Below are 70,356 nucleotides of genomic sequence, written 5' to 3'. Positions count from 1 at the left end.
AAAAAAAATTTTTTTTTAAACAACAGAGGAAGTCTCGGAAAGAGATTAAGGGGCAGTCTCTCCTCTGCAGGGACCAAGGCACAGATACCTCCCTGCATTAGAAAACACAGTTCAGAGAACCAGATGTGAGAAGATGTGAAATTGAGAACATTCTTAGGAGCACACGGTCTGCTTTTTCTGTGTAATATGGAGACTCACATAAGTATGAGTAACTGCTAACAACTTGTCTTGAAAGCACATTGTGAACCAAAAAGGGTCTTGGAAAATCCTTAAGACTCTAGAAATACCTGCCACGTCCTGCGAAAATAACATCCAAGAGGGTGGCGGCATTTTGATTGACTATTTACCCGGAAATCGGTGGCCCTTGGAATGATGTGGCAGAAGGCATCTGTGTGTCCCCAGCAGACCTGCACCGTCAAACCAGAGGTGGGTTGTTGGCACTTTTGTCCCCCAAGATTAATGGAGGGGTAGGCCTACGACTCTGGTAGGTTCTTTATTTCTAACAAAAAGACTAGAAGCCTAGTTCTAGAAAGGCATGATTTTGATTTGGCGATTAGAGAAGATAATCTCTGAAGAGGTGGCAAAAATGCAGTGCTGAACAACTTGAGACCCAAGGCTAAGAAGTCCGGCCATAAAGAGAAGGAAGAAGAGTGGTCCAGGCAGGGGGGACAGCATGTGCAAAGGTCCTGAGGCAGGAATGAGTTTGGTGTATCTGAGACACCCAACAAAGTCAGTGGAATTGGAACATACAGAGGGAGTGGGTAGGAAGAATCGCACTGGAGAGTCTCAAGGGGTTGTTTTAGTCTTCTGGTGATGGAAGCCGATGAATGATGTCAAACAGGGGTGGGGGGGTGAGCCTTCAAAAAGCAGACACAGGGGGCGCCTGGGGGGCTCAGTCAGTTAAGCGTCTGACTTTGGCTCAGGTCATGATCTCACGGTTAGGGGGTTCAAGCCCCGCGCCGGGCTCTGTGCTGACAGCTCAGAGCCTGGAGCCTGCTTTGGATTCTGTGTCTCCCTCTTTCTCTGACCCTCCCCTGCTCACGCTCTCTCTCTCAGAAACAAATAAAATTAAAAAAAAAAAAAAGCAGACACAGAAAGGCAGGTATGGCTGATGCAAGATCCGTCACCGTTGGTACGGACTCCTCATCCTGTCACTGGATGCTTAACTGCCAGGATTTGAGCCCCATCAGCATATTACAGCTTGGCACAGACCGAGTCGCTTTTAAACTCCCCACCTGCGCTCTGTAAATCGCCTGATTCCCCTGGTCCAACAGAAGCAGAAAGAAAAGGATTTTTAAAGCCAAAGAGGAAAAAAAAATGTTTTACTTGCTCACACCTGGGAGACTTAGAGCCCAGAGCCAGCTTTCTTCTTAGCCTGTGCCTGACAGTCACCCTGCGTGCGGAGAAGCCGGAGGGTCTGGGTCTGCTCTCCACCAGAGGGGGCAGCTCGGTTCTCTAAACTGGTCAGAGAACTAGCCATGGTTGGTGATTGTGACATGGCTTCCGGGATGCCTGGGGCTCCGGGAGCCCGCACCCCCCTTCTTCAAAGCCCAGCTTGCACTCGCACTCCCAGCCGAACGAGATATTTGAAAAAGTCCAATGATGCCCAGCGTTGGCGGGGATGTGGAGGAATTGGAACATTCACCTGGAGTAGGAGGGAGCTCAAAATGGTACGGCCACTTCGGAAACTGTATTTAGCCATTTCTTTTCTTTTTTTTTTAAGAGAGAGCGAGGAGGGGCAGAGAGAGAGGGGGAGAGAGAGAGAGAGAGAGAGAGAGAGAGAGAGAGAGAATCCCAAGCAGACTCCACACTCAGCACAGAGCTGGTTGTGGGGCTCGATCCCACGGGCCCGGGATCATGACCAGATCCAAAATCAAGAGTCGTAAGCTCAGCGGACTGAGCCACCGCCCCGGGCACCCCAGCCATTTCTTTTTTAAAATGTTAAGCATGTGCTTACCGTATGACCAGTTCATCCTGCTCCAAGGACTTCCCCTAAAATAAATGAAAACACAGATCCTCAAAACGCGTTGTGTAAGAATGCCCACGGCAGCTTTATTCGTGACAGGCAAAATCCAGAAAAGCCTCGGACTGTCCATCCACAGGAGAATGGATAAATAAACTAGGGGAGAGTCATATGGCGCAGCAGTAAAAAGAAATGAGTTATTGACACATGCTACGGCACAGATAAATCTCAAAAACATTCTGCTGAGTGAGAGAAGCCAGACGCAAAAGGGTACTTACTGTATGATTTCATTTACGAGTTTGAGAATAGGGAAAAAAAACAACCTACAGCGAGAGAAACCTGGTCAGTGGTTGCTTCTGGGGAGCGGGACGTTGCTTGGGAAGAGGCACAGGGGAATTTCCTGGGGGGTGTGGACATGCCCTCCTCTCTAGGGATGTAAGTTACACAACCACACACCTTTAACACGCTGACTTAATTGGATACTTCAAGACTGAGCGTTTCGATGACTGTAAGGGATAGCTTTTTCTTGGAGGATGTAAAAATAAATAAAAGTCGTAAATAAATAAGTGAAATTACCCCCAGGCAGCCTTCTCTACTCCTCCAGACTAGATTAGCAGCTTATCTTAGCCTGAACACAGACCCAGAGATGAATATTTACATGCCAAGTGGCTTATTCGGTAAGAAAGAAGGGAAGTGAGAGAAGGAATAGAAGGCGGTCCCTGGGGTGACTGGGGGCTCAGGTGATTAAGCATCCGACTCCTGACTTCGGCTCAGGCTGTGATCTCAAGGTTCGTGAGTTCAAGCCCCACATCAGGCTGTGTGCTGACAGTGCAGATTTTATTCGGATTTCGTAGTTTTTTCACTAACATGGACCCAACCCAAAATAGCATGTCTCCTTAGTCTCCAGTCTGTGACTGTCACTCGTCTTCTCTTATGGGCACGATCTTGACACTTCCGAAGGCTACTGTGTGATTATGTTAAATTCAATGAAATGAACCCATATGTCTCGGTGTCCCAGAAGTCAGGATACCCTGATGCTCCGGGTTTAGAATTTCTGGCACAGAGAAGGCTAAGCATTTCGTCACTTGCACCACCACCATGGGACTAGAAGTTCAGATCTCCACCATTGCTGTGTGACCTTGGACAAGTCACATTCCCTCTCTGGGCTTTAGACAGAGGAGATTCTTTGGGAAATGTGGACTCAGTGATACATAAAGCCTGTGAATCGAGCTTCAATTTGATAGGGATGCAGGAACAAGCTCAATCCCAGGAGAGGCTGGTCATGAAGCCGAGGCAGAGAACAGCCCTGGAAGAGGCACGTAAAGGGGAAGGCGGAGTGAAGACACAGAGGCAGACTTCCCTATGGCTTCCCAGCCCTTCTGAGCCAGCCCAGACCCTGAGAGTGGAGGGATCCGCATACAGTCATCCATGGCAACCTCTCTTGAAGGAGGCGTGACAATATTCATCGACATTCGAAACGCACATTCCACTGAACTCAGTGAGGACGTGTCCAGATCTGTCCATCCCTGAGCACAGAGGTGGTGGCACAGGCTAATCACTGCCTCATTGCTTGAAACTAAAAAAGAGAGAGAGTCTAAGAGTGTGTGTATACAGGTGTTGACAGGCACTTCAAGAAGGATCATGAGCCACTGAGGACTGGGGAGGAAAAGACTGATCTGGACTCAGAAGTGGGAGAAACTGACTTCTCACGGGCTACCCCTCTGCGCTTCCTGAACTTTCCATCTAGGCTTGCATGACTTATGCAATGAATTGAAATAATCATTTCTAAGAGAATGAGACGCATTCCCCATGCAGTGGAAATAACCGTATACACATTCCCAGGCAGTGGGATGCTCTATTATATGCAGTCGTTGAAAGAGAGAGACAGAGAGAGAAGGCAAGAAAAGAAAGAGGAAGTTATTTGTGTACTAAAATGAAACATCTTGATGGATGTGGGGGGGAGGGGGGGTGGGCATGGAGGAGGGCACTTTGGGGATGAGCACTGAGTGTTATGTGGAAACTAATTTGACAATAAACTATTTGTAAAAAAAAAAAAAAAAAAAATGAAACATCCATCTCCAAGATACAGTGTTAAAAGTGGGGGGAAAGCAGGATGTAGAAATGTTGGAGAGTTTATTTTTTTTTTTAGTAAAAACGGGAGGTAGGATAAGAATATAGATATGTCTGCATATATATACATACACACATATATATATACAAAACTCTGGCAGGATATAAACAACTAAGAATCATAGTTACTTGTCGGCGGGAGAGGTGACCTAGGAGTGAGGAAGATTTTTCAGGATATTCCTGCAACTATAGTCAGATACATCACACATAAATATATCTAGTTTATTTTATTATGTATATATTAGCAATGACTGTACTATGTCTTCAAAATTAAATAAATAAATATGAGTGCAGGACATCTATATGGATCGATGTGTCACAAGTTTCCATATATAGTGTTGCACTAAAAAGAGGCAAGTTCGTAGAGCAGTGGGCAGGGTGTGCCTGCGTGTGTGTATATGGGAGTGTATGTGTCTATGTATGTATCTGTGTATATGTGTGTGTATGTATTTTATGTGTGTGTGCATGTGTGTGTGAAAGTCCAGACTATCTCTCTCTCTGGAAGATTGCAGAAGACACTGGCTTCCCCCATCGGGGAACTGGGAGACACACGGGGATCATCCACCCTGGGCAACCATTCAAATGTTTAACATGTGCATAAAACACTTTTAAAATATTTTATTTTATTTTAATTTTTTAATGTTTATTTTTGAGAGACAGAGAGAGAGAGAGAGCGAGCAGAGAAGGGGCAAAGAAAGAGAGAGACACAGAATCCGAAGCAGGCTCCAGGCTCTGAGCTGTCAGCACAGAACCTAAAGCGAGGCTCAAACCCAAGAACTGTGAGATCATGACCTCAGCGGAAGTTGGACGCTCAACCGACTGAGCCACCCAGGCGCCCCTAAAAATACTTTAAAGGCATCTGTGAAAGGGTGGTCACCGTAGAAAGATTTTCTGAGCAAAAATTAGAAAGAACTTAAGCACTTCTCCTTTGGGGCTGGTTTGTATAAATTTCAGTCCATCCGGGGCACCCGGGTGGCTCAGTAGGTTGAGCGTCTGATTCTTGATTTAGGTTCATGTCATGATCCCAGGGTCGTGAGATCGAGCCCCATGTGGGGCTCAGTGCTGAGTGTGAAGCCTGCTTAGGAGTCCCTCACTTACTCTGTCTCTCTTTCTCTCTCCCTTTTTCCCTCTCTCCCTCTTCTCCGCTCTCTCTCTCTCTCTCTCTGAAATAAAAAATAAAAGATAAAAAAATAAAGTTAAAAAATTTTCAGCCCATCCATACTCATCAGATGTTAAAATACTTTAAAACCTATGTGGGCGTTTACTTACACTGACCTGATGAGAGGCCCACAACATGTTATCAAGTGAAGGAAAGTTTCAGAATGAAAACTGTGCTGTAATCCACGTGGGTGGGAAACAAATCTGCGTACTAAGCGTGCAAGTGCCTATAGGTTGTATTATGCACAGGCGCAGGTGGGGAACTCAAATTCCGACTCTCCCTTAGTAGCTGCTCGGACAGCGTTGGACAATCACTTAACAATCACTGGGTCTCAGTCTTCTCACCTGTAAAATGGATGCAACTCTTCTCCCAGCCTGAAGTAACTCATTTGGTTCTTAGCAACTTAGAGTATAACGTGTGTCCCCTTGTAAGCCCTTTGTAATTAAGAATCTTTGCTATCGCGTATGTGTTTTAAGTGCATCATAGAGACAGTGCCCATGGTGTTCACACCACACTCCCCAGTGATTACCCCGGAACATGGGATTCAGGTTAGGACAGGAACAACCATCATTTTCTATTGCATATAGTTCTGTACTGTTGGAGCCTCTTTTACAACGGACACGATTATGTTATGATTAACAGACGAGAAAAAAATTTTAAATCAATTGGGGGGGGTGCATTGGAGCCATGGAGGGGGAACAAAAAGGGTGCACGCAGCATGAGTGTGCCTCAGACACTGCACCAGTAAAGCAAGAAGACAGGCCCATGCGCCTCACCGCACACCCTGCAGCTAAATCTGTCCACCCTCCTCCTGCCTGTGAGGCACATGTGCTGGGACTCAGAAATTACACCCAAGAAGTTCAGATTTGTGGCCACGCTCTCCACTCACTCAGAGCACCAGGGAATTCGGCCCAGTGTCCCTATTTATCAAGCGCCTTGGACAGAGGCGGGTCAGGGGAGGGAGGAGACATGAGGCTGTGGCCCTGGCCTCCGGCACTGATCCAGGATTGGTCCTCCCACCGTGGTCGGGACCACCGATCTCTGGGTGAGGGCGCTAAGGGAAGCAGTATTTCTTTACGTGCGTCTGCAAAGGGCTTCGGTCCACCGAGGGGCTTTGAACTCATGAGTGGTGAGATTCCTCACGGCAGCCCCTAATGAGGACCCCCACAGTCGACAGACCAAAAAATGGGCTTCCGAAGGAAAAGATGCTCCAAGCACGCATTCAAATACAGGTCGGTCCACCTCGAATGAAGCCCATGTCGCTGACACTGCACAGAAGCCAGAGGGGATTCAACACGCCCCAGGGAACTCCTTCATTTATTTGGCAAAAACGGAACCAGTTATTTTGCACCTGCTGTGCACCAGGTCCTGAGTTGCTTATAATGAAAGTAAAGAAGGAATCAGTGCTCCAAAAGAGAGATCTGCTGAGCTGATGACTGAGATTTGGCCTAATCTGGGGGAATCCAAAGAGGCTTCCCTGAGGAAGAGAAGCTTGTGCTGAAATTTGAAGGATGAGTAGGAATGATTAAGGTGAGAAAAGCAAGAAAAAGGTAACCAGATATCCAGAAACAGCATGTGTAAAGGCCCTGTGGTAGGAAACACAAAAGACCCAAAGGTCCCGTGTCTGGAACCCAGAGAGCAAGGGGCAATGCCATGTGAGATAATGTGGAAGGGAAACATTGCATACCCATCCAAGGAGCTGAGGTCAGAGTAAAGATTTGGTCTTCACTGTAAAGCAATGGGAAGTCTCAGAATTGTGAACAGGAATTGAAATGATCTGTTTGTACCTTGAAGGTGCTGCCACTCCAATGACAGTGAGAGACATACAGGCAATCACAACCAAACAAAGACACCTTTGGCAAGGTACACTCAGGTAGCTAGGCATTCCCCTAACACAAGCTGAGGTTGTGGGGTGCTTCCTGGAGAAGGTGATATCCTAAGTGGAACATTTTTTTCAACTCATCACAGAATTCTGGATTTGAAAGTTTCAAACCAGCTCCCTCCAAGAGGGATGCGGGCCCTTTACAGAGATGAGGCCCAGGGACTCCGGGCGACTCTAGGAAAGCCACACAGCCTAATGATGGCAGGGCAAAAGACCAAAAGCCATGAGGAGGAGGGGCTCTCTGACCCCCAGTACAGGGTTCCCAGCTTCTCTTACCTGGATTGTCTTCTTAATTTTTCCCCACGTCTCACCAAGAGGTATGAGGGCAGAGGCCCAAGGCAGGCAGAATTCCAGGCCAACTCCTGGGTCTTTGAGTCTCTAACCAATCTGGGGTGTGAGGTGAGACAGGATCTGGGCCCCCACCTTCCTCCCCAAAGCGCCTTCTCCCAGCTAGAGAGCTTCCTACAAAGCTGGCTGAAGAGTGCAGGGAGGCAGTTCGGTAAAACATATCTGGGGAGCCTTGAGAATACCTTTCAAGGAGGGCTGGGGCCGGTGGGAGAAGGAGTTATTGCCTCTGCTCTCCGGAGGGAAGCTGAAGGAGACGGAGCTGGTGAGGAGCCTGCTCGAGGGAGGGGACGTTCCCGGCCCTTCTCCGACTAAGCAGAGGAGGCCCCTGATGCCTGAGGATGCAGGCAGATCCCTCCCCGGAGTGGCGATAACAGCTCAATGAAAACCAATCGACATGAGCAACTAAAAACTCAAATAACCCAATTTTTTAAAAACAGGGAAAGGGCCCAAGCAGAGATTTCTCCAAAACAGTTATGCAAATGGCCAACGAGCACATACAAAGGTGCCCGGCGTCATTAGTCATCAGGGAAATGCAAATCAAAACCCCAGTGGGAACGGGAAGCTGTGCGGTCACTGTGGAAAACGTTCTGGCACTCCTCAGAAAGGTCAGCCTACAGTTACCACCTGACTGAGCAACTCATCTTACGTGTGTCTATATACCCAAAAGAACAAAAAACAGGCCTTCAAGCAGATATTTGTAAACCAATGTTCATAGCAGCATTACTCACAATGGCCAAAAGATGGAAGCAAAACCAAATGTCCACAAACGGCTAAATGGATAACGAAATTGTGGTATGTCCATGCAGTGGAATATTACTCGGCCATGAAAAGGATGGAGTACTGATATGTGTACCCATAAGAATAAACCCTGAAACATGATGTTGTATGAAAGAAGCCAGACACACGTTGCATGATTTCATTTATATGAAATACCCAGAAGAGTCAAATCGATGAAGACAGAAAGCCGAGTAGTGAGTTGACGAGGCTGGGGGGGGGGGGGGGGGGGACAATGGGGAGTGACTGCCAAGGGGTATGGGGTTTCTTTTTGGGATGATGAAAATGTGCTAAAACTAGACAGGGATGGTTGCACAACATTGTGAATATAGGCTAAAGGCCACAGAATGGTACCCTTTAAACTGGTTGCAAGGACAAATTTTATGTAATGTGTATTTCCACCACAAATTTTGCAAATCTAGGGAAATAAATAAGCACACTGGGCCTTGGCATACCACTGCCCAAAGCCCTCCCGTGGCTCCTTATCACTCCCAGAGTCTGACCTGACCCACAAACCCCACAGATCTTTTCCCCTCTCCACCACCTCTTCCTCCCCTGCTTTCACCCCCTACCCTTACTTGGCTCCTTGCTCTTCTGTAAAACACACCAAGCAACCTCCCACCTCAGGGCCTTTGCTCTTGCTGTGTTCCTCCACCCAGCAAGTCAGATCGCCACCTGGCCGGCTTCATCCACTTCATGTAGGTGGTGGCAGACAGGCACTAAGGTGGCCCCAATTAACCCCACCTCCTGATACTCACCCCCTGGTATAATGACCTCCCTTGTCTATGGGCAGGACATGTGACGGACTGCTAACCAATAGAATACAGTGAGGACGCCTGTTACATTGCAGGACACTGGGATGCCCATCTTGCTAGGCGACCCTCCTTGTTGGCTTTGATGACGCCACTAGCCATGTTGGGGAGGCCAGTGTGGCAAAAAATTGAAGGCGGCCCCCAGCCAACAAGCAGCTAAGGCACACTGAGGGCAGCTTCCAAATGACAGGCACCAACAGCAACAGAGCAAACTGAAGCCCCTGGTCCTACGGCCCACGAGGCACTGAATGCTGCCAGCACGTGAACTTGGAAGGAGACCCTTCCCCGGCTGAGTCTCAGATGAGACTGCAGCCCAGTCAGCACCTTGACTCTCTGCCATCACTAGGAATGTGACCCCACGATGTCATTCTGTGTGTCTCCCCCAGGCCCCTCCTTGTCTTCCTCCATCCTAGTGTGTGCCTGGGGAAGTTGACACCTATCGACTGCATGAAGAGTTGGCTCTCTTGTCCTTTGGCTCCTGTCGAGATCTGCCAATGGAAAGGTCTAGCAGGGTACTGGGTATCTGGTCCCTGGTTTCCTTCTTGCTACACTTGCCAGAAACTAGCTGTGTCCCTCAACCAAAGGTCCTGGCTTGTGCTCGGTGCCCTCTCCACACAGCCCTCCCTGCCCCCAGCTGCAGGGACCACCACCTTTCCTCATCTATTCATGACCAGCAACGGTAGTCAAGTCCCTACCATTCTAGTCTCCAGGGTGCAGCACCCAGGGCGCTGGGTTCTCCGACTTCCTGTCCTTGAGTGGCAGAATACCAAGATGGCTCCCAAGATCCCCATTTCCTGGTGAGCGCACCCTGTACAACCCCCGCCCCTTGAGTGTAGGCTTGTGACTGGGATGAGAAGCCACACTCACCAGCTGACTTTGACTTCATCGAAAGGAAGACTACCCTGGGTGAGCCTGACCAAATCAGGCAATCCTTAAGAGAAGCGAGAGATTTGAAGCGTGAGAGAATGTTCCCTGCCGGTCTTGAAGGAGCAAACATTCACGCTGTGAGATGCCTATGGAGGGGATACGTGTCAAGGACTCGAGGGTGACCTCTAGCTGTTGAGGGCACTTCATGGAGAGCAACCAACATGAACACAGGGACTTTCAACTCACAGTCACAAGGAACTGAGTTCTGCCAACAACCTGAATGAACATGAAAGAGAAGCCTGAGCCCCAGATGAGATCACAGTCTCAGAAAGACACTGACTTTAACCTTGTGAAATCCTGAGCAGAAAATCCAACTACACCATGGTTGGACTACCGGAACTGTGAGCTAACAGATAAGAGCTGCACTGGGTCATGGCCATTTGTTACCCACCAATAGAGAACGGATGTGTTGACTCTCCTCTGTAAATGGTGCCTTGATTAAGCTCCTCTCTAACTAGACTAATTTGAATGTGCCATCTCTTTCCTGTAAGGCCGCAAAAGGTACTGCATTTAACTTCTCTGTGTCTCAGTTTCCTCTGCTGTCGTAGTAGATAATGGTAACAAATCTCTTGCGAGGATGCAGTGAGGTGGTCCATTTCAAATGCCTTGCACATGCTCAGTGCCCACTGTGTGGAGGGAGAGATGGAGGGACTGAGCCAACTTGACCCAGGCCCCCTTTCCGCAACACCCAGCAGAATCTTCTGGGTCCCGGGGCTCCTGCTCTGTCATTGCACCACTAGAAAGTCAAAGCTCTGAGTGAACGCGGGTGGTCCAGTCTCTTCCCAAACTTCCAGATTCCCTAGTGCCTTTGGGATGAATATGCCACCCTTCATGCTCTAATTGTTTTGACTTAAGATTAGTGGGATCTTAGTGCTCCTGGGGTGTAAAGAGCCATTGTGAATGGTTTATGCATGCTGAATTTAACCCAATCTCCAACACAAGGGCTCGCTCCACGGAGAAGCCTGTTTAAATAGCCTCAGCGCTGCTCTCTTCTATCCCCTAGTGGCTGAAAGCAAAGGAAATGGAGAGATAAGAAACCTCTTAACCAGATCTCTCAGGAGGATTCCTACCTGGGAACTGAGCTTGTTAAGAGCAAATCCCAGAGCAGCAGAAAACCAACTCAGCGAAGGAGGTGGACGGCACCCAACATCCACCACTGTGACCGGGATCAGGGTGAATATCAGGAGATTCAAATCTGGAAAAACTATGGGAAAATCAACATCTCTAAGCTTTAATTTTTTTAATGTTTTATTTATTTATTTATTTATTTATTTATAATATTAAATAAATATTATTTATTTATAATATTAAATAAATATTATTTATTTAATGAGAGAGAGAGAATCTCAGGCAAGCCCTGCACTGTCAGTGCAGAGCCCAATGTAGGGATCAAACCCATGAACCATGAGATCACGGCCAAGGGCGCCTGGGTGGCTCAGTCATTTAAGCATCTGACTTCAGCTTAGGTCATGATCTCACAGATTGTGAGTTTGAGTCCTGCATCTGGCTCTCTGCTGTCAGCACAGAGCCTGCTTTGGATCCTCTGTTCCCTCTCTCTCTGCACCTCCCCAACCCTCGCGCTCTGTCTCTCTCTCTCTCTCCAAAATAAATAAATGTTAAAAAAAATTAAACCATGAAATCAAGACCTGAGCTGAAATCAAGATTCAGATGCCTAACTGACTGAGCCACCCAGGTGCCCCAACATCTCTAGGTTTTAAATCTCTCCTCCCCCAATATCAGTATTGCCATCAGTGGCTAGGGGGTCATGTTCCTTGTTCAGAAATAACTTTAAGAGACATTCAATTAATTAGCTTTGTTTGGGCGATCTTGCAAGTAAGGAAGATACAATCATTGTTTCCAGAGAGAAAACAGCCCAGTGGATTCAGTAAAATAGTAGGAAAGACATGAAAGAATCAGTGAATTTATACAAGTGTGGAATTATTAAGGGAAAAAATGTTGGTAGATTGTCTCTGAACATAGAAGCTAATAAAAACAGGTGTTGTAAACAAAAAGCAAAAAGCCAAACACAAACACACACACACACAGATATCTGTGTTTGTGTTCAGTTTACTTTGGTAAACTGGGTTTAATAAAATTGCCATGAGTATCTTGTTTGCAGGACTTTTCAGTGCCTTTACTGTGACAATGCACTTGTGAATCTCCAAGTCTGGCTGATTGTCTGAACGCTCTGGGAAGCATCTCAAAGGCAAAATGTACCACAGACCAACGACCTCTGGAATCAGAATCCTCAAAGTGGGGCTCAGGAAACTGCAATGGTGCAAAGCCTCTGGGTTGATTTTTGGTGCTCAGCTAAAATGACTTGGACACTGAAATCTGGGACTGTCATGGGCAAAATGTCCCTCCTACCCAAAATTCATACATTGAAATCGGACCCCACTGTGACAGTATTTGGATATGGGGGCTTTGGGGTACAATGAGGTCTCGAGGATGGAGCCCTTGTGAATGGAGTTGGTGCCTTCATAAGAAGAGGTCAGGGGTACCTGGTGGCTCAGTCGGTTGAGTGTCCGACTTCAGCTCAGGTCATGATCTCACAGTTCGTGAGTTTGAGTCCCATGTTGGGCTTGTTGCTTTCAGTGCAGAGCCCACTTTGGATCCTCTCTCTGCACCTCCCCTGACTGCACTCTCTCAAGTAAAGAAAACATTAAAAAAAGAAGAAGAAGAGGCCAGAGAGACTTTTGCTCTTCCCACCATGTGCACATATGAAGAGACACAGGCAGTCGGCACCCAGAACTCACCAGAACGCCACCATCCTAGCACCCTGATCTCAGACTCTGCGGGATTTCAAGCAGCTGACCTCCAATCTGTTGGCTGACTTCCTCCTGGGGTCCGCACTGGCCAAATCATATTATTACCAATTCTCCAAAAGTTCTGAACCTCAGGTTCCTGGTCTGCAAAGAAAACAATAAAACCTACCTCTCAAGATGGGAAAGATGAAGTAGAGGAGGCCCCAAAGCACCTAGCGCTTAGTAGATGTTCTTCCTCACTCCCCTCTTTGCCCAAAGGGTTTTGCATTGAGGAGTCAGGAGAAAGAGAATCGCTGTGCCACCAGCCTGCAGGGTGACACTGGACACTTCTGGGGCTCTGGACTTTGGGGGACACTTGCGGTCACAGGTAACTAACTCACTCAAGTTAACTGGGGCAAGGAAGGTAGGGAGGAAGAATAATTATTACATAAATCGGGTGAGTCAGAGAACGAGGTGGAACGCAGCCAGGATTCAGCAAAGAGCTGGAAGTAGGGACCAGGGTGTGCTAGGAAAAACGATGTCCCAGTACACAGGACAGATAATGGCAGTCAACAGGCGCCCTCAATACCCAGGCTGGGCTAGTAGGACCTCTTTCCTTAAACGTAATTCCAAATTCCCCCCCCAAAAAATGTTTCATTGGCCAGCTTGGGTTGGGCCTGACCTTTGGTCCAAGCAACAGCATCCAGGGTTGGGGCCGTGAGGTTTTCATTGGCCCAGCTTGGATCGGCCCTCATCCTTGGTCCAATCAACAGCATCCAAAGGTGGGGCCGTGTTACGGAAACATGGCGATTCCTGCTATAAAAGTGTGGATGGACAGACTAAGACTCAGTCTCCGCAGACAGGAAGTGGGATCCGCCACAGCATCCATACTATCTGGCCTCAAAGAGTTCCAGTTTCAAGAGAGAGGGAGACCCAGAGGCAGATAAATCCCAGCCCTACTTAGAAAAGGCCTTTCCAGTGTTATGACCCAGAGAGGTCCACATGACCAGCGTTCGGCCGGAGAGGTTCCCAGATGCCCCGCTGACCGCCACCCCAAAGCCATCCTAGGATGTGACCAGCTAATTAATCACAATTATTATTTATGGCAGTGCCAATCCGCCTGCTCGTGTCACAAGACATTAGTTATTGCCAGGAATGATGAATCCCAGGATGGAGGACATGCTAAAAATATGAATCTACAAGTGAAAATGATTTTAATTGGATTTCGCCCCTGGGGTCATGTCAGGGGCCCGCTTTCAATCAGACTTGTCCAGTCAGCAAAGCGGACCCCAGCCTTTCAAATTGAAACTGTGATTGGCTGGCAGAGGTTAATAGAAATGTTGGGGAATAAATAGGTTATTGATTGATCATAACAATCGGCTGGCTCCCGGTTTACCTTGCTGACCTCGCCCACCCAATTTTACGGCAAACTCGGTTAGCATCTAATTATAGATCACTTTTACAATACTGTGTATTAATGAGAAGATTATACAGCTTGGAGGGGGGGGATTCTTAGTGAAGAAGTTTCCCCCTGGCGGAAAATGCAGTGAAATTTCATGCCCATCTTTGGAGAATGTTGGTAAGGGGATTCGGGGGAGGGGGGACAAGGGGGAAGGGAGGAGGGGGAGGGTATTAGGAATAAAATCACCCCCCCCACACACACACACAAGTGCACATCCTTGCTAAAACCTCGTTCCCTCACCCAACACAGTTACTGGGCATGAGCTCTGTGCAGGGACCCTGGGGACGTGGTGCTCTGGCAGCCGCGGGCCCCCTGCACAGCGGCTCAGCCTGCCATGCAGTGATTCTAGAACATTCAGGAACAGAAGGATCACTTGGCAGGTGGCCTGGTAAAAAGGCAGACTCTTGGGCCCACCCTTTGGCATTCTGATTCAGAGGGGTCTGCATTTCTTTCTTTCTTTTCTTTCTTTCTTTCTTTCTTTCTTTCTTTCTTTCTTTCTTTCTTTCTTTCTTTCTTTCTTTCTTTCTTTCTTCCTTTCTTTCTTTCTTTTTCTTACTAGTGTTTATTTATTTTTGAGAGAGCGAGCGAGCAGAGGAGGGGCAGAGAGAGGGAGAGAGAGAATCCCAAGCAAGTTCCACACTGTCAGCGCTGAGCCAGATGTGGGGCTCAAACCCATGAACTGGGAGATCATGACCTGAGCCGAAATCACCAGCCGGACTGGCTGAGCCGCCCAGGCGCCCCCAGAGGGGTCTGAATTTTTAATGAGCCCCCCCTCCTTGGGAATTCCGATGCAGTTGCGGAACCTCATTTGGAGACCCTCCGGCTGGCCCGACTGGCTAGAAAGATCCACACGAGGAAAGAAAAGTCAGAGCCCTCCATGCTTGGCTGAGAGCTGGTCCTGCGTCCAGTGGGACCCAAGGGAAGTGAGGTCACCGGCAAGTCGTCACGGAGCAGGCGGTGCTAGCACTGAGTGGGGATTTCCACACTGAGCCCAAAGAACACTTTGTCTCCATAAAGGGTCCCTTTTAATGGGCGCCAATGGTATGCACAGCACTCCCCACCACCAGACAACGGCCATTGTCTTTGCCCTGCAAGAGACTAACCACCTGGCTGGGAAAACCAATGCATGAATAATTTGAATTGCTTCCCCTGTTTCTAAATGTCCTCTCACAGTGCACCAACCCCCTCTACTGACCTCCACCTGTCCTGTCCAACCAACCTGGCCACGGATGGGAAACTGAGGCTTGGTGGGGTGACGGGACCGGCCAGAAGCCCCACGGCCGGTCCTCTCAGACAAGAATACAAGTCTAGCGTACATGCCCCGTGGTGCTGCAGACACCGTGTCAGGGCAAGCGGCCCCTCCAAGGACAGAGTGGGTCGGAGCAAGGACGTGGCTCGGATCAAAGGGGGTGACAGTGACAAATGGCTCAATCACAGCTTTTAAGACAGTGCTAGGAAGACCTCCCTCGGGGCTAAGCTGGGCTTCCAGAAGAAAGGGAGTCTATTAAGAGAAACCCTCGAGGCCACCGAGGTGGGGGGGGGTGGAGCAGGTGGGGAGTGCCTTTTCAAGAGGAACAGTCCCAGGCCATGAAAGTCATGGGCACAGGGCAGCTGAGCCGGGGCAGGGAGAGGGGGGTCTCTGCCCAGCTGTATTTGAGCAGATTCTCGCCTGGACCCCTCCCCCAGCCTCCCCCCCGCCAGCCTGATGTCCCCCAGCCTCCTGCCCCCCCGCCAGCCTGATGTCCCCCAGCCTCCTGCCCCCCCCCGCCAGCCTGATGTCCCCCAGCCTCCTGCCCCCCCCGCCAGCCTGATGTCCCCCAGCCTCCTGCCCCCCCCGCCAGCCTGATGTCCCCCAGCCTCCTGCCCCCCTGCCTCATTCCCGTCTCAACACAGCAGTTCACTGCCACCTCAGGGCCTCTGTCCCTGTGGTCCCCCCTGCCTGACACCCGCTTCCCCTTGATGTCACGGGGCTGACTCTGTCCCAGACGCTCAGATGTCGCCCACCCCCAGGCCACAGCGTCCCACCGCCTTCCTTTACTCCTTCCACGCAATTCACAGCCGCGCATGCTCCCTTCCACATTTCCCGGCCGCCCCCCTCGCGGCCTTGGGTGGGGGGAGGGGGGCGCGGGAGGGACTGGGTTCAGACTGGAGGTGGTGGCCAGAGGGACTCTGAGGAACAGAGGGGACAGGCCAGCAAGAGACCAGTGAAGGTCCCCAGCTGAGGCCCGGGGCGCAGGATACACGCAGTCGCATGCCTGGGCTTTCCCTGCTCTGCGCATCATTCGTGTCGCAGAGTCCTGTCCCGCGTGAGGAACTGGGGGGGGGGGATATTTACAGATTAAACAGATATTTAGGGGCTCCAACGACAGGAGTTGGGGAAAGGTGGTAGCAGGTGGCGGAAGGCGGAAGGCTGCCTCCCAGATTCGTCGCCTGGGCAACCAGAGACCAGGCGAGGCGGGGGGGGGGCTTCTCACTGGGCCGGGGGCCGGGAGATGCTGGCCGGGCCAGGACCCGGCTTGGGGCGGACGGGAGCGGGGGCGGGGGGCACATCCGGGGTTCAGCGGAGAGAGAGGCAGAGACGCTTCTCGGAGGAGCTGTCATCAGCTGCCCGCGGCTGCCTAAGGAGCCTCACCCTTTAGTAGCTTGAGTCCAGAATCGTTTCGTTTGCTCTCGGGCCTGACGGGTTGTCTGTGCTCGGATCCGCTGCGGAGCCAAAAGACCCACCTTCAGGGGGCGCCTGCGGGCTCAGCGCGTCCGACTCCTGATGTCGGCTCAGGTCAGGAGCTCACGGTGTGCGGGTTCGAGCCCCGCGTGGGGCTCTGTGCTGATGCGGTGGATTCCCTCCCTCTGTCTCTGCCCCTCCCCCGCTCACGCTCTGTCTCTCTCAAAATAAATAAATATTAAAATAAAATCCACCTTCAAGCTGGCTCACGGGGCGGCCCAACCGGGGGCTGGCCTGCGGTCGGCTCCCAGCTGTGAGCACCTTATCGGAAGAGCGGGGGGGGGGGGGGGGGGGCGCGGCTGTCTGTCACATGCAGCCTGCAGCGGTCACAGTACTCACTCTACACCAAGAGCATCACATGCACAAGTCACATCACACGTACGCCAGGCTTTCACACGGGGAGGCGGGGAGCGGGGGGAACACAGAGTCTCCCACAGGTGAAGGGACTTGGCCAAGATGACACAGTGTCCGAGTCAACATTCAAAACCGAATCTTTCCCGCTTCCAGAGCTCAGCCTGCTTTCTCTCTAGGCCTTGGGCGGGGCCCAGACCGCGAGGGCTCTCACTCCCAGCCTGAGAACCTGGGAAAGCTTCGAGGAGGCTGAGGCCTGACCCCAACACCGAAGGGTGACGTCTGGTATGAACTCCCCGGTGGCCCTGAGATGGCTGGGAAAATGCCCCCATTGCCCTGCGTTTCCAAGGCCTCTCCGTCCTGGGCCAGGCCAGAGGCTCTAGCACATTCCTCACATTCCAAAACTTTTCTCTGGGAGGAGGCCTCCTTCCTGCAGGAGAGGCCCTGGCGCTGGGACTGGGAAGCCAGCTGCGTTTCAGCGGGAAGCACGTGGCTTTGACCTTGTGAGCACTTTGAACAGGAGAATCTGTTTGTCTGCCATGCACCCAGTGAAAAATGCCCCCTGAGGGGCTGGCCTCCACGGCGCGGCTCAGGAGGTGGGAAGCCTCAGCTGGGCTCCTGCCGGCGTGCTTGGTGACCTGGGTCAGCTGCTCCCCGATCTGATCCTCAGGGCTGCTGTGCCTTTCTCCTGGCTTCTGTCAGCAAAAGCCTCAGCTGCGCAGGACAGGAGACACCACGGGGGGAGGAGGGACCCACCATGTGCTCACGTTCTGCATCCACCCTCTCACTGAATCCTCACTACCTCTCTGGGAGGTAGACAGTGTTAGCCCCACTGTACAGATGAAGAAACTGAGGCTCAGAGGAGAAGCTCTAAGTCACATGGTCAGAGAAGGGTGGATCTGGTGGCTCCTGACTCAGCCTGGATGCCATCTATTCAGAGGGGTCAACTGCCTCCCGGTTGAGCCTTGACCCCCCCCCCCGCCCCACCGACTCAGTGCCAAGCACGATGCTGTGCGCGCATGGTATAGCACCCAGAGCAGGCAGGCATGCCCCCACCCTTGCAGAGCTCACAGACCACAGGAAGCAGCACATGACCAACTGGGTATGAAATCATTACAAGCTTTGGGGCGCCTGGGGGGCTCGGTTGGTTGAGGGTCCAACTCTGGCTCAGATGATCTCACAGTTTGTGAGTTTGAGCCCCGCGTCGGGGTCTCTGCTGTCAGCACAGAGCCCACTTGCGATTCTCTCTCTCTCTCTCTCTCTCTCTCTGCTCCTCTCCCACTTTCTCTCTCTCTCTCTCTCAAAATAAATAAATAAACTTGAAAAAAGGCACAAGCTGTGCTCAGCCGTCCAAGGACAGGAACGCCGCACAGGAAGAAGGAGTGACGAGAGAGAGAAGCTATTCGGCCCATCTTATCAGGAGGATGGAGTCCGCATCTGTTACACTCACAGCCAGGCTTCCCCTCCTCCAGTCGCGTCTTCAGGCTCATGTCTTCACGTCGCCGAGCTTCAGTGTCCTACAGAAATGGGGATGGTGAAACCAGCCTCTCAAATTGTGAGCATTTCATGAATCAACAGATGGGCCGTTTAGCTGAGAACCTAGCACACAGTAAGCACTCAGAAGACAGCTACGGCCATCTGCGCCCACCTGGGTGGGCCGAGGCAAGGGTTTTGGAGGTAGAATGAGGAGCAGTGCTCTTCCTGCAGGCGGCACCTGATGGAATACTCTAGACCTCGGGAGGAGAGCATTAGGGGACACCAGGTGACCAGCATGATCAAAATAAAGTGGCCCTTGTCAAAAGAAACATGGTGAAATGGAAGCCAAAGTCAGTTTGCCCATTTTTCAGAGAAGAAAATGGGTTTCAAGAGGTTCCGCTACACATGCCAGGCCCTACCTAATACCTTAAATTCTGCAAAGTGACCCCGGCAGACCATCCCCAAATGCCCCAAAGAAGGAAAGGGGTTTCCAAGAGCATAGAATTAGAGGTCGTCTTGGTGCAACACCGCCATCTGCTGGTCATATCTAGGAACTGCGGCTCTGGCTTGGCCACTCTGAGCACCTACAATGGGCTCCATCTGGGACCCTGCCTTCCAGAAACATGCAGAAAAACAAGACAATAAACAAGGAATCAGACAAGTCAGCAAGGTCATTTCAGATGGGCACATGTTTTAAAGGAGAAAAACAAGAAATAAACAGGTCTTGCCTAGAGCAGTGGTTCTCAAGGCGTGGTCCAGAGATCTGGGGATCCAGAGAGATATTGTCTTTTTCATCTCCTTCCCTTACGAGTGTATGAAGGAGTTCTCCAGCGGCTACATGACCGTGATTTTGCAGAAGACTAAGTGCAGAAGACACTAATTAGAGACATTAGAGAGATTTACCAAGGGGGGTGGGGGAATGATTCTCACTACCTTTGTTTGGAGAACAAAGTTATTTTTATAAAGACTGTGTTACCTACATTAGCATGCAATGAGCTATTGTTACGTTTTCAGTGGATGAATAAACAAGAAAGTCTTTTCTTTTAAGATTTTATTCTTAAGTAATCTCTATACCCAACGTGGGGCTCAAACTCACAACCCCGAGATCAAGAGTCATGTGCTCTACAAACTGAGCCAGCCAGGTGCCCCTAAACAAATCTCTTTAAAGCACCTTAGTTTCATTTCTAATATGGTAGATGCTCTTTACGCTGATTCCGCTCTCCTGTCACTCCTTCTCACTGCGAGGTGCTCCCTGTCCCCAGAGAGCTGGGCACAATTTGTGACTTCAAACCACTTCCTCATGTACTGTCAGCTCCACAAGGGTGGAGATGATGCCTGCCTGCTTCGTGGCTGTACCCGGGGCACCAAGCATCGTGCTTGGCAGAGTCGAGAGTCAAGAACATTTTTTTTTGAGGGGAGGGGTCAGGGGAGGGGCAGAAGGAGAGAGAGGGAGAATCCTAAGCAGGCTCTGAGCTGTCAGCACAGACCTGATTCTAGGCTCAAGCCCATGAACCGTGAGATCATGACCTGAGCCAAAATCAAGTCAGATGCTCAACTGACTGAGCCACCCAAGCAGCCCCTAGGGCATTTTTTTAAATAAATGAATGAAACAAGTTGCTGGTTGAGTTTTCAAATGCTCAGTGCCCACCCCAACTCAGCAGCAGCCATTTACTACATGATAAGAGTATAAAGGGGTGCCAAGACCAAAATGTTTGAGAACCGAAGTGATAGAGTAACTACAGATGGAATAGTCAGGGGGAGACTTCTCCAGGGAGGTGACACTCAGCTGAGACCCAAGGGCCACAGAGAAGTCAACTGTGTGAAAAGCAGAGGGGAGGCGCCTTAGTGACACAGTCAGTTAAGTGTGTCCGCCTCTTGGTTTCGTCTCTGGTCATGATCTTGAGGTTCGCGGGAGCGAGCCCCATGTCAGGCTCTGCACTGACAGAATGGAGCCTTCTTGGGATTCTCTCTCTCCCTCCCTCTGCCCCTCCCCTGCTCATGCTCTCTCTCTCTCTCTCTCAAAATAAATAAGTAAACATGAAAAATTTAATAAAAAATAAATTAAATGAAAGCAGAAGGAAATATGTTCCAGGCAAAGGGAACAGACAGTGCAGAGACCCTGGGGAGAACAAGGTAGGTGTGTTACAGGGACAGAGAGCCTGGCTTCCCAGAGTCTAGAATGGTTCCCAGCATTTAGGAAGGACCCAGTGAATGGGTTCTGGGTGAAGAGGGGGCAAAGGAGAGAGGGAAAAGGAGCTGAGGAGACACCGGTGGGTGTCTGGAAGCTTCCAGGACAGGTAGGAGAAAGTTGTCTTCTGGTTAGGCATCTTCTCCTCCTTTGAGGGTGGAAGGGCCTTACAGGTCTCCTCAGTGGACTCATTTCTTTTTTTTTTTTATGTTTATTTATTTTTGAGAGAGAGAGTGAGCGGTGGAGGGGCAGAGAGGGAGAGAGGACCCGAAGCAGATCCTGCGCTGACAGCAGTGAGCCTAACGTGGGGCTAGAACTCACGAACCACGAGATCATGACCTGAGCCAAAGTCAGATGCTCAACCGACAGAGCCACCCAGGCGACCCTCAGACTTGTTTCTTTTACAGGAGACACTGAACCCAGAGAGAGAAGGCAACTCCTGCACATCGCCCAGACAGGACAGCCGTGGATTCAGATCAGCAGCCAGGACCGCAGGCACAGGGACAGGGTGCTTTGGGTCACACAAGGTGCAGGAAGTGTAGATAACTTGGGGGGCGGGAGGTTTGTACCTGTGTGCAAGCTCAGCCCCGGTGTGCCGTCCTGACCACTGTCCCCCTGCTTCTGCGCCCCCCCCCATTTCAGGCGCCTCTTATCCCCACTCCCCTGTCCAGAGTTTCTAAGGACCATTGGGCTCTGCCCCTCCTCCACCCCTCATCATCCTGGGCTCCGGTTCTGCCACCCCTACGAGTCCCTGATTCATCTCATGACACCGTGAGCATTGCTGCGCAGGCCAGCCTCCACCTCGGGCCCAGGCTGTGATCTCTTCTGGGATGTGCACCCTGCCCTGCCCACCTTCCGTACCCCCACTTCCTATAGAACTGATCCGATGACCCCTGGAGGAACCACTCTGAAATATTCTGCACCCCCGTGCCTATTTCATCTCAACTGATTGACTTTCCCCATCTCTCAAGGCTTCCCTCATGTGTCACCTCTTCCAGGAAGCCTCTCCCTACTCCCCACCCTCCCCTCCCCTCCCTGGACCTCCTCTGTGACAGTTTCCTTAGTGTCCGTCCCACCATCTGGGGCTAACTTAGAATGAGGTGTGGGGGCGGGGGGGGGACACTGGTGAGGCATCGGCTCTGTCCCAGCTCTGCAGAAATGCTCCCCTGGGAACTCCTATCTCGTGAGAGTGCTGTCCCCGTTTCACAGCGCAGGTAAAGGCTCAGAGGTGGCAAGTCACCTCCCAGGTCTCATAGCGGGCAAGTGGCAAAGCTGAGATTCAGAAGGAAGTCTATCAGGAATCTGAATCCTAAGACTGACTCCAAGGTTTTTAAAATACCCCCTAGACTGGTCCTGGCTGCCTGGAAAAGTGTTTTGAAGCAGATCCTGAAGCTGCATCCAGGTTCCCAAAGAGAGATGGGTGATCGACTAGCAATGTCTGCCTTGGTCACTGGATGGCGTGGAGAAAAGCAATGTGCGCCCCGTGTTTGCCAGGCCTTTGCTCATACACTAAACTCCCTCTTCCCTGTGCTCTGTCCCCAGGGAGCTCTTTGCCTTCCCAATGAAATCTAAGCTTTCGGGCACTAAGGACCCAGATTTTCTCCGAAGCACACTGTCGTGGGCAAAAAGTAAGGTTATCTTTTCAAACATCAATAGTGGTGCTGGTTGCACAACCGTGTGAAATGTACACTCAACATGGTTAAGATGACAAATTTTCTGTTGTGTTTTCCCACCATGAAAAATAAAGATAAATGCGCTACTGTATTGACTTCCAAAGTTGCAGGCTTGAGACGAGGCTGCGTACCCACTTCAGCTCCTCGCAAGTGCCGCTGCCTCTTCCTCCTCCCCTGCATCAGGTGGGCATCCCTCCTGCCTCTGCAACAACAGCCATCCTTTGGGTGTGAAGAGCCTAAGTAATGTCATTTTGAGATTAAGGCCTCCATTTGGAGCAACCTCGGGCTACATGTAGCCCCAGTTCCAGAAAAAGCCTCAGATTGTTCAAGGCTAAAGCCACCCTCAGACCACTCTCAGATCAGCTAAACATTTCTGTGGTCTGAGTCAAGGCTGGGAACTGCAGACAACTTAACCAATCACTCACCACTTGCCTAAACCCTACGTAGGTCCTTTGAGCTCACCTCATAATTAGTCGTTTTCAAAAGATACTCAAAGGTCATGATTGGGTCCCCACCAAAAGTAACGGACACCTCACAGATACTGAATAGTCAAAACCATTACCTTGGGTGCTGTACAACTGTAATTGGAGTTTATGTAATGATGTCATACGTACAACGTGTGCACTGTAACACCCCCGGCCCTGACCCCATAAAAACCCTGCTCACTATTGTTCGGGGCTTCACCTTGCTGCCACGACACCGGTAGGCAGGTGAGCCCCTGCTCGAGCTTGTAATAAAGACCCTTTTGTACTTGCATCGGTGTCGGCTCCTTGGTGGTCTCTGGGGACTAGCGAATCGGGCACAACAGGTGTAAGTTGACTTTTAATATCAAAATGGTGCGTACACAGAAGCTGCGGTCGTAGGCAAAAACAAAAAGCCAAGTTCATAATCCACTGCTGGGTCCACGTAAAAATCCGGTCTTTAATCTGCAGCGGGATGTCGACCCCCACATTCAGCGTCCCCACACGGGAGACAACTTCTACGGTTACAGTAAAACAACGGGCCCCTGGATAGATTCTCAGGAAGGGCCTTTGGGATCCTTTGTTCGGATGGAAGCAGGCCCCCACCCCAGGTGCCCCCCGAGCTCAGTACGCCACCAACTCCCCAGCTCGTAAGGTCCTGCTCCTCACAAGCTTGACGTCCAGGGCACTTCACGCCAGAGTGAACCTTACAGGGGCTGGGTCGGGAGGTAAACAGACCGCCTACTGGGGATAGATGACGTCAAGGACACGCACGCGCACTCGCACGCACAAGCCGAATCCAGGGAGTCTCAGCCTCCAAGGCGGCCCCGTCCCTACCGTTCTGCCCCCAGAAGAAGTGTAACCCCCCACAACACGTTTCCTCCGCTGGAACCAGGACCAGCCTCTCAGAAGCTTACTCCACTCGTGCGTGTCCCCCTTGTAGCCACACGGGACAAGTGACGTCCTGCTGTTGACAGGCAGCCCATGGTCACGCACACCCCCTCGGATCCTCTCCGGGAGCCGCATACATCCGGGGCCGGGGATGACACGCTTTTGGAGCTGCCTCTCCTCCAAAGCATCACGTCCCCTCAGCCCAGCCCCTGCCTGACTTTCCAGTCACTGCAGCCCCTGCTCCAGCTCGACCAACGTTTAGGGGTCCTGTGCGTCTCCAGATGGATCTAAGGGTCTATCACTTATCTAAATTTGACATAACTCCTTATAAGCCCCTAAGAATTCCGTCTGGGCTGAAATAGCCAAGCTGCCAGCCTGAAAATCAAATCCAACGCCTCCCCTCCAGAGATCACATCCATAGCTCCCCATTGCTCTTAGGACAAACCTCAAACTCCTTGGCAACACGGCCTGGTATTTGTCCATTTCCCATCTGCCTCCTGCTACATCCCCAGTGAACCTTCCAGAACCTCTTCGATCCTCTCTGATGCCCCCAGGACTTTGCGTCGGCCATTCCTGCTACCCGGAACTCATCTCCACCACATCCAGGGTTCGGCTTAGGTGCCTCCCTCTTCAGAAAGCCTACCCGGACTGCCTACACTCCACCCTACCCCGCACCCACCGGGCATACACCCGCATGAAATGTCCTGAGGAGCTGATGGTTTCATCAGCGCTCCTCTCCAACGCCAGGCACTGAGCCTGGCATGGACCATCAGATACATATCCTTGCTCTCCCCCTGGGTGCTTCTTCCACGGCCCCGCCCCCATCACAGGGCCCGTCTCACTGCATTACACGGTGACTTCTCCAACTTCCCCAGTGAGCGGTACAAGCACCAGACGGAACGGCCCGTAGGTGGGTCCCAGGACCCAGAGCCCTGCTGGGCACACGGTAGGTCCTCAGCAACCACAGATCTTGAATAATAGTTGAATAAAGAGAAATTCCTTGGGAACGCCAGGGGCCTTGAGCTTCCTGCTTCGAGTAAATAGCGTGAGGCGGCCACTAGAGGGAAGCAGGGAGGGGGCGTCCCCACTGCAAGCTCCATCCACCCTGTCCCGGGTCCCCGCTGGGACATCTGCACCTTCCCCAAGCTCTTCCTGATGCATTCTCCTCCCTTGTTCTTTTGCAGCTCAGGCCTCCCTGCAGGCCCCACTGCTGGCTCCACTAGCTAAGCTTTGAGCCCATGGCTGTCAGGCAGACTCCTGACCACAGGCCCGTGTTCTATAACCCAAGCAACCTGCCTGCAAGTCTCAAGACCAGCCTCTGACCCCGTCCCTGAGCTGATCCAACCCTCCAAGTTTGCCATGAGCTGCCCTCTCCCACATAACCTGACTACCAGACTGCATCAGCAAAATTGTCCCTCTTCCCATACCCATCTCGACCTGATGCTACCTTTTACACCCACCCAGGATCCCCTGGGTCTCCCCTTCTCTGCCCCCAAGGGACCCTCCACCAGCTCTGAAGCAATCCAAACTCCTTTCCGGCCAAAATCACACCTCAGCGCAGCTACACTGCATAAGAGACAGAAGACGCAGAACTAATTTACACTAAGGTGTAAATGGGTGACAGAATCTGAACCCTTCTGAATATTCAGATCGAAAGCTTTATGTCCTGGCAGTTTTAGAACTCTAAAGCCCCCAAATCAAGGAGCCCCAGGTCACCGCCTGCAGTGAAGTCCTGGCCTGGCGATCGATCATTCCATGTGTAATAGCATATCCTCTGTATGGACCGGACAGGTGTTTAAAGTCCACTAGAGCCAAATCTACACTATGATAGCTATGAAGTTAGTTAAAAGAACCAAAACCCCAATGCGGATTATTAGGGGTTGAGGAGAGGTCCGAGGCTAAAGCCCTGGAAGGCTGACTTGGCTTCTGGGCCTCCCCTCAGCGGGTACCACTGCGCCATCACCTGAGCCACACCCCTGCCCCAGCACCTCCTTCAGAGCCCTTCCATCTCTACTGACTACAGCTTGCTCAGAGCAGAGCAGACACCAAGTCCAGCACTGCCAGTTACACCTCCCCGTGGGTTAGTCCAGTTCCAAACCTGTGTCAGCCCCCTCCACGCCCTGCCGACATCCAAGCTGTTAACAGTAACAGTAACAAGGAGTGTTAGACCTGTTGTTAGTCAGAAAGAAATCCACAAGCCGTTAGTTTCCGCTGAAAGGAACAGACCAGGAGGGTAGGAGTTAGTCAAGGTGAAGGAGAGGTTAATTAAGAGCCGGTCAGAGCCAGGCCAGGAACCTGGGGCCCCCAGATGGGCAGGGTTGGCTGTTAGTGGGCAACCCCCCGGCCCCCAGGGGCAGCCAGGGCGAGGCAGGGGTTAGCTGGGCGAGAGCCAGAGTTAGTGCAAAGGAGCCAGAGATTAGCTCAAAGAGACAGGCCAAGGTGCCTACTGGAGGTGAGGCATAAAATCACCCCCAGGTGTGGCCCTGGCTTTAGCGGCTGGCGGGCTCTGGGGAAGGCAAGCTGGGGCAGGGGCATGGGTGGGAACAGCACAGGGAGCCAGGGGACGAATTTCTGGCTGGCCCGAGGGACTGCCGGACCGTGCGGGCCTCTGGGGTTCACGTCTTGCTTCCCACTTCCTCCTCCTGCGAGCCCCGAACCCAGGGCCGATGTGCTTTTTTCCCTGTCTACTCAAGCTTCCCCGTGTGGGCATACTTCTCGAGGACTTCCGGTGTGAAAAACTGGCCCCGTGTACCTCCAGCTGGCCCACATCTAACCTGGCTTCAGGGATGGGAAGGGCCCCTCTAGCCAACTGCCCTTGTAGGAAAGGCCCTTCACACTGATCTCTTGGCCATCCCGTCTCATGCCTGGTGATAAGGGGGGCCACCCCTTTCAGCGACTTCCGGTGTGAGAAATGCCCCTCTGGCCGACTTCCGGTACGAAGTGCTCCGCTCAGTGGTTCCCAGGGTGGGAAAGCCCCTTTTCGTTGACTTCCTTATGAAGGGGACGGCTCCACTGGCTGACTTCCGGCGTAGGCCACGCCCCCTCCACTGACTTCCGACACGCACCGCCATTGACTTCCTGTGCCGGACCGTGCGTCTACGTGCTGCTTTCCAGGGTCAGGAATTCTATCCTCGCATCCTTCCGAAAAGGATACAAGCCCCCTTCTCTGCCTGTTGGCGGGGAAAGCCCAGTACTCCGTGCTCTACACCCACAGGCCTCCACACTCACACCCCAGAGGTTGCCCTGGCCCCGCCCACTCCCAGTGGCCCCCAGACATCTGGGCAGCGGAGAGATGCTCGCTCTTGCTCAGAGACCAGCCTCCTAGCTCCCCAAGACCGTCTCCTCCTCTGGGCCACTCACGTGGTTAAGTAGGGCTGTCCCCTGCCTTGGACCTGGCCCGGTGGACTCTGAACTCCCAGCCACTCGGGGCGGCAAAGCGGGACACCTGCCTGCGGGACCAGCCCCAGGGCCTCTGCTTGCCAAAGGAGGGGCGCCCAGAGCTCGGCAGGGCTGGGTTAGTAAGAAGAGATAACCAGGTTAGTAGGGGCCGGGTTAGTAAGTCAGAGCACAGCACCAGCGGACGGGGCACCGCAGCCGACACACACAGGAGTCACTAGGAGAAAAGGGAGAACACACGCAGGTCCGTTAGTCAGTTAAGGGGCGGTCGGGGTGCACTTGACCCCCTTCCCCCCCGGGGTTAGACAGGTTAGTAATCGAACAAAAGAGCTGCCTACGGAAAGAAAGCTGGGAAGGAGGAAGAATGTGGGGAAGAGACAGGGTTCAAAGCGAGAGTCTGGCCCCAGGCGGGAGGGTCTGTGTGCAGAACACCCCAGAGGGACCAGGGCCAAGGCGGGGGACGTGCTCAATCGGGTTTTCTGGGCTCCCCGCCCCCACCCTCACTCTTAAATATATTTTTAAGTATCTGCCATGTTTCAAGAACTTTACATTCATGGGCGTCCTTGCTGCAACCTCTGAGGTGAAATCAGTAGTCCCGTTCTGCTGCTGAGGAAACGGGTTCAGAGAGGTTAGGGGGCTTGCTCCAAATGGCTCAGCAGGGTGGGCGAGTCCTGTTTGCATGCCCTGTCCCGGAAAGTGGGTCTGCACAGAGATCCCAGGCCACGGGCTCGGCCTCCTGGAGCGTCGTCTGCACCCACGTCCCAGCCCCTCGAAAGGCCCATGAGCTGCAAGGTTAGTAGGGTCTGGCTGCGGGAGGGTTAGTAGGTCATGCTCGGGCCTGGTTAGTGGGTTAGTCGGTTGGCAGAAGGCCAGGCACCTCGTCACACGCCACAGCGTCCCGGCCGAGCCCTGGGTTAGTAGGTTAATCACACCATGCAACACTGTCCCAGCCGCTCGGCTGCAGCTGGGGAGCCTCCCGCTCCCCCGCCAGCCAGGGAGCGGGGCCTGACCAGGGCGGGGGTCCGCCTCCAAGCTCCTCAGCACCACCAGACTCAAGCCTATCCCGCGGACCCTGCCCCAAAGCACTTCGCTTCCCGTGGCCACAGGCCTCAGGGACCCTCCCCCAAAAACACGTCGGTTCCCTGAAGAGAATCTGCTTGTCCGGGCTGGAAACCCGTGCCCGGTTCTGGTCAGCCCCTTCCCAGAAGGCCGGCTCCTGTCACACCCAGGCACGCACACACGCACACACCAGCGTCTTCCCACAAAAGGCCGGAAGGCCCCAGTGGCATCTGGTCCAGAGGCGCTACTATGTCCAGCGGACGTCTCCTCCCCCACCTGCCAGGCTGCTGGCTACCCCGGCCACTGGCCTGCCCCAGCCCTGCCTCCTGCCGGACCAAAACCACATAGAGCTCACCTGACCCCCGGAACCCAGTCCCGACTCCCCCCCGCCCCTCCCGCCTGCTGCCTTTCCAGCTGGGCCTACAGAGCCCCCGAATGTGTGCCGAGCTGTGTCCTTGCCTGTCCGCGCTGTGGTTTCCCCACAGAAGCCCCAGCCTCTTGCTCCCCCTTCCCCCACTGTTCTAAATGACGCTGCATAAGAAAAGGGTTCTGTTGCCATCAACGGGGAAGACCCGGAGTCCTGTCTGCCCTTGAGTCCTCACAGTTCCCATCTGCACTTTCAAGGCTTTGATAAGTCCTGCATTTTAGAAACCTGTGGAATTTGAACTTACTTTACAAAAAAAAAAAATTTTTTTTTTTAAAGAGCAGTGGTGCCTCCTAGGACTGACTTTGGGAATCTCCTCCAGGGACCCGGAAGCTGTCAGCTAAACCACATCTTTCTCATCCTTCAAAGCCCTGGTTGGTTCAGCCTTGCCGGAAAGTCTGTCCAGGTCATTCTAGGATCTTACTCCCACCCTCATTCCGACCAAGCACTCAGAAGCTGCGCCTCAGTGGACTGTTCTCTTCCCTGTTCTCCAATTCGCCCTATGCTAATGGCATGGCCTGTGCAATCCTGAAGGTTTCCATCATGGCCAGAGCTTCGCCTATATCCCTCCCGGCAAGGGACCAGCACAGGAAAGGGCCGAGAGTAGGTCCTCAGCCCTGATGAGAGGATACCCCGGGAGGCATTTGGGACCACACCCAAGGCCAGGCAGTGCACCCACTTCCCCAAGCTGATTCAAGACAGATGGCAGGGGAAAGGCTACTCAGAAGTGCTTCCGGGTCAGAAGATGCTGAGGGGGCACTTTGAGAACACCAAAAATAGACAAGCCCTAAATCTAAACCCCGAAAGGGACCGGAGTGTATCATGAGGAACGCGCCAGCCCCGGGCAGGTATGCGCCTGGCCTGAACCCTCCCTGCGCCCCCCGGGGGAGGAGATGTGTCCTGCTTCAGCAGCCAGACGTGCCTCCTCTGGCTCCAAAGCCCAGGCTCGTCGCAGGCCCTCCTTCTCCTGGGGCTCCCTCTCGCTGCCCTGGCCGAGTCAGTTCCACGTGTCCCTATAGCCTGGTGCCTCTTGCACTCTGTCCCTAACTCCCCATTCCTCTGCTCTTTCTTAACCCTGCCTCTGGCAGCGGGGGTGCCGAAGGGAAGATGGCTCCAGCTTCTCACATCTATGGGGACCCTCTGTATGGACTGGATTGCGTCCCCCTCCCCAAATTCACAAGGTGAAGCCATAACCCCCCAATGTGGCCGTATTCAGAGATGCGACTTTTACAGAGGACATTAAGGTTCAGCAAGGCCATTAGCATGGGACCCTAATCTGATAGGACTGGCCTCCTTATAAAGAGAGAAAGAGATGCCAGATCTGTCCCTCCTCCTCACTCCGCCCCCCCATCCCATTTGTGTGCACAGAGAAAAGGCCACGGGAAGACACGGCGAGAAGGTGGCCATCTGCGAAAGCAGCGGAGAGAGGCCTCAGGAGAAGCCAACCCTGGCACCTTGATCTTAGACTTCCAACTACCGCAACTCCGAGAAGACAGATTTCTGCTGTCTGAGTGCCCCCCGTCCCCCCAGGCTGTGCTGTTCTGTCACAACGGCTTGAGCTAACACAGGCTCCCTCTCCACCCAGGAAAAGCGCCCCCGGCTCTGAAGTTTGCCTGTGGAGGACCCCGGCTTCCTCCCATGCCAGCACCAGACCGTCCCCTCCGACGGGGCTGGGAGGAGTGGAGAATGGAGAGGTGCTTTTGGAGGTGAACCTGCAGCCGCCTGACACGGGGCCATCCTGCCTGCCTTTGCACCCCAAGGACAGAATGAAGAATCAGTGCAGCAGGGAGCAGGGGTCTGACATGGGGCTGGGGTGACCCGACCCCTCAAGCCTGGGGACAAGTCTGCGTTCAGCCCGGTCCCTGTGGACGGTGGGAATAAGGCTCAGTTTCTGTCTCCCTCCGGCGAGCTCCCCTGGCCGGGGCTCCTCCCAGAACCTGAGGCAGAGGAGAAGCACAGAAAAGCCTCATCCAAAAAGCACCCACGAAAATGAGAATCACTCCAGGTGAACGGCGCAAGCCAGACTCCGGCCGACAGCCCACAAAGCCGTCTGTCCTCCCCGCAGCCCCGCCCTGGCCCCCTTGCCCGTGTCCCCGCACCATCCTGTAGGGCCCAGCCTTGGTGAGGGTGTGGTCAGTGGGGCCCGGGGCGGGGGGGCGGGGGGCTCCGGCTGGCCACCCGCAGGGCCGCAGCCAGGAACCAAGTTGGCGCGGGGGCGAGAAGCGGCCTCCAGGCCCAGACGGCAAGGCCCAAAGGCGGGGTCCAGGTGGACACAGAGGGGCTGTGGGCTGCCGGGCTCCCTCTCACGCCTCCCTCGGGCTGTCCTCCAGAGCTAGGGCCTGTCCTCAGCCGAGCGCCAGCCAGGAGGGGCCTTCATCCACAGGAGCCTCTATGTTAGCAGCTGGGAAGGAGGATGTCTTTGGGGAATTGTCCAGAGTTCGAGAAAACCACCAAAGGCTGCTTCCTGTGTCACCGTGGCTGGAGTCTAGCGTCACCGGGGCTCCAAAGGGAAGACCAGGCAGGAGTCCTGGAGCCGGGGCTGGGCGGAGCCACCTGGGGGAAATGCAGCGAGTTAGGACGCAGGCTCAGCCTCCATCCCCCGCACCCCACATCCCCCAACCTAATGCCACATCTGAGGGAGGGGGACACCTTCAGAGACCCTCAGCCTGTCTAGGGGGCTTTAGACACTGAGGACTTTTGGGGCGCCTGGGTGGCTTAGTCGGTTAAGCGTCCGAGTTTTGCTTAGGTCATGATCTCGCGGTTCGTGGGTTCGAGCCCCGCGTCAGTCTCTGTCCTGACTGCCAGCTCAGAGCCTGGAGCCTGTTTCAGAGTCTGTGACGCCCTCTCTCTCTGACCCTCCCCTGCTCACGCTGTCTCTCTCTCTCTCTTTCCTAGAAATAAATAAAACATTAAAAAAAATGTTTAGACACTGAGGACTTTTAAAAGAAACTCAGGAATAGAGGTTCCCCACCCTGGCAGGGCTGGCTCAGGGAACAGAAAGGCCCAGAGCAAGGCCAAGGGCATCATGGGCAGAAAAGGGGCGAGGGCTCAGGTGGGCAGAAAGAGCCTTCAGAGTCTCCAGGAGGCTGGGATCCCCTTTACAATGTCCCCACTGAGGGGACTTCCGGATGACCCTCGCCCAGTATGCACGCACACACACACGCACACCTCCCTGGACAGGGAGCTCACTCCCTCGCTGAGATTGTGATAATGCATGTTCTTACGTGAGGGTCTGAGAGGGTGGAGCCATGTCTCTGGTATTCACCTCTGGGTCCCTGGGATCTGAGCTTGGAGAAGGCGCTCAGTCCATGTCTGTGCTGAATGAAGGGACGCACTGAAATCTTGCTGTAATGCACCCACTGTGGTCTTGATTGGACCCCAAAACCCCCGCCAGGAACAAGCCCTCCAGCCACCCACCTCCTGGGCCTTCTTCTCATGAACAGGAGTGTTCTGGCCAGACCCTGGGGAGGGTTTTGGCTGGGGGGATGATTATCCCCCATAAAACTGAGCTCAGTGCAACTTCCTTCCCTCCCATGCCTATCCAGGCTTACCCGGCTGCACCCAGATGGCATGTCGGCAGCCCAGACCCAGCTCCTGGCTCCTCCTTCATGTGGATCCCATCCTGGAAGACAAAAGAGCCCACCACGCTGCAGGAGGAGACTGCACCCAGGCCCCCTCCCCATGCCCGAACCGGCCAGAAGTCTCTGCTAGCTAGAAGGCCCCAGAGCCAGGGAGGCTGGCCCAGGCACATCTGCCTTCCGCCTCCCTTAGTCCCACCCCAGAGGGTCCTCGAGATAAGGGGGGGCTCCCTCGCCCACCTCCCTATTCCCCGACAAGAGCAGAAGGGGACCCAGGACAAAGTAAGACAAGTTCAGCTTGGCCACAACTGAGTGGAAACAGGGAGCGGAGTTGGGAATCTAGAGCTTGGATTCAGTTCTGCCATCTTGTGTAGCCCAGGGAAGCCTGCCCTTCTCTCTCTTTCTGTCTCTCTCTTTCTCTCCCTCTCTGAGCCCTGGGATCCTTCCATTCCTGTGTTTACCCAGAATGCACAGTACTAACCCACAGTCTGAGGCGGTGGACGGGAAGTTGGGGTGAGGGCCTACGGCTCAGCCTCAGTTATTTATCTGTCCCCATCTGCCTGCTAACCCTGACCCAGAATCACATCCTGGGGTTTGCTACTGTGACAGCTAAGCTATCTTCACCAGCCGGCAGACCGTGCCCAGAGTCGGGGGACTGCTCGGTGTGTGTCCAGCACTCTCTATTGGCACCTGAGGCTCGGGGCACAGGTCTAGACCTGGAGAAAACAATGTGGCCCATGGTCACACTGTTGGCATCCCCGCCCAACTGCCAGGTAAAGGGGGCCCTGGACAAGTTTCACAAATAATGACGACAAAGGGCCAGAAGCGAGAAGCCACGAGCTGCCCGGAGTCCCCAGTCTTCTTCTGACTCCTCTGATGCCAGATAGCCAGGGACTCAAGGGGAGGTCACTAAACTCAAGCCTACAGAAGTTCCTGATGGTGACACTGATAAAATGCTAGCCTCCGTGACAAAAAGCGGGGTGTGAAGATCACCCCTGTCTGGGGCCCTATAAAATGTGGACAAGGTCTTTGCTTGTGACACAGAGAGATTGGAAAGTAGCATCACCAAGTTCCCCTCCCACGTGAGGACTGTGAGGCTCTGTGCTTTCCTGCACAGACTTAGACAAGGCAGGGGGTTGGGCCACAGGCTGGTGAGTCGGAATACTTATCTGTCAGGTTGCCTCCCAGGGTGGTCACGAATGTTCAGGAAGAATTCGGAAATCCCCTTTCTCTCGCCTCTGTCCCAGGAGCCTGCCAAATGCTGTAAAGAGACCCCAGGGTGCTCACGGGAGCACTGCTTGACACCACGGCCCTTCCCCTGGCCCTGTGGACCCTGATATCGACAAGGCGATGAAGGTTTCAAGGGAAACCTCAGCCCAGGGGTTAAGCTGAAAGCTCGCTAGGAGGGTAGAAAGGAAGGCAAGGCCATTAAGGTGAGACGAGCGAGGTGAGATCACGGCTCCCCAGTGCCCCGTACCCAATGTGTGACTCGACATTAATTATTCTCAGAGGCTTAGCCAGCGCCTGGCACACAGCGAGCGCTCCAAAACTTGTTCTCACCATTTGCTCCAATCTTCGTGTGACGCTGATGTCCCAGAGACGTGGGCCATCTTTACCTGCACCAGGATGTGCCCCCCAGTGTGGGGGTGCGTATACACCAGGTAGGTAACACAGGTCCAGTTAAAATCCTGTCAGGGGCCCCTGGGGAGCTCAGTCAGTTGAGAGTCCGACTTCAGCTCAGGTCATGATCTCACAGTTTGTGGGTTTGAGCCCCGCGTCAGGCTCTGTGCTGACAGCTAGCTAAGAGCCTGGAACCTGTTTCGGATTCTGTGTCTCCCTCTCTCTCTGCCCCTCCCCTGCTCACGCTGTCTACTCTGTCTCTTAAAAATGAATAAACTTTAAATAATTTTTTTTATTAAAATCCCGTCGTGGTGGAAGGATAAACAAATGATCATACGTTGGTGTCATGAAATCTACTCACCATTCAAAAGGAACAAAGGGATGCGACATCCTACGAACCTCGAAAATGTAACGCAGAGTGAAAGAAGCCAGGCAGGAGGGGCCGCGTGCTGCTTGACTCCATTTTGATGAAATGTCCAGAAAAGGCAGACCTACAGAGACAGAGAGCAGATCAGAGGCCGTCTGGGATCCAGGGTGGGAGGCAGCCATTAGCAGCAAGGGGGTGTGGAGGACACTTACCAGGCCGTGGAAATAGCCTACGACAGACGGGTGGCACTGAGCGCTCAACTTGGTGAACTGACGATAAATCACTGAACTGTGCCCTTGCGAGGACTTCTATGACATTTCAACCACGTCTCTGTAAAGTCAGACCCAAAAAGGACCTAATTACTGATCCGTGCAACACCAGGTATGAACCTCAAAACCTAATCCTGAGCGAAGGAAGGCCGAACGCCAAAGATTCCACATTAATGGAACTTTGGAGAAAACAAGCGTAGTTTATAGGCAGAGAAAGCAGACCAGTGGTTCCCTGGGGCTGGGGGGGTGGGGACAGACAGGGAAGGGACATGAGGGGACATTTAAGGATGATAAAAATGTCCCAGCTGTTGACTGCGGTGATGGTTGCACAGGTGTCTACATTTGGCAAAACACGTTGAGATGTATGCTTTCAATGGGCGCATTTTATTGTGTGGAAATGATAATCAATAAAGCTACTTATCACAAGTCCTTGAGAGGTGGCAACAGAGGTAAGAATCTACAAGAGTCAGGTCGCCATACAGAGACCTCATGGTGGGCCCCAGGGTCCTCGGCTCCCACTAGCCCTCATGACCCCCCACTTCAAGCCGAGGTCAGGAGCCCCATCAGGGAAGCTCTGATTTCGGGGACTGGGCCCCAGAGGATTCTAGAGGGCCCTCCTACCTCTGAGATTCAGGGGGTCCACACAGACGGACTTCACAGCAGGAAGCCGGCGACCATTATCCCAGGGCCACCTTGGTTAGTCCTGTGAGGCTGTCGGGGTCATGGTGCCCACGTAGACATGTCTAGAGCACATAGCTGGGCAGGGAGTTGCCCCCAGCTGTCAGAGAGAGAAGAGCAGGGGAATAAATATGGACCCATGAGTAGGTTGGAGAATAAATGGCCAAGGTCCTGTTCTGAAAGCACAGCATCTGCCAAAACAGACCTCCTCAGATCGGAAGCAAAACAGGAAACCAGGAGGCATCTTGGTACCAAAACATCGTAATGCACTGGACGGGACACAGGCTTCACGGTCCGGGTCCCGTTCCGCTGTGCCACGTTGAGGAAGCGCACCACCCCTCTGGGCCTGTCCCCTTGTCCACAACGGCACCCACCTTACAAGGCCGCAGTGCGGAGTACACGGGACGATAAATACTTACCTATTAGCTTGTATCCTGTTATTTTCTTACACTGTTAGTAACACCATTGCACACACGGCTCATTAACACCATCTGTGGGATATTCATTCCTCCCCCCCCGAACTCTGTGCCGTTCCTGGTAACGGAGGAACGGCTACCAGGGAAATATGCATTGGGTTGCATTTTAGGGTCCCTCTGGGGTTTTGGGGTTTTTTTTTTTCCCTGACTCCGGAATAAAATAGCTGCTCAGAGAGCTGGTGTACGGGAGATGTTGGCCTAAATTGCTTTGGATGAGTGAGTGCCCGGAAACGAGGAACCCCTGGGAATAACAAGATGTGCAGGAGACTGCTGAGGGAGCCAGACTCATCTGCAGAGCCGCAGAAAGCCCTGCTCCCGCACAAATGCAAACAGGGCACACACAAAAGAAGAGATCCGAAATTCCCCTGAGCTCTGGCGAGGGGGCAGGGCTGGGGGGAGACGGACGGGGGAGGGAAGAGCCAAAGAAGGAGAAAGAAGCTAAACCAACATTTATTGAGGGCAGATACCAACTGGGGGCACTTTCACCTGCCTGGCAAAAGAATAAGTTGGGTTTTATTGTCCCCACTTTACAGATGAGGAAACTGAGGTTCGGAGTCCAGTGCCTTGATCCCACATCACCCAGCTAGGAAGGGGTGCAGTTGGATTCTAAACAGGCTTGTTGAACCCCAAAGGAGCAGAAGACTTGGGTTCAAACATGGGGTGGGAATTAGAAATGGGACAAGACCGGAGGAAGGCGTGTGTGAACCACAACACCACGGTCAGCACTACTGTGAGGACCTGGTCCATGATTGCTCAACCATCTCGAGTCATTTTATTCCAGTTACTTCCACGGTCTCAAGGCAAATGATTAAGTGGACATTTAGAAGAGGAGGTGGTGAAGTGTAGTCATTATAAACACGTTCCAGGGTCCGCCAAGACCCAGGAGCAAGTCCTGACTCTCTTTCTAACGGGCTGTGTGATCTTGGGCTAGTCACTCCACCTCTCTGAGCCTCAGGTTCTCATCTGTAATGCCCAATTCCCAGCCTTTTCACAGGGTCTCCAGGAGGCAGTGCCCAGCAAGAACCCTGGTAAATAACCTGTCACTTACTTGTCAAGGCGTTGGTTACCATTCATTATCTAATCCATACCTTCGAGTGCACACAGACTCAGTTTCCCCCTCCCTTCCATGACTCGTCCAGCTCCCACCAGGGCCCACCTGGACCACAAAGCAGGGAGCAGACACCTGTTTCATCAGATCTGATCAGCCTGCAAAGGGATGCAGAGACAGATGTCAGTCTCAGCCGCCCTTTGCGTCTGTCCCTGTGTATCTCTGGCCATTGTTCCACAGAGCTCCAGCTGTCAGATGAGCCAGGCCTCGGAGACAAGGGGAAGGATCCCCTTGGGAACAAAGGACTAGCCTATAAGTTATTTACCCGCCCATTGAACTTGCACAATGGACCCAGGGCTCCAGAAACGCCCCTGCTCAAAGAGCCCAAGGGTCACCCAGTAGAGGGACCAACAGCCCTAATACAAATAAAATCAAATAACTAGGCGTCCATGCAAGATGCGGGGGCCACGGAAGTGCACCAGCCAGTACCGTGGGCAGATGCAGCAGTAACATCTTTATTAAGCACCTGCAGGCGTGTTACACACACTGCTTTGTAGCCTCACAACAGTCTCCTAAGCCAGGAATTCTGATTCCCACTCTACAGATGAGGGGACTGAGGCTCAGAAGAGGGAAAGGGCTTCCTGACTGAAGTTGACCTAAAAAGTAGGTGGGGAGAAGGATTCACACTGTGTAACTCTCAACCCCTTTTATTTTCCAGCACACCACACCGTCTCTATGAGTGATAAATTCAAACAGCATAATCTTGTCCTGGGCGGAAGCACAGATCAGATCCAGAGAAGGGGCTTTAAAGAATGAAGTTGTAAAAAAAAAAAAAAAGAAAAAAAGAAAGGGAGGAAGGAAAGAAGGAAGGAAGGAAGGAAGGAAGGAAGGAAGGAAGGAAGGGAGGGAGGAAAGAAATGGAAACAACTAGCAGATCCAACAATAGGGAATGAGTAAAACATGTTTGTCTTTTCCAACCTTCTACAGTTATCATCCATTTTATTAAACGTACCAATTCTTTGAAAAATCACCAAAAAAATTATAAAACTCTCATTTTAAATGCAGGCACAGAGAGTGATTCTTCTAAAGCTCCTGTAAGGAGCTATGGTTCCTTTTGGGGGGCTCTGAAGACCAGCTCTGTCCTCCGGGAAAGAGTGGAGAGACAGACCCCAAAACGCAGCCATCAGGATGCAGGGGAGATTTTCAGAACCCTTCTGGATGACCAGGGTGATCAAATAACAAAAGGCAGGTGAGGAGGGGCAGAGGGGCTGTTACCCGGAGACTTAATCAAAGTCGGCGTGGGATGAGCTCAATGCCACCCAAAGCTAGGCACCGGTAAGCTGCCCCGGGGGGAACCATTTTGCCAAGACTGCGACACGGTTCTGCGCTGGGGTGGGGGTGGGGGGAGGAGGGGGAGAGGTTGGGGTACTGGGGTACTGTTCCCTGGAAGGATGGTCCGGCCGCCTGCTTGATGAGGGGGAGGAGGGGTCCAAGTAAACACCCAGGTGCCCAGCCCCACCCCAGTCCTGCTGACTCATCCCCTGACCGCGTGCACGGATATCTGCATATTTGAAGCTACGCCCCTAAAGTCTGAGAACCACCTGTCCTCAGGTTTCCCGGTCAGTCAAGTGGAATCACTCACCCCCCTCCCCCTGCCCACCCTCCCCCCACCAAACCCAGGCGATCGCTAAGCTCCCAGGTGCTCCCGAAGGGGAATGCGCTTTGGAAACTAAAGCGCGGTGCCCGGACCGGCGTTCTGCCCCGGGTTGGCGCTCAGTCGGACTGGCACCCAGAAAAACAAAGCCTCTCCCGGCACGTTTTCTCCCCTCCTCGCCCCATCCCTCCCCGCACTACGGCCTCGCTCCCCTGCCCCCTTCCCCCAGCAGCAGGTGGGGGCGTTTTCCCCGCGGCGGCACTGCAGTGGGGTGCGCGCGCCAGGAATCTGCTCTGCGCGCGGCAGCCGCTGGTCTGGGGCCTGGGATGAGGGTAGGGAATCCAGCCTCCCCACCCCCCACCCCCTCCGTCCCCAGGCCTCTCCCTGCCGAGTCCGAGAAGCAATTTCTCCAGCCCAGGACCCTCCGCTGGGGGACAGGAGATCTGGCACCTCCCGCTTCGATGTCCAGCCTCTCTAGAGAGAGTCCTGGGGAGGAGAGGGCTCCCCAGACCCGTTTGGGGATACGACACGGGCTTTAGACTCCTGCGTGCCTGGAACGCAAAGTCGCTGGTTGTGTGACCTTGGACGTGTACCCAACCCTCTCCGGATCTCAGTGTCCTCATCTTTAAAATGGGGCTCTCACCCTCTCGTGGGACGGTTGAGGCGATGCGGGCAAAGCATACGCGCGTTGCTGGCACAAAGTAAGCTCTCCATGAACTGATGTATTATTCTTACGATCATGTTGCCGGTATTCTCCAGGAAGGTGGGTTTCCGGTCTTCCCCACCCCGCTGGACCCACCCAGCCCGCCGCACATCTGGAACCTGAGTCCCTCCGCTGGCGCATGGGCAGGCCCTGGGCGCTGGGCTCGCTGTGAGGGAAGAGGGGTTCGAGCCCCCCACCCCCACCCCCAGTTTCTGAGCCCTACGGGCTCTGTCCGGGGCTTGGCCAGTTAGCTGCTAACCTGGTGGCCCAGGCAGGTCCAGGGTCCCGACTTGTCTGGCTGGAGGCGGGGGCTGGGGGGGGGGGTTGGGGGGTGTCTTTGTTCGCCCTCGGAGCGGGACTGCAAGACCCCTACCCGCGCTAGACTCCGGGCGCAGCCTCCCTTCAGGCCCCCAAGCCCCACCCAGGGCAAGTGCGGGCGGCAGACGCTCTCCATCCAGCAGATGAGGCAGCCTTTGCCACCCCCTGGACACTGCCTGGGTCCCTGGGCCCCGCCCGCGACCCCGGCCTCGGGGACGTAGGCTGTTCCCCGCGCGGGCCCAGGGCGCTGAGGCAGGGAGGGCTGCGAGCCCCGGGCGGCGGCTTACCTCGGGTCCGCGGTCCTGCGGCGCGAGTGCAGAGGGCTCTTTGTGCCCGGGCTCGCGGCGCAGAACTGGGGGAGCCCCGCAAGCGCCTCCCCTCGCAAACTCCTCCCCGCACTCGTCCGCAGCCTCCCTCCCACTGGTCCCCCGAGCGCAGCCGGCGTCGCCTTTGTAGCTGCTGCAGCGCCCATGAAATTTTAATGCGGGAGCGGCTGGCGGGCGGAGGCGCCGCACCCCGGCCCCCACTCGCGCCTCCCCCGGCCCCTGCAACCCCGCAGCCTCCACCCCTCCCCCTGCCGGGGGCCCGAGCCCGCCGCCGCCCCCGCGGCACAAAGGGGCGAGCCCGGCCTCCCGCATCCCGGCCCGCGGCGCTGCCATGGCAACGCTTGCCCAGGCCGCGGTGCGCGCGGACGGAGAGGTGCGCGCGACCGCGGGCCCGGGAGCCCAGCCCAGAGCCCGGGGTGGTCAGAGGGCCCAGGACGCTGGTCCTGGAGCCCCAGGCGCTTACCCCGCGTGGCCTCAGAGCGTGCTTCTCAAGTAGCCCTGCTTCGATGGGCACGCGTTCGCGGTGGGGTCACGATTCGAACCCACGCCTGCGCCTTCTGCCCGGTGCGTGCCACTTGGCCTGACCACTCTTACAGGCTCGGTCTTATTTTTTGAGTGGCCCCCTGCTTAGTACCTACTCTTTTGTAGAGCAGTGACGCTAGAAAGTGGTCCTAGACCTGCAGCATCAACATCACTTGGGAACTTGCTAGAAATTCAAATTCTCGGGCCTCACCCCAGCACTACTGGGTGAAAAACTGTAGGGTGGGGCCCAGCGATAGGTATTTTAACAGCCCCTCCAGGGGATTCTGATGCATATTCAGGCTTGGGAACCCCTGTGCTAGGTCATTCCAGCGGCTGCTTCTTCTTCTTTTTTTTTTTTTTTTAACATTTATTTATTTTTGACAGAGCACAAGCTGGGGAGGGGCAGAAAGAGAGAGGAAGAAGCAGAATCCGAAGCAGGCTCCAGGCTCCAAGCTGTCAGCACAGAGCCGGACGCGGGGCTCGAACCCACAAACTCTGAGATCATGACCTGAGCCAAAGTCAGCGGCTCAACCAACTGAGCCACCCAGGTGCCTCCATTCCAGTGTCTTCTTTAATCAGCCTGTCGTGGGTTTCAATTTCAGCCTTGTCTGTGTCCCTTAGCAGATGACCTTGGACACACCATTCCTGAGACTGGTTTCCTAGTCCATAAAGTAGACATAATAATGGAGTTATAACCCTCATGGGGTTATGAGGGTTACATGTCGAAATGCATAGGAAGAAAAGGGATGCCTAGCACAATGCCTGGCGCTTAACAAAGGCTCAAAACATAATTTTTACTGTGATAGTGCTCTGATGTCTGTTTAATTCTTACATTCCTGTGTATATCATTTATCATCTTCATTGATCAGATAAGGCCATTAAGACCCCGAGAAGCTAAAAGAGCTGCCCACAGCCGCAGTAGGGGACACAGGTGGGATTTGAACTTACTGCTTTAGGCTCTAGCCTTACTGGCTATTTTCCACATTGCGTTATCTCCTTCCACGAACCCCCACGTTGGTGTTCAGGAAATCTAAATCCCATTCAACAAGCCTATACCACTTGCCCACTGTTCCCAGCCCAAAGACATTGCAGGCACCCTAAAGACACCCCCCACTCCCCCACCAGGGCTAGCAACCCTGCCACAGAAGTGAGACTCAAGTAGAACATCTAGAGAAAAGGCAAGGTGGGGAGTGGTTACAGCATTGCCCAGAGGACACAGCAAAGTATTGTCATTACCAGGTCTAAGAGTCCCGTGTCCCCCATCACCAGGCCACAAACAAAAGGAAGACTTCTTTTTTCATATATAAGTATTCCCAAGCACCTGTCTCATAATCTGCTGTCTGTCAAATTCTCCCGAGCATCAGCCTGTCATTTCCAATGTCCCTTTGGATAAAAGATCAAGGCACTTTGCCTGCACCAGGTTTTCAACACTTCCTTTCCCTGGGGCTTCTTAAAGACGCGCAATAATGAGCCCGCGATCCTATTTCCAAGTTTTCTTTGGTTGTAGGGATATTCTTTCAAGGAGAGCATTGTGGGAAAGGGCAGGGGGGGAGGGGGTAGGCAAAAGAAGTACTGGGGGCTCACTGTGAGGAGACCACGTGTAGCTCGGGTGGATTCGGGGCGAGCCATAAACTGGGTAACACAAGGAGGGGCCAGGCCACCCTGCTCAGCAGTCACCAACACCGCCCCGAACCCTCCTGGCTGCCCTCTGCCTCAGTTCGCTAACGCGGCACACTTCTTCATCGTGGGGAGCCCGGACAAGCTCCCCTGCGGGTTCAGCTGATCCTTTGCCCTCTTTCTGTCCCTCTCCTGAGTGCCTTTATGGTGAAGAAAGACCCTCCGTGTTCCCAGGGAGGGCTGGAAACCCACGCTTGCCTTCTTCAGCCTCCAAGCTCGGGTCACTATTAATCCCCTCCTTGGGGATTCGCCACTGGTTGGATACTAGATCTGCCATCCTTCCTGCGTCCCCTCCGATGTAACCCGACGTTATCCTGTGGGGAGACCCGGGACACTGCAGACCACGCCCCAGGGGATGGCAAATGTCATCCCAGGAACTCCAGTCTTCCAGGTGACATTTACAAAGCTCCCTTGGGCCCCGAGGGCCCACAAACAGATAAGCACATTGAGATCTCTCCTGCCTCTCTCCTCTTCCGATGGAGTGGCGGTTGCCTTGGCAATGGGAGGAGGCGCCAGCGGACATCTCAGGAGATCCACTTGAGAAGAAACTTTGCTCCTTGAAACTGGACCAGGGAGCTCACCTATTCCCATGAGGATGTGCAAGCAATAGAGTCTTTGGCTCGGGACACTGCCACTCAGCCCCAGAATTTCCCAGGGGGTTCTGACATCGGTAATGCGGCCAGGAGACGGGACTCCAGTTTCTCTTTGTCCCTGAAGCAGCCCCTGGAGAAACGGGGGTGGCCCCAGAGCGCTCATGTACCCCACCATGTCTCTTTTTGTTTTTTAGATGAACTTCACATAATATTAAACTAGCCGCTTTATTTTTTTCTTGTATTCTTTCCATTTTTTTTTTTCATCGCGGTAAGTGTACGCTTTAATCCCCATCCCCTGTTTCCCCCCTACACTCCCACCCACCCTCTGGCAACCATCAGTTTGTCCTCTGTAGTTAAGAGTCTGTTTCTTTTTTTACTCATTTTATTTTTGAGAGAGAGAGAGAGAGCACGAGAGTGTGGGACAGGCAGAGAACGAGGGGGACAGAGGATCCAAAGCAGAGAGCTGGACACAGGGCTCAACCCCCTGAACCGAGAGAGCATGACCTGACCTGAAGTCAGACACTTAATCGACTGAGCCACCCAGGCAGCCCAAGGGTCTGTTTCTTGGTTTGTCTCTATCTCTCTTCATTTATTCTTTTTATTTGCTTATTTTATGTATTAAATTCCACATGAGTGAGATCATCTGGTATTTGTCTTTCTCTGACGGACTTATTTCCCTTAGCCTTATACTCTCTAGCTCCATCCATGTTGTTGCAAATGGCAGGATTTCATTCTTTTTTATGCCTGAGTACTATTCTATTATCCATACCACTCTTTATCCATCCATCATTTGGCTATTGTAGACACTGCTGCAATAAACATGGGGGTACAGGCATCCCTTTTTTAAAAAATATTTTTATTTGTTTCTAGGTGGGAGAGAGAGAGACAGTGTGAGCAGGGGAGGGTCAGAGAGAGAGGGAGACACAGACTCTGAAATAGGCTCCAGGCTCTGAGCTGGCAGTCAGCACAGAGCCCGACGTGGGGCTCGAACCCACGAACCACGAGATCATGACCTAAGCGAAAGTCGGACGCTTAACCGACTAAGCCACCCAGGCGCCCCTACAGGCATCCCTTTGAACTAGAGCTTTTGTGTTTGGGGAGTAAACACCCCACAGTGCAATTGCTGGGTGGTAGGGTAGTTCTTTTTTGAGGAAACTCCATACTGTTTTCCACAGTGGCTGCACCCATTTGCATTCTCACCAACAGTGCAAGACTGTTCCTTTGTCTCTGCAATGTCACCAACACCTGTTGTTTCTTGTGTTTCTGCTTGTAGCCATTCTGACAGGTGTGAGGTGGTATCTCATCATGATTTGGATTTGTATTTGCTCGACGATGAATGATGTTGAGCACCGTTTCATATGTCTGTTGGCCATCTGGGCGTCTTCTTCAGAGAGATGTCTGTTCACATATTCTGCCCATGGTTAATCAGATGATTTGGGTTTGGGATATTGAGTTGTATCAGTTCTTTATTTTTATTTTTTATTTTTTAATGCTTATTTATTTTTGAGAGAGAGTCAGACAGACTGTGAGTGATGGAGGGGCAGAGAGAAAGAGGGAGGCACAGAATCCAAAGCAGGCTCCAGGCTCCGAGCTGTCAGCACAGAGCCCGACGCGGGGCTCGAACCCACAAACTGTGAGACCATGACCTTAGCCGAAGTCGGACTGAGCCACCCAGGCATCCTGTATCAGTTCTCTATATACTTTGGATACTACCCCTTTATCAGATACATCATTTGAAAATATCTTCTCCTATTCAGTAAGTTGCCTTTTAGTTTTGTTGACTGTTTCCTTTGCTGTGCAGAAGCTCAGAGCATTCACAGTGTACAACCACCACCTATATCAAGTTCCAAAACATATTCATTGCCCTAAAATACCCCACCCTCACTAAGCAGTTTACTGTCCATCCTCCCTTCCCCCCAGCCACTGGCAACCACTGATCTACATTCTATCTCTATGGATTTACCTATTCTGGTTATTTGTTTTTTTTAAGTTTATCTGTGTGTTTGTTCATTTAGAGAAGGTGAGCAGGGGAAGGGCAAAGAGAGAGGGAGAAAATCCTAAGCACACTCCGTGCTGTCAGCCCAGATCCAACCCGGGGCTCAATCTCACCGACCATGAGATCATGACCTGAGCCAAAACCAAGAGTCAGATGCTTAACCAATGAGCCCCCCAGGCGCCCCATATTCTGGTTAATTCCATATAAATGGAATCCTACAATATGTGATCTTTGAGTTCCAACTTCTTCCACTCAGTGTAATGCTTTTGGGATTTAGCCATGTTGTAATACATGCCAGTGTTTCATCCCTTTTCATGGCTGAATACTATTCCGCCATCTGACCACAGTACAGTTTTTGCTGACCCAGTCATCTGGGTTTGCACAACTTCTGTCCTTTAGCGATTGTGAATGGGCAGGTGCAAGGATCTGTTGGAGTCCCTCTTCCCAATTTTGGGCAGAATACACCTCTCTGTGCCCCATTCCTTTTTATGCTGCCCCAGTGCATATAGTCAGGGGGGTCTAGAGTTGATGACAAGGTGGGCTTTTTACCTTGTTGCCTACACCGGCCACACAAGCCCTCCACCACCACCAGCCCCGGCGCCACCTCCCTGTCCGGCCACACCTGCCACACCTCCTGAGGGAGAGCCTTGGGGAAAGATTCAGTCTGCCCTCAAACCATGTTATTAACCAAGTGTGCATCCATCATGGCATCAGGGGAAACCCTCTCTGATGGCTGCTCCTTGAGCAAGCAGCGCCCTGTCCCACCCAGGTAGAAAATTCCATTTTGATTCATCAAGGCAGCCACCTTCACCCGGGGCGAGGGTGGGGCTCTGTGAACTCAAAGGGAGGTCTTTTAGAGCAGAGGAGAGATGCGTTTGGTTATGTCCCAGAAAGAACGTGTTTTTTAAAAAGTCCCCAGAGCCGCAACATTCTCCTGCCCAACCCCCACCCCCACCCCCCGGAATGGAATCACCATCAAATGTAATGAACTTGACCCTTTGCTCACTTTCTTGACACTGTTCCAGGTGCTTTATCTGCATGGCCCCCAAGACTTTCTGAGGGAGTGTTGCTAGTGTGTCCATCTGATAAGGAAAGGGAAGCTCAGAGCAAGGCAGCCAACTAGAAGGGGGTGAAGCTGACATTCAGACCCACCACCGTCGGGCTCCAAAAACAGCACGTGGAATCTCTAAAAACCCATGTGCACTCACCCTCATCCCATCCCTCCCCTGGGAGGGAGGTGCACTCCCACAGCCAGCTGACCAGCTGACCAATGACCCTGTCACCTTGCTGGGGACGCTCTGGGGTCCGTTCACCGGCCCACGCACCGCAGCAGTTAATCTCTGCCTCAATCCCAGAGGGACATCGCTGGTTCAGGATCATTACCATAGAGGACTGGAGTTCAGTGCTCCTCAGGCTCTGTCCTGCGTCTGGAGGCTACCTTAAGGCGTCCCCACTGGATAAGGTGTGGACAGGTGCACTAGCCTGGACTATCCCAGACCCTGAGACAGGGATTCAAGTGTGAGTTGTTTATTTGGGAGATGATCTAAAGAAGCATCAGTTAGGGACAGTGAAGAGAAGAAAATCAGGTGCATTAATGAGTGTCTAGCAAGATGCTTCTGTGGCTGTGATAACGAAGTACCAGAGATTCAGTGGTTTACAAACAAGGTCTCCTCTTCTCACTGTTCAGCAGGGGGGACGTCCAAGATCAAGGTGCCATCAGGATTGCTTTCTCCTGAGGCCCCTCTTGGTGGCTGTCTTCCCACTGCTTTCCCACGTGGTCTTTTCTCCACGCACGTAAACCTGTGTCTTCTTTTTTATTTTACATTTATTCATTTTTGAGAAAGAGAGACAGAGTGCAAGCGGGGGAGGGGCAGAGAAAGAGAGGGAGACAGAATCTGAAACAGGCTCCAGGTTCTGAGCTGTCAGCATAGAGCCTGATGTGGGGCTTGAGCCCACAAAATGTGAGATCATGACCTGTGCAGAAGTCAGACGCTTAACTGACTGAGCCACCCAGGCGCCCCCCATCTCTTGCTCTTTTTATAAGGACTTCAGTCTTGTTAGATTACAGACCCACTCTTCTGACCACATTTAATCTTAATGACCTCCGGAAAGGCCTCATCAGTACAGTACAGTCATGTTGAGGATTGGGGCTTCAACATATGAATTTAGGAGGGGACAAAATTCAGTCTATGACGATGAGCTAGCCGTTATGGGCAACGAGGACTCTATCCTGCTGAGGTCCTCTGGGCGTCTGAGTAGGACACACCTGAAGCATCCCACCTGAGGTCAAGGACACCTGGGAAGCTAACCACCAGCTCTTTCCTGTCGTGGTTGAAGGACGCTCCCAGTGCATCAACCCCTCGCCACCTCCAGGCTGCCCTGGCAGCAGACCAAACATGTGCCCTTGGCCAGAGAGAGTCACCGGCAGGAGTCACAGGGGCCACAGTGCAAAGCCACCGACCGGTATGCCTGGGCATGAGAGGTACCAAGGGACCATCCACCACAGGGGACAGTGGATCGTTCATTCTCTCATCACCCACCCACCACCCAACCCCACCCAGCAGAGCCCACGCTGAACCCAACACACCTCCCCAGTTTGAGATGCTTCCGCCCACTATGTGCTAGCCTGGCCGAGTCTGGGACAGAGACAAGCCACTTTGCAAGGAGAAATCTTTATGACCAATGCGACAAGGAGGGAAGGTCAAGGGGCTAATGGGAGTCTATGTGAGTGACCCAACTAGCCTTCGAGATCCAGAAAAGGCCACCCAGTGGCAGACACTGTACCCGGCAAGGAAAAGTGAAAATCACAAGAATAAGAAAACCACAAAAAGGGGCGCCTGGGGGGTCTCAGTCTGTTGAGTATCCAACTTTGGCTCAGGTTATGATCTCACAGTTCACGACTCTGAGTCCCGTGTGGCTCAGCGCCTGGAGCCTGCTTCAGGTTCTGTGTCTCTCTCTCTCTTTCTGTTCCTCCCCGCTCATGGTCTGTCTCTGTCTCTCAAAAATAAATAAATGTTAAAAAAAATTTTTTTTAGGAGAAAATCACAGGAATTACTATCAATCACTATTATTTTCGGGATCTTTTTGGTTTCAAGTAGCAGAAACAAAGCTGTGCTGCACTGGTTTCAGGCACGGCTGTATCCAGGTGTCCAAACACCACCTCCAGGCATCTGTCTTTCTCCAGCTGTCTGCAGAGGTAGGGAAAAGACCCACCAGGGACTTCCAGACCTTCTGCCACCTGAGTATCTTGCTTCCTTTCTCTGCCTTCCCCTCAGCCAAGACGTGGACGTTCAGGTAGACCTGAGTTGGAATTTCATCTCTGCTCTTACTTGACACATGACTTTGGGCAAGGAACTTCACCCCTTTGGACCTCAGTTTCCTCTTTGGCAAAATGGAGATAAAATTACCTCTTCCACGGGGCTTTTGGGAGAATCCCAATGACCTGAGCCTGGAAAACATATAGCCTAATGATGGGCTCAGTGAATTCTGACTCTCTCTTTCCCTGTCTGTTGAAAGGGCCATTAGAGACTCCAAGGCCTGGAGTTTCTTCCTCCTGGGAAGTCATTAGAAGGGGGTCTCAGGAGCTCGACACCAACACTGTCTGCAGAGCACATAATTAACAAGCCCAGTCGACAGACGCCCTTGGTCTTTTTCATGTGTGCAAACATGCCCTTGAATTGACTAAATCCAGGCCAGCATCAACCCCACCACACGTTCAGACGAGATCAGGTGCGTTGAGAGCGGTTCAACCCGAGACTCCCCCACACCACGTTCAGAGTCGCTTGCGTTCTCATCCCCGGGACCTGAAAGCGTGCCCTTGACTTTGTGCAGCCCGCACTCTATTTTCCTTTAAGCAAGAGTCCAACGGGACTGGTGAAGTTCGGAGCCCTCTGGCATCCCCCAGCCTCTTCCTACACAGAGCAAGGCTTGGAAATAAGGAGGCTTTGCCCAAGGCCAAAGGGAGGCTACTGGCTTCTGCACCCAGAGCCTTGCAGGTGCCGGCCTCTGCCTCCGCCCCGGGGGCCTCCCCTTTGTCTCCAGCCGCTGTGTGCCCTGTGGGCACGCCTGTGCAGCCGGCCCTGCCTCCCCAATGCCTCTTTGTCTTGGCTTTTGTGTCCAGATAACAGAGAAGGGGGCGGAGGCTGTGCCGCTGTCATCCATCCCTTCTCGTTATCCATCTGCAAACAGACCCCCTCCAGACGCCCCGCACCTGCTCCCCAGCCCTCCCAGCCGCGCCAGCAGGTGCTGCAGCCGGCCAGCCACTCTCTGGCTGCTGCCAGAGAAAGGCACAGACCTCAGCCAGCCGCCTCCCCGCCGTCCTCTCCCTCCTTCCCTCCCACCTCATCTCTTTCCCTTTATGGGCAGATGCTGACAGAGTGAGACAAGCCCCGTGGAAGACATTACAAGGACCCTCTATATGCCTAAGGGGAGCCGTGCCCCCTCCCCCCAGCCCCATCAGTATATCTCTTGAACATTCCACTAAGTCATGCTCGCTCCCCCCAATGCAACAGTGGTCTCTGTCCCCATCACCCCCTGCTGGGACATCCAGCTTCCACGGTGGCCTCCTCCAATCTGCTACCCTCACCCCAGCCAGAGACTCGTGACATGCAAAGCTGCCTCCATCACTCCCCTGCCTGCAGCCAGGGAGAGGCAGCCCACCGGTCTCAGGATGTAAAGCGAGATCTCTACCTTTACCGGCAAGGGCCTGCCTGGGCGGGCCCCAGCTGGCTCTCCACATTCATCGCTCCCTCTCTGCACACCTCCCAGCCCAGCCTTGCCCAGCCTCATTGTTCTCGGGGGAAACTTCTCTGACCGTGGGATAAAAGTCAAGTCGAATCCATTAGCTACACACACCCCTTGACTCACCCACGCCCCTCTCCTTCAGGGCTGAGTTCCATTTGGGATTTATATACATTCATTTGCTTGTGTGTTGTACTCACACACACACACACACATACACATGCACGCACGTGCATGCGCGCGCGCACACACACACACACTCCCCAAACAGCCTGTAGGTTCCTCATGGGAGAAACCTGGCATGCTGTCGTCTGCAGGGCGTGGCTAGGGTCTGACACACAGGACGCCCTCCATGTGTGTCTGTCCAAAGAGTAACTAAACCTTAAAGCTTAAAACACTGTAGTTCTGGCTACCCATTTCATAGATGGACTAACAGAGACCCAGGCAAGGAAAAATGACTCACCCAGGGGCTCTATTCCAGTGTGGCCAAGCTGATGGTGTAGCCACATTGTCCCTGCAGCCCCGGCTCCTTCTGCCTTCCTAAGGTCACCTTCTCGTTCATAAGCCAATCAAACATTTCACGGCCCCCCCGAAATGCCCTTTGGGGGCTTGTCTACCTTCTGTGAGCACCTGTCACCTTGAGCACCGCTACCTCTTTCCTCCCCTTCCCGTAGCCCATGGCCCTCTCCCCAGACACAGAGGCCGTCCTCACCCCACTCTGCTTGCCCCCCATAGCAGAAGCCACACAGAGGTCTTGGAGATGACAGTAAGGAAGCTTGGAGCAAATAATAACCCTGACTGAGCATTCACAGTGTTCCAGGTTCCAGCCTGATGCTATCAGAGCAATCGTTCTAATAGCCCAATGGTGCCAGCGCTTGATACCATTGCCATTTTACAGACCAGGAAACTGAGGCTAAAGGAACACAGCCAGGGGACGTCTGAACCAAGATAGTCCACATCCAGATCCTGGTGCATAAAGCCTCCTCCCCACCCTGGCCCCATTCACAGCTTCCCAGGCCCTCATCGTCCCCCTCCTGACCACCAGCCCCTGCTCCACCCTCCCCGCCTCCTGCGGCTCCTGTCGATTCCAGACTTTCCCACCCCCGCGTGGCCATGCCGCACCAGCCTGCAGAACAGGACATTCTGTATTTATGAGATGCATCTTGGCTCTCTGTGAATCAGCTGGGAATGCCACCAGTGCCTGCAGACAAGGGTGGGGTTCTGGAGCCCTGAAGTCCCCCAGGAGGCAGGCAGGGGCTGCACCCCAGGCACCAGGCTCTAGCAGGGCCACCCAGTCGGCCGGCAGAGCACAGGGTGGGATTGGAGACACAGTGATCTGTGCTTTGGATCCCTGATGCATCCTGGCCTGTTTCAGGCAAGCAGCAAAGAGCCCGGGAGGGCGGGGGAGGGGGAGGACAGGTGAGAAACAGGGTAGGCAGTAATATTAACTGAGTGAGCGTCTCCGCAAACCCACACCAAACCCTACAAGGCAGAAATTCTTGTGTTGCCTTTACAGGCGAGGAAACGGAAGCTTGCAGAAGGTGAGCAAGCTCTTTCTGAATGCACATCTTTGCTTTGTCCCCCCCTCCCCCCAAAAGAGGGAGTTAAGGTGGTTTCTAAAACTCAGCATAGCCAGAAAACTGAATGTAAAATAAGATGCAAAAAAGGAGTCCCAGAGAAAGCAATGTGGAATCAGGGATTAAGTTCCCCTTCGAAATGCCCATCACACAATTCTATCCAGTTGCTAATAATCCAGGGGACTCCGCATAGGTTCTGAGCACCCGGGCTGCCTATGCAGAATGAGAATGCAATTCGTTTTGTGAGTGTCCAAGGTCTGTGGACCTGGCCGTGCCTGATATTGAAAACAGAAAAGGAATGTCAGGACCCCTAATTTAATATCAGATCCTTAATTTCTCAGAAGCTGTCCCATGCGCCTCTGTCTCTCTGTCTCCCTGCTCCAGGGCAGAAGGCCGCGGTGTTTGGACAGCCACTTGAAGCGTGTGTTTCTCACATGCTGCCACCAGGTGGCAGTGCGGCGCAGACCTTAGGAGGAAGGTTCTCTCCCCGGGGGCAGCCTAGAGGGCGGGAGGGGCCCCAGAACGCGGCAGGTTGGGGCAGAACTTTTGGCTAAATCTCAACGAAGAAATCAGGATCATGCTGGGAAGAACCAGGCTGCACTGCTTCTCCAAGGCGGGGACAGAAGGAAAAGTCAGGTGTCCTGGGTTGGAATCCCAGCTCTGCTCAGACCTGACCACTGCACCTCTCTTGGCCTCAGTCATCTCATCTGAGCAAGGGGGTGAATAGTGCCTGATGGGAGAAGGGAGGAGAGGAGCCTGAAACAGGGATCATAGAGATGGACGTCACCAAAGCCTAGAATAGCCAGAGGGTGAGGGACCAAAAGCTTCTGAGCTACACAGGGTGGGGATAAAAGGACTCACCTTTCTAGAAAGCCCAGCAAGGCCCCCAGCTGGGGATGATCAGGGGATGTGTGTGGGGGTGGGGGGGCCTCTGTTTCCTCAGGTGGGTTTGGGGACATAAAAGGGTTCAGGATTTTTTCAAGTGTGGATGACAGAACCCCATCCTAGAATGTCTTAAACCGGAAAAAGAAAAAGAAAAGGTGGGGAGAGAGTGTCTTTTGGTCCGTGTGATGAAAGGCACATGGGATGCTTGTGTAACAGGATGGTGAGACTCGCCCTCTCCATTTCTGACCCCTACTCTCCCTCACACTTGCTTTGATTTCAGGCTTGCTCTGCAGCATGTCCCAAGTTTACCTCCCAGAACTTACCAAGCCCAGCACAACAGGAGCTTCTCCTTCCAGATGCTTCCAACCAAAGTTCCAGAGTGGGCTCTTATTGGCTCCCAGTGACTTCGGGCCCAGCCCTGGCCCAGTCCTGGTGACCGTAATGGACCAGACCTGGGTCATGGTCTGGCCCCTGTGATCAGAGTGGCCCAGGCCCATTCCATGCACAAAGAAACAGCAATTCTCTAAACGAAACCTGAGGCTCCTCCCAGAAGCTTCCGAAGGCCCCCCGCAGGGGGAAAAGGCAGACTGTCAGCTCTGGGAGGAAGCTGGCACGACCCACAGGCCTGCCGCTCTTGGCTTCGTTGTCTGAGATTCACGGGCACACGACACGGAAAGGAAGGCGTCCCCTCCTCATATTTCTCCTCCAGTAACCTTGTAATTATGGCTGCTGTGAACAGAGGCCCAGCAAGTAGGGCCGGCCAGGTGCACCTCCCTGCAGGCAGGTCCAGGGCTCCCCCCAACTCCGGGGCCAGGTGGGGGAGGTCGGGTGAGGGGGGGTCAGCCCCCCCCCCCCGCCGTGTCTGCTCTGATGGATGTGTGAGCCCCTGGTTCTGCGCGATGCTCTTCTCTCCTTTCCGCAAAGGGCAGAGGCAGAGCTGGGTCACTGTCACGGGCACTGCTCTGCTCCCTGGTAGTGATGAATAGGTGTCCCCTTCTCAGAGCGTGTGCAGGAACAAGCCTCTCTCCCCCCTCCCCCTTCTTCCCTCCTTACCTCCCCCCTCCGGGAAACACACCCAACATGTGTGAGAGCTTCAGCTGCCCCCCTCCACCTCCTTCCAGGCCATCTCTTTCCTTCCTGGCTGACAGCTTCCACTGTGGTTGTCACTACCCCACTCCCTGGGTGTGACTCAGTGAGACGGCAGTGAAAGGAGCACGTGGACAAAGGAAGGCCCTGGACAGATGGGGCAGAGAGGGCGCGAGTGATGGATGGACAGGAAGAGCCTCACCTTACGTCGGGTGTCCCCCCTCAAGCCCAGCGACGGCTCTCCCCTTTAAGAGAAGAGGCAGAGAGGCCTCCCGGAAGGTCACCTTGGCAGATAGACTCCAGGATTCAGACCCAGGTGTGTGCAAACGCACGCGCATTGTCACCCTCTACGCCCCCCCTGCTCCCGGCGAAGCTAAAGGAGCAGCCACGTGGGCAGTGCTTGCTGTGTGGCCTTGGGCCAGTCCCCTCCCCTCCTCCCTGGGCCCAGAGGACCGGGCTTGTGTTCCGCAGTTCCGGACGCCGTGGCCAGGCCCGCTGGCTGAGTGCAGCGCTCGGGAGGATGGATGCCCTGCGCCTGCCACCACTTCTGGCCAACCCGTGTCAATAATTCAAGTTCCCCTGCCTTTATGACCTAAGAAAATCAGTCTCCTGGCAAGAGATGAAAAAGAATTTCATGCTGTCTTTCCTCCCCTCCCAAGATCACCCCTGACAAATTGTCTCATTGCCAGTCACTCCAGCCGTCATCTCACATCTGGGGTACCATTTTATGGTTTCCAGCCTCACTCTTGGCTTGAACTCCGGCTGGTTCTGCACAGGGCTGCCATCAAATTCTAATGAGCCTCCCCTATTCATTCTTTCTTTCATTCATTGAGCTAATACTGTCTGCTTTGTCCCCCAAGAACCTAAGACTGTCTTATGATAGGTTAGAAGCTCCCTAGTTATTCATACTAAAGTGTGAGGGGCTATACTTTCTCAACTCTATTAAGAGAAGACAGGAGCATTACAACTTACTATTTATAAATGCCGTTGGGGCCCATTAGCTCTTTAATCTTCCCCCAAACTTTACACAATCCACAGTAAGCTCAATCCTCTTACAGGCTGGATGGCTTTGAGCAACTTGCTTGACCTCTCTGAGCCTATGACCCTCAAGATTTTGATGGGTTTTAAAGGAATAATAATGATGTCAAGGAGTTACCGTGAGGTTTCAATTTTATGACATGCGGAATGAACCAACATAATATGGATCATCAATGTTATCATTATCATCATTATGAGGTAAGCATGTCCAGGGTAGGGGGATGGGGGTATCGATGGGGGATGTCAAAGGGAAAGGACACAGAGGTAGAATAATGCCAACAGTCTGTCACTTCCACCAGCTGTCACTGAGACCTTACCATACCTCGTACATGTTCTGGGGATAGACGTGTATAATGCGCCATTTAACTTCTCACAAGCCAAGAGGTGAATCTTGGGTGTTCCCAGTTGACAGAGGAGGAAACTGAGGCCACAATCTGGTAAGCCCAAGATGCTGTGACAGCCCTTGCCCAGAGCCTGGTGTCAGTCCCCACCTGTAGGGGACAGACAGCTGCCCCTCTGTGGTGGGTACTACTTTAGGGGCACAGCCCCCCTGCATCCAGTGCCTTCCAGGGTCTCAAGGGGCTCTGGGTGAGGACATATCTGCTTGGAAGATGGTGGCCAGGCCCAGCCCCCATCCCAGGCCCTGGCAAAACCTCAGACTCTGAGACTGACTTCATTGTCCTCTCTCTAAAATTTCCCTGCTCCTAAGTCTTCCTAAGGCCTGTTCCCTAGGACTGACCATGAGGCTGCTTCCCAGGCAGCACCCCAACACCTGCAGCAGTGCCTACTTCTTCCGGAGTCCATTTCCTAAAGCCCTGCAGGATGGTGGGACTCAAGCCTGCCAGCGAACTCATACTAGGCTGTGATTGGCTATCGTGGCTAAGTTTAGCATTTCCCACCTGTGTTCCTCAAGTCACTCATCATGCAAGATGCTCTGCCAAAATAATAATAATAGTGATAAAATAATAATAATAATAGTTGCGTGGTGAGGCACCTGGGTGACTCGGTCGGTTAAACGTCCAACTCTTGATTTCTGCTTGGATCATGATCTCACAGTTCATGAGTTCGAGACCCGTGTTGGGCTCTGCGCTGATGGCACAGAGCCTGTTTGGGACTCTCTCCCTCTCCCTCTGTCTCTCCCCACTTGCTCACTCTCTCTCTCTCTCTCTCTCTGTAGACATTTGATACATGTTTGTTGAGTGAATGAATGATGTGGGATCAGCTGGAGACTACCAGCAAGTCTGTGTTGTAATCCTGGCTTGGCCTCTAACGCACTGTATGTCCTTGAGCAAGTCCCTGTCCCTCGGAGGCTTCCATTTCCCTGCAGGTAAAGAAAGGATGAGCTGATGTGAGAAAGTGGTCCAGGTTCATTCTTCTGCATCTCTCTGTCCAGCTTTCCCAGGACCATTTGCTGAAAAGACTGTCCTTTGTCCACTGGATGCTCTTTCCTGTTTGGTTGATGATTAGTGGACCCTACATCTGTGGGTCCATTTCTGGGCTCTCTATTCTGTGGCACTGATCTATGTGTCTGTTTTTGTGCCAGTACCATCCTGTCTTGATGATGACAGCTTTGTACAGCTTGAAGTCTGGGACTGTGATGTCTCCAGCTTCGGTCTTCTTTGTCCTTTATTTTATTTTATTATTTTTTAATGTCTATTTATTTTTTGAGAGAGAGAAACAGAGCATGAGCAGGGGAGGATCGGGGTGGGGGGGGGGGGACACAGAATCTGAAGCAGGCTCCAGGCTCTGAGCTGTCAGCACAGAGCCCAATGCGGGGCTTGAACCCAAGGACCCCGAGATCATGACCTGAGCTGAAGTCGGATGCTTAACTGACTGAGCCACCCAGGTGCCCCTTTGGTTTTCTTTTTCAAAATTACTTGGCTATTTGGTATCTTTTCTGGTTCCATACAAATTTAGAATTGTTTGTTCTAGGACTGTGAAGAATGCTGGTGAGGAATTATATATTCTCACTGGAGAATAGCTCTCCTGTAGCTCTCCTAGGAGGTGAAAAATGGTCCTTTGGGGAGCAAACAAAAACAACCTTAATTCTTTTTATATATAAAGCACAGAAACACATACAGGACATGCACAGATACACATTATGTTAAAATTATAATATAATTTTGGATTAAATTGTAATATAATTTGTACCATAAATTTGTATTAAGTTGTAATGTAAAGTTGGATTAAAATTCCATGGTGGGGTGACAATCAGGAAAAGAACGTCTAAAAAGACTTTGGAGCGGTGGGGAGGACAGCAGTGAAGAAAAGGTTGTGAAACATTAGACTTGAGATCTGATCAGAGATCTTAGATCAGACCTCCCAGGTCTGACAGTTTATGAGCCTTTGACTCTAGGTGAGGGCAGGGGAGGGAGGGTCGGCGGGAAATATCTGAGGGAGCAGTGAACAAGAACCAAGAAAAAAAAAAAACTTCAGCTTTTGGGGAATAAACCTGGTATTGCGGACTGAAATTTATATGTTCGCGTCCCCACCCCAGGCCCTCAGAAGTAACTGAATTCAGAGAAAAGGTCCTTAAAGAGATGATTAAGTGGGGCCGTCAGGGTGGAGTCCCAACTCAATAGGACCCGTGTCCTTCCAAGGGGGAAGAAGGGACCCTGGGGTAGCGCACACAGAGGAAAGGTGAGGACAGACAGGAAGCAGCCACCCGAAAGCCAAGGAGGCACTTTGATCTTGGACTTCAACCTCCAGAACCTCGAGAAATACAGTCTGTGGCGGAACGCGACCCCCCCCCCCCACCCCGCGATGGGAGGAGCAGAGGGGTTTGAGCAAGGCAGTGATGAGATCCATTTCCTCTTTTTAAAAATTTTTAAATGCTTATTTATTTTTGAGAGGCAGACAAAATGCAGGTGGGGGAGGGGCAGAGAGAGGGAAACACAGAATCTGAAACAGGCTCCAGGCTCTGAGCTGTCAGCACAGAGCCTGACGCGGGTCTCCAACTCACGAACTGTGAGATCGTGACCTGAGCCGAAGTCGGACGCTTAACCGACTGAGCCCCCCAGGCGCCCCACTCACCTCCCACTCCTTACCACCTGGCGCCACTCTCCTGGCCACATACTGGCCCCTCCAACCTGGTGGCAGGTGTGGCTGCTCTGGTTTGGACCTGGGACATGAGACTGCATGGGAGGGGGGAGTGGGGAGTGGCTTGGACCAACCAGGGATGGTAGTAAGTGATTGGATTTTGGTACATTTTGCAAGTACAGCCTGCAGGATTTGCAATGGACTGGATTAGGGAGTGAGAGAGAGATGTTACAGTTCACTCCTGAGGGTTGGCCTGAACAGCTGGAATAGCAGAGCTTCCCCCGCCCCCTCCTGTCATCCACCCCAGGGTCGTTCTAACACATCCCAGCCCGACAGCCCTCACGCTCCCCCCAGCATCAAGGGTTATTGCAGCCCACTGTGGGCTCCTCCCTCCCGGCCAGCTGGGAGAGCGTAAGGACTTCTGAGTGTCTTGTTTACCACTTCCCGGGGCCTGGCGCACAGAGGGTCCCCACAAATGAATGGGGTGACCCAATGAGGGGTTAGGAATCACTCAAGAGCAAATGTTCCCAAACACATCCCTCCCCTTCCTGAGCCGATAATGTTATCTTTTCCAGCAGGCGGCTGGGACCCCACCCTGTCCGGTCTCCTTGTCCAACTAACTTACAGCAAGGAAAACATAGCCAGAGGGCTTAGGGCTGTCAAGGGAATCTACATAACAAAGAACCTGGGGTGAGGAGGGGGAAGGGGGTGCAAATGGAAGGGAGTTTAGTTCTTTGTTTTAGAGACTTCCTTTAGAGGGTAGAAGACATTAGGGTAGTATCTCAGAAAGAACGGGAAAGACAAAAGGAAGAAAAAGGTTGCTGGGGGAGAGAACTGGCCCTCTTCACATCTGGCTTTAAAAAACACAAAGAAGGCAGGCACCTGGGTGGCTCAGTCTTGTGATTTCAGCTCAGGTCAGGCTCTACGCTCATTGGCTCATTGGTCGTCCCTCTGTTTGGCCCTCCCCCACTCGCTGGCTCTCCTGTGCGCACTCTCTCTCTCTCTCAAAAATAAGTTACCACTAAAAACATTAAAAAAAAATAAAACAAAACACACAAACTAGGAACAACTTAGCAGGAAGATAACAATCATCAATGTAAGTCCACATAGGGGTGCCTGGCTGGCTCAGTCCCTACAGCTTGTGACTGTCTCAGAGTTGTAAAGTCAAGCCCCCCACTGGGTGAATAGATTACTTTTAAGAAAAATACACACACACACACACACACACACACACACACACCTCTAATAATAGAGTATCAACATTCTGGGAAAAAAGAAAACATATCAGGAAACAATAATTGATAAAACTAAAGGGAGAAACAGATAAATCCAGGCTACAGTAGGAGATATTAACAACCCTCTTATACTGATTGATACAAATTTGAGTTAAAAAAAAAAAAAAAACAGCAAAATGGCGCCTGGGTGGCTCAGTCAGTTAAGCGTCATGACTCAGGTCATGAGCTCACGGTTGGTAAGTTTGAGCCCCGCGTCAGGCTCTGTGCTGACAGCTCAGAACCTGGAGCCTCCTTCGGATTCCGTCTCTCCCTCTCTTGCTGTCCCTCCCCTGCTCGTGCTCTATCCCCAACTCACTCACTCAAAAATAAATAAACATTAAAAAAACAAAAAAGAGAGTAAAGTAAACTCAGCGAAAATGTAGAAAAATATAACCTACACTTGCCAAAAACACTAACCAACCTTAATTTGACCTAATGGACACTGACAGAACACTATCCCCAACAACTGCAAAATTTAAACAACTTTCAAATGCATACCCAAGTTTATCAAAAATAGGTCATCTGCTGGGCTATAAAATAAGTCTTCGGTTTAGAGTCTTGCAATCGTACACCATTCCAATGTTAGTATATGTGCTGCCAAAGCAAGCATGAGTGTTGAAATCTTAAACAGTATATTCTCTGACCATGGGGGACTTGATAACAAATCAGTAACAGTAACGTATCTAGAAAACCCCAAAGAGGTAACATACCATTAAAGAACCCATGGACCAAAGAAGAAATCACAAGGGGAACCAGAAAATATCCGACTGAATGGTAATGGACACACGTCCAGTTCAAATCTGGGGGGAGCATCCAAAGCTGTGCTCATAGGGAAATTGATAGCTCTAAATGATTACATTGTGGGGGGGGAAGGCAGGACCTAAAATTTGTGACCCAAGAATTTACCCTTAAAAGCTACAGATGTGGGGGCGCCTGGGTGGCTCAGTCAGTTGAGCATCTGACTTCAGCTCAGGTCATGATCTCGCTGTTCCAGAGTTCAAGCCCCCCGTCAGGCTCTGTGCTGACAGCTAGCTCAGAGCCTGGAACCTGTTTCAGATTCTGTGTCTCCCTTTCTCTCTGCCCCTCCCCTGCTTGCACTCTGTCTCTCTCTCTCTCTCTCTCTCTCTCAAAACTAAATGAACAATTTTTAAAAAGCTACAGGTGTGAAGAATAAAGTAAACCCAAAGTAAATAGAAGCAAAGAAATACTGAAGACAAGAGTAAAGCTGAGCGAAGTAAGACACAGGCAAATGATCAAGCACTCCAACCAAGCAGAAACCCAGTTCTCTGAAAGGATTAATAAAATTGAAAGGCACAAGCCAACACTAGAACTTCTTCTTTATTATTTTTTGTTTTTCGTGCTGACTGTGCATGAACTGGCTCACATGGGTGCTGGGCTCACACGGGGCTCAGGGGGAGGCAGAGGAGGGGGCACGGAAGGACCTCTACAGCTCCTCCGTCCGGACAAGCACACGTTCGCTCCTCGGCGCCGGTACCCCCTGCTCACTGCTGGATTCTGCGGACGCTTTGCACCTGGAAGGTCTGGGCGTGAGAGCCCCACTCTCGGAAATGCTTGTAGTCACCTGAGTGGTGATCACACTCCAGCACGTACTGGAAACCACGGTAGCCGGGAAACTGGGAGCAAACCCAGCTGGGGAAGGGAAGAGGCAGACCATTACTCTAGAGAGGCACCAGCAAGGTGGACAAATGGGGGACAAAGGGACTCATGATATATACACATTTCGGCCCCCCTGGCCTTCCTTCAGTGCCCGGAACGTGCCCTGTTCTCCCCACTACTGGGCCTTTGATCATGCTCTTCCATCTGCCAAGAATACCATTCCAGCCATTCTTTGCCTGGCCCCTGACCAAGCTGGATTTATGCTCTGGGTCTCAGCTGGTTCTGAGGACTTGCTCTCCAAATCAGGCCACAGTCCCTTACTGGTCCTCTGTAGTTCTCGTATAATTAGACAATTATCTGATTATTTGTAAAACATCAGCCTCCTCTGCGAGCAGATGAGCTCCTGGGTGTAGGGGTGTGTGTGCCTGGCTCACTGGGATTTCTGATTCCTAGTGCAGTGTCCTGCACGGAGGAAGGGCTCATAAATATGGAGGGAGGGAAGGAAGGAAGGGAGGGAAGATGCAAGGGGGGAATCTTATCCCCTTCCTTCCTCCCTTAACCAGAAGCCCTTCCAAGGAAACAGACTACTGTTCTTTCAATTCACTGACCCCCACATTGTTCAGGCCAGTCAAGAACTGGTGTCTCACTTTCTGAGCTGCTATTTCTCCTTCAGCAAGAGAGAAGAGTGGACTCAAGAATCACAAGAAATCATCCCACTCTACAAGATTCTCTGTCGGTTCCTGAGAAAACTTAAAACCAAAACAAACAAACAAACAAACAAAAGCCCTCCCACCTTCCCCCCTGCCAAGAGCCAAAGGGCACCTAGAAGGGGGCTGTATCGTCCTCCCTAAGTGAAGACCTCACATCTCAGCCTTCACCTGCCAGTCCCTGTGGGAAAGGGTGGGCAGGGTTGGTCAGTCCCGGGCTTGAAGCCGGATTCGGTCATCTAGCTGCTGTCGAACGTGGAGCAGGTTGCTAGCACTACGCCCATTTCTTTACGGCTGCACACCCCTTCTCTCCTCTTCTGGGGCAGGAGCCCTGCCCCCCCACTCTACCTCCCAGTCAGCGTGGGAAAAAGCTCACTCTGGCCATGAGCATGTGACAGTTCCTAGCCAATTAGACCACCCCCTTCCTGCAGTATGACGATCGGCTCAGAGTTGAGCACATGACCCAAGTTGGCCCAATGAGGCCCTTTCCTAGAACTTTGGGTGGAACCACGGGAAAGAGGCACCCCTAGGGGGGCTGGCTGGAGTAAGATGCTGCACTGTTGTCTTTCTGTGGGGGGAGCCTGCCAGGGAATACAGCCCCAGTGAGGCAGATGGAACAGGAAAGGTAGAGCCCTGCTATAGCACCTCGATCCAGCTGTGCCTGAAGCTCATTACAAGGGTCAATAAATATCCTTTGGGAACAATGTCAGGTTGATATGAGAATCTACCACTTGGAATCCCACAAATTCTGCCTGATAGCTCCCCGTGCCTGAGTGTCCTCCGGAATGTGGGCATCAGAGCCCCAAAGTCCGCACACACAGTATTCACAAGAGGTGCCCCAGCCCAGCCAACAGCCTCTCGTCCCCTGTAGGGCGGAGCCTTGGATTCACTTACGCCCCTGAGTGGACATGGAAGGAGCCCACTTCATTGCCATCCCAGCCCATGGCCTGGAGGGAGGGGTAGTCATCACTCAGCTCGCCTTTCCTGCCCAGAAAGTTCTCTTGCTCGAAGATGGTCAGCCTCGAGTCGCGATGGTTCTGTAGGCAAAGGAGACTGTCAGGCCACCAGACACCCAGCTGGGACCCCAGGAGCCTCTACTAAGCCCCTGCCCTTGACCCCCACCCTCATCAGCCTTCCTTGTAAACCTTTTGGGTGGTCAGTTAGGCAGCAACACCAGAAATTTTACATCTGCCCTTCCAGGAATGTACACAAAGAAGAAGGAAGGAAGGAAGGAAGGAAGGAAGGAAGGAAGGAAGGAAGGAAAAAGAAAAGAAAAAGATCAACCTGAATATCCACTAGGGGATCAGGTGGTGGACTGAGGTAAGAGGATTGTTGAGACCTGGGTTCAAATCCTGACTCTCCATGTCCCAGCTTGGACATGTCACACGGTGCTTCTCAGCTGTTGCCGTGCCCATAAAATGAAACGAACCTCCTCTGCTTGTCAGGGTCGTTTGGGGGACGAAGTGAAATCGGAAGCTGTAACCTGAGTGAAATTGGGGACAGCGCCTGTGACCGTCCACCACGGGTCCCCGTATCGGCACAGTGCCTGGGCCCTTGTGGGATAAACACATGAGCAAACGGACTTACTCACAACATGAAATACTAAGGAGCCATGAACGGTGATGCTGTGAAAGAGATTTCATCACCCAGGAGGATGGTCGGGATCTATTCAGGGAGAAAAGCTGGGCTCCAAGCCTGGGGCTCATTGAGATTCTATCTTTATAACAAGGTTATGCGTGTGCCCAGATACATAGGTGTAGATGATATAGATGCAGATGCAGACGCAGATGTCAGTATGGACTGGGAAGGGCAGAATATGCATAACGAACAAGACCAGAGGAAGTCTCCAGCACCTCGAAGACCAGGCTCCTGTCTCAGAGGTGTGGATATGAGCGACTTTTCTTACTCTGCCAATCAGGTGTTTTCCTGAACTTTGGATGATCCCTATACGTGCCTTATATGGTTTTTAAATTAATAAAAGTTGTCTTTGGAGAAAAAAAATACACTTTTTGGAGCTTCGGCTGTTTCATCTGTGCGATCGGGTTAACAGTGCCCACCTCCACCCCCGCTCCATAGACAGCAGCTGAAGTGTAGAATCAGGAGCACCGGCAAAGAGTCAGGAACAGGAAATAGAACCTTCCTCCACATCTTGTCGGCCGCCTCTGGCACCCAGCTTCTGCCAGGACCCCCGAGTCATGGAAAGAGGGGCACAGAACATGCAGGGGCTCAAATCCTAACCAAAGTCACCAAGGGCACACTGTTTGCAGCGGTCTCTGTCTGGATGCTATCCATTCTTCTTCCCCGCGACATGGCCCCATTTCCAGATGAAGAAACTGAGGCTCAGAGAGGGGAGGGAAGCCATGGCACACAGAAGTGACAGGAAGATGGGGGCTCCTGGGTGACTCGGTGAGGTGAGCATCCAACTTCAGCTCAGGTCATGATCTCACAGTTCGTGGGTTCGAGCCCCGTGTCGGGCTCTGTGCCGACAGCTGGGAGCCTGGAGCCTGTTTCACGTTCTGTGTCTCCCTCTCTCTCTCTGCCCCACCCCCACTTGTGCTCTCTCTCTTCTCTCTTTCTCTCTCTCTCAAAAATAAATAAACATTAAAAAAATGTTTTAAGGGACAGGACGATGTGAACTCTGGCCTATTCTGTTCCCAAGTCCCCACTGGGACAAGGCGGTGGCAGGACTCACAGCGCAGGTCACTGGCCGGAAGGAGGTGAGCCGATCGGCCGGGTAGGCCGTGTTACCACTCCAGGCGTCCCAGCTCGGGTACTCGCCCCGCTCCAGCACATACTGCTGCCCCTGGAAGCCAGCGTGCTCATAGCCGACCCACCTGCAGAGGGAGGGCAGACAGAGCAAGGGGTAAGAGACCCTTCACCCCAAGTTCGAGATCATGGTTATGATGGGGGGGGGGCATTTCACAACGTCTAGAGGCATTTTTAGTCGTGACGCTGGGGGGAAGGAGGAGAGGCTGTTTGCAACCAGCGTTGAGCAAGTAGAGGCTAGAGACCCTGTGAAACATCACGCATAAGACGGCACCCCCATAACAGAAGAATCCGGCTCGGAGCACCCGTTGTGCTGAGCTGAAGAAACCCAGTCTGGACCCCGCAGTCCACCGCCTTGCTGTGGGTCCCGCGGGTAGGGGAACTGCTCCGGGCCGGGGCCTGACCAGCTCCCACGCGCTCCACCGGGCCGTGTAGACACGGCTTGATCGCAGGCTGACCTAAGCCGCGGTGGGGTTCCTTGTGACCCCCAGAAACGTGGGGACACAGGCAGTCTCGTGAGGAGCAGCCGAGGACCATTCCCGCCCACCTCTCTTTCTTGAGGAGGCTTCCGTGAGACGATTGCTCACCTGCCTCTGGGCTTCCCTTGGGATATGGGACCGTCCACCGCCCTCCACCCCGGGGGGCCAGCAGCGAGCCCCAGCTGAAGCGGGGAGCGCCCCCTCAACAGCGGGGTGCTCCCCCCACACTTGCTGTCACTGGCCCCTGTGGGACCAGGCACAAGGGCTGCGGCCATGATGCCCTTGCTTTTGCTGTCCACATAGGAAACAAACTGTCTCGTACAAGTAATGAACCCGGACAGGTCGCTGCTCCTAACGGACCCTCAGTTCCCCATCTGCACAAAGCAGAAGCTGAAAGAGTCTTTCCCCGGGTGTGAGGTGCATACTACCACCGCGGATGGCCTCAAAGGCACTCACAGGCATAGTATAAGGTGACTCCAAATCCCATAGACCTTGTTCTCCTTTCAAGCTACTTCCCAAACTTTCAGAAGCTTCCATCTAATCTGGTAGCCACTAGCCAGCTACTTAATGTAGCTAATTAAGTTTATATTTCTGTTAAATTAAATTAAAATTTCAGTTCTTGGGATGCCTGGGTGGCTCAGTCAGTTAGGTGTCTGACCTCAACTCAAGTCATGATCTCACGGTTTGTGAGTTCAAGCCCTGTATCAGGCTCTGTGCTGACAGCTCGGAGCCTGGAGCCTGCTTCAGATTCTGTGCCTCCCTCTATCTACGCCTCTCCCCCTTCTTGCACTCTGTCTCTCTGTGTCTCTCAAAAATGAATGCATGTTAAAAAATTTCAGTTCTTTAGTCACCCTGGCTACACATAAGTCCCCAGTGGTCATATGTGGCCAGTGTTTCAAATCAGATAGTGCAGACATTGAACATTTTAACCACTACAGAAAGTTCTACAGAAAGGTGCTCATCCAGAAGTCTCCGAATTATACTAGTGTGTCATTAACACCTCCACATTTCATCAATTTCTCTTTTTTTCTTTTAACAAAACGTATCTTGTGCTCAGAGCCTCAGGCAACAATGTGCAACTAAAGATTAATAGCATTATTTTTTTTTACTATATTTATTTTCATAGTTACCTTCTACTTTCAATGAGTGAATTTTTTGCTTTCAATTTATGCCTAAGAGGGACCCTTCAGACCCAGCACTTGGTTCGAAAGGTCTGCCCCTACAAGGCCGCCTCATCCAGTGCGCAGGATCTGCATGAATGATGCCTTCTGCATTTGGGCAGTGTGCAACCTGCTTAACCCTACACTACTGTCCTGCACACTCCCCAGCACTTCAAACCCAAGGAAGGCACACCAGTTCAGTTAGAGTCTGGGAAGCTAGGGCCTAGAACACCCCTTTCTAGATCCCTTTCTGTCCCCCCCACCCCAATTCAGATCCTCCTCCCTCCCCCTGCCCCAGACTCACGCTCCACTCAGCACTTTCAAAGATCGCACAGTCTCAAAGCCAAGCTCCAGTACACTGGGGCACTCCGCCGTAAACTCATGCCTCCGACCCTGGAAGCCCTCTTCGTCCCACACCACAATCTGTGACAGAGAGAAAAGGTGGAGACCAGCCTCTATCAGAGTCCTACTGTAGGGAGGGTGAGGGATTGAGACCCCACCCCAGAACTAAGGGTAGAGTGGCGCAGTAGAAGGAGGGATGGCAAACTCCGCTGTCTCCAGGAGCCAGGTGGGTGAGGAGGGCGAGGGCCGCCAACTGGAAAGCACAGACCCTATAAATGGGTGGTCTCGGCTAGTGCCACCTATTTTTGTCCCCTGGAAATGCTGGCCAGATGTTCCCATTTCTCCAGACCATCACCATATCTGGAGTCTTCAGTGGACCCTCTAGGTTATTAAAGGCTGATGATACATTTGGGAGGAAACATGTTTTTTAACACAGAGGAGGCCAAAAATATCTTGCCCAAAGACTGTGTGCAATCCCCAGGTGGCCATCTCCGCCCGAGTGTGATGGTGAAATCCAGGGACCAGAAGACCCAAGTTCAAATGGAGACCCCTGCGTGTGACCTTGGGCCAGTCCATTCCCCTCTTTGGGCCTTGATTGCACGCTCTGCAAAGTGGGCTCTCGTAACATGCCCCCAGAGTGCGGTGGGGATTCAGTGGAGGGGGATGGGGGGGGTTCTATCTCTGCAGCCCCGCCCCCACTCCTCAGACGCCACCCCCGGCCTCTCCCTACCTTCCAGTGTCCTGCGGTTTTGGTGCACTGCAGGGTCATGTTGCTGGCTTCCTACGCAAGAGAAGAACACGATAGCCTCTGGCCCGGCCCTCCGCTGTCCCTCTGGATGCTGCGGGCCCGTTTGCGCAGGGTCGGGATCCAGATGGCCTCCTGACATGATGGGGCTGGGGGTAAAGGGCCTTGGCCCTTCCCTCTCCTTCTCTTCCCACTTGTGACTGATGCCACCTCCCTGACTTGCATCCCAAACACCGTCTCAAAACTCACCCCTCCCGGTCCCCTTGCCTCTGAGCCCTGCTCACTGTGGGACAATGTCCGGGAATGCGGGTGGGACGCGTCCTCTAGCAAATGTCAATGTGCTAAGTTTAAGTCTCCCCAAGAGAGCATCCGACCCAGAGAGGCGCTCTCATGGCGGCCCCGAGGCACCGGGAATATAGGGATAATTTTGTTTTTAAATGAAGGTTGTAGGCATTGGCCTTGCTGTCAGGGGCAGCCCCTGGTTAAGGTGAGGATGACATTCAGGACGACACAGTGACACCCCCAGGATGGGACACCTGGCCTCCCCACCTCCCACGATGCTCGCTCAGAACGTGGATCCCACCCTTTCTCCAAGCCTGGTACTTACCAAGACGGACCCAGAGAATGTGCCAGAACGTGCGGGGACCAGCCGAGATCAGGCTCTTATAGGCAGGGAGGGGAGAGGGCCCCTGGGAGACAAAGCTCAGACTCAGCATGTGAGCAGCCCGAACAAAAGCCAGTTCTGGCTGAAGTCCCAACAGAGAGGTGTCAGCAGCGAGCGTTGGCCTGGCGGGAAGGGAAAGGGTCAGGTGGCCTCCCTCAGGGATCAGCCATGAAGAAGAGAAGAAGGGGAAGTTCTACCTTAATCAGCTCCGTGAGACTCCTGAGTGGAGCTGGAGAATGAGCCCTGGACAAGGAGTCCAAAAACTTCGCCCTTCCTAGCTGCGTGACCTGGGGCAGTCATCTCTCCTTAATTTCTGCCTAAAAAACAAGACAAGCATAAACTACATTGCGAGGTTATGTAACATGCCCAGCACAGAGAAAACATTCATCAAATGCCTATACATTTCCTCCTCCCAAGCCCCCTCCTCTTCTAGTAGGGTTAATCAGGGAAGGCTTCATGTTGGAGGCAACACTTTAACTAGACTCTGAAGTGTGAGGATACATACAAAGTGAGCTTCAAGGAATGCTTTTTCTAAGCAAAAGCATAGAGGTGGGAACTTAGGGGCATACATGCGAGAAAGAGCCAGTAGCCCAGTTGCCTGGAGTTCAGATCAACCCTGAAGAGGGGAGCCGGGCAAGAAAGGCAGGCAGGGCGAGGGTCCCCAGGACCCACCGAGTTCGTAGGCAGAATGAAGGAGCTGGCAGGTGTGAACACTGCTGTGCAAATAATCCTGCCAGATTTCCAGGGTGGGAAGATTCCCTCTGGGTAACCTCCCCCACTCCCACCTTCTGACGGTTGAGCCAAGAGGGGCCTCTCGCAGCAGAGACAGAGCGTGGCTGGAACCCAGATGGCTCTGGGTGAAATCCAGCCCTTCCTCTTCCCATCTGGGTGACCTGCTCTCTGTTCACGGCCTGCAAAATGGCAACATTAGCTCCCTCCAGGGCTGGTTAAAGGCAGCCTTATCAAATGCGTGACGTGGATGAAGGGCTATCATGAAGATAAAAAGGCGAGGGACACAGCCACTGCAGCCAGGCAGCCTGGGGCCGCACCCCACTTTACTGGCTGGGAAACTTGAGCACGTTACTTAATCCCTCTGCGCCTCAGTTTCCTCATGTACAAAACGGGTATAAAAAATAAATTGGGCTCAGCCTAAGAGATAGGGGCAAAGTGCAGATAAAGGTGAATTACCCAGCAACAACACTTTCTGCTCGTAACTGCTCCTGAAACACAGAAGGCATCATGTGTCTCCTCATTGTCATTGTCCTTGTCATTATAATAATAAAAATGATTCCTATTAAGATATTCGTACCCCCGTGTTTATGGCAGTGTTATTCACAACAGCCAGGACATGGGGAAAACCTAAGTGTCCACCAATGGAGGAAGGGGTAAAGAAGATGTGGTATATAAATGTGGATATTACTTCACCGGTAGAAAGAAGAAAATTCTGTTATTTGCAGGAAGATGGGTGAATCCTGGGGGCATGATGCTCAGAGAACTACGTCAAAGACAAATACTGTATATCCCCCACTTATGTAATATGAGATCTACCAAAAAAAGAAAAAACCTCATAGAAACAGGAGTGAAGGGGTGTTCCAGATTAGGGGGGGGGCATGGGGAGATGTGGCTCAAAGGGGGCAAACTTGTAAGATTAAGAAGTTTGGGGGACGCCTGGGTGGCTCCATCGGTTAAGTGTCCAACTTCGGCTCAGGTCATGATCTCATGGTCCATGGGTTCGAGCCCCGCTTTGGGCTCTGTGCTGGCAGCTCAGCCTGGAGCCTGCTTGGAATTCTTTCTCTCTTCCTCTCTCTCTCTCTCTCTCTCTCGCTACTCCTCCCCCACTCATGATCTGTTTCTGTCTCTCAAAAATGAATAAACATTAAAAAATTTTTTTAAAGTGTGGGGATCTAGCATACAGCATGGTGACTGTACCTAATGATACTCTGTCATATACTTGAACGTTGCTAAGACAGTAGATTCTTTGTGTTCACAAGCACACACACACACACAAAAAAAAACAAAAACAAAAAACCCAGGAAAACCAGTAATTATGTGACCTGGTGGAGGCCGAGCTAATACTATGGGGATAATCATTTTGTAATTTATGTATGTATCAAATCAACACATTGTATACCTTGTACTTACACAAAGTTATGTGTCAATTAGAGCTCAATAAAGCTGCAACAAAGATTTACTATGAAATAATTCTTTGCAGAGGAGGGGCCCCTGGGTGGCTCAGTCCGTTAAATGCCCAACTCTTGGTTTCAGCTCAGGTCATGATCTCATAGTTCGTGAGTTTGAGCCCAGAGTCGGGCTCTGCGCTGACAGTGCGGAACCTGCTTGGGATTCTTTTTCTCTTCCTCTCTCGCTGCCCCTCCCCTGCTTGTGCGTGCTCTCTCTCAAAATAAAATAAATCAACTTTGAAATATATATATGCGAAGAATTCTTCATGGAAAAGCAGGACTACATTGCTTTCAAGAGCTTAGGCTGAGAATTAGAAAGAAGTTACCCCCGATTCCATTTCATGGATGAGCTCCGAGGCTGAGAATGGGGAAGGAGTTTGCCTTGGTTTCCTCATCTGCAACAGGGTTCTTCCGAGAGATGCCCCCCCCATATTGAGGACTGCAGGACCCACGTCAGAATAAACGCTCAGGGTGTAGCCACCCAGCGTAGGGGGCCGTCCCCTACCTCTACCCCCACTCTTTGGCAGGCGGCCCGTGGCCACGAGGGAGCATTCCCAGACAGCCTGGCCTTGAAGCCCAGACCTGTGGGTGGTTCCCCCCTGACCAGCCACAGGCATCTGGGCCCCAGTTCCAGTGGCTACCCCATTTTGCGGTTTCTGCCCCCGCTCCGAGACCTTGGCCCAGGATGAAAGGCTGAGGAGGAGGCTGGGAAGTGAGGGGAGGCTGGGTGGGGCCGGAGGGGCAGACAGCAGAGCTGCCCCAGGGCAGGGTGATCTCCAGGCATAGCTAGGCTCTGTGGGGGGCTGGGGCCCTGGACCCCCGGCAGAGGAGGCAGGAACCCGTGGGTCCAGACTGCAGGCTGACCCTGACCCAGCTCAGCAGTTCCCTCCCCCCCCCCAACATGCAGTACCGTGAGTTCAGACTCCGTGACCTTGGGGAAGTCACCTGTTCCACTTGGGCCTCAGTCTCCCCGTTTGCAAAAGGAGGGAACTGCAAGATAGGACTTCTGGTGTCTGTTCCTTCTGGGTTTTTCTTGCTGGATTTTGCCTTCTGTCTCGTCCCCTTCACCATCCGTCTCCCCCACTGCTCCTCTGCCTTTCTGTCTCTCTTTCTCTGTGGCTCTCCGCTTCTCCCAGCCAGCCGGTCTATTTCTCTCCCTCACCCCGGTCCCCCTATCTCATACCATACCCCAACTTCCATGACCCCATTGGCATAACCATTTGGTCCCACAAAGTGATTGGGGTGCTTTTTGTGCGGGACCCTGTGCTGGGGTTTGGGTCCAGCAGAGGGCAAGGAGACTCCCAGACAGCAGTCACGTTTCTGGCCACCAGCTCTGTCCCTGGGGTCAGATTCCAGAGGAAGGGTGGAGGAGGAATCTGGGCTCCATATG

The 70,356-nt window shown here is 52.8% G+C and overlaps 1 protein-coding gene and 1 long non-coding RNA gene across 3 annotated transcripts; both read right to left on the bottom strand.

The window, feature by feature from the left end:
* Positions 1 to 31,041: 31,041 nt before the first annotated feature.
* LOC120227862 lies at positions 31,042 to 39,890 on the bottom strand. The gene is made up of 6 exons (XR_005527355.1): positions 39,841 to 39,890; positions 35,298 to 35,454; positions 34,620 to 34,737; positions 34,402 to 34,531; positions 32,394 to 33,681; positions 31,042 to 31,395 (listed from the first exon to the last, which is right to left on the bottom strand). It is a non-coding gene; the product is annotated as an uncharacterized LOC120227862 (long non-coding RNA).
* A 19,800-nt stretch (positions 39,891 to 59,690) lies between these two features.
* On the bottom strand, positions 59,691 to 66,820 carry CRYBA4 (crystallin beta A4). 2 transcript variants are annotated; one of them, XM_039225911.1, is made up of 6 exons: positions 66,730 to 66,820; positions 66,108 to 66,158; positions 65,340 to 65,458; positions 63,323 to 63,464; positions 61,525 to 61,667; positions 59,691 to 59,956 (listed from the first exon to the last, which is right to left on the bottom strand). In XM_039225911.1, the coding sequence occupies exons 2-6, from the start codon at positions 66,144 to 66,146 to the stop codon at positions 59,809 to 59,811; spliced, it is 591 nt and encodes a 196-aa protein (XP_039081842.1). In that variant the 5' UTR covers positions 66,147 to 66,158; positions 66,730 to 66,820; the 3' UTR covers positions 59,691 to 59,808. The 2 variants fall into 2 exon arrangements, with proteins under 2 accessions (XP_039081842.1, XP_039081841.1); XM_039225910.1 differs by lacking the exon at positions 66,730 to 66,820 and having other exon boundaries at positions 66,108 to 66,186.
* Between the last annotated feature and the right edge of the window lie 3,536 nt (positions 66,821 to 70,356).

This window comes from Hyaena hyaena, unplaced genomic scaffold (assembly GCF_003009895.1).
Source record: "Hyaena hyaena isolate Hyena2069 unplaced genomic scaffold, ASM300989v1 scaffold_19, whole genome shotgun sequence".
Classification (NCBI taxonomy): Eukaryota; Metazoa; Chordata; class Mammalia; order Carnivora; family Hyaenidae; genus Hyaena; species Hyaena hyaena.
Note: the sequence above shows the minus strand (reverse complement) of the source record. Positions and strands in the feature narration are given on the sequence as shown.

What these genes read in the sequence shown, in the direction of transcription:
- CRYBA4 (XM_039225911.1), bottom strand. Translation starts at nt 66,146, where the DNA reads ATGACCCTGCAGTGCACCAAAACCGCAGGACACTGGAAG. An exon ending in TCCGGCCAGTGACCTGCGCT is followed by an intron (nt 61,668 to 63,322) that starts GTGAGTCCTGCC and finishes CTTTGCCTACAG; the next exon opens with AACCATCGCGACTCGAGGCT. An exon ending in TTCCATGTCCACTCAGGGGC is followed by an intron (nt 59,957 to 61,524) that starts GTAAGTGAATCC and finishes TCCCTTCCCCAG; the next exon opens with CTGGGTTTGCTCCCAGTTTC.